The 72,089-nt window shown below is 39.3% G+C and overlaps 3 protein-coding genes and 1 long non-coding RNA gene across 4 annotated transcripts; 2 read left to right on the forward strand and 2 right to left on the reverse strand.

The window, feature by feature from the left end:
* Positions 1 to 4,864: 4,864 nt before the first annotated feature.
* Positions 4,865 to 5,763, reverse strand: LOC149682603 (uncharacterized). Its single transcript, XR_016365501.1, has 4 exons — positions 5,478 to 5,763; positions 5,286 to 5,410; positions 5,170 to 5,219; positions 4,865 to 5,085 (listed from the first exon to the last, which is right to left on the reverse strand). It is a non-coding gene; the product is annotated as an uncharacterized LOC149682603 (long non-coding RNA).
* Positions 5,764 to 23,230: 17,467 nt separating this feature from the next.
* On the forward strand, positions 23,231 to 24,795 carry LOC149682604 (uncharacterized). Its single transcript, XM_089834407.1, has 2 exons — positions 23,231 to 23,439; positions 24,102 to 24,795. Exons 1-2 carry the CDS (start codon positions 23,417 to 23,419, stop codon positions 24,778 to 24,780), a joined length of 702 nt encoding a protein of 233 aa, XP_089690533.1. The 5' UTR covers positions 23,231 to 23,416; the 3' UTR covers positions 24,781 to 24,795.
* A 3,138-nt stretch (positions 24,796 to 27,933) lies between these two features.
* On the forward strand, positions 27,934 to 29,913 carry LOC149682605 (uncharacterized). Its single transcript, XM_089834252.1, has 3 exons — positions 27,934 to 28,185; positions 28,283 to 28,798; positions 28,882 to 29,913. The coding sequence occupies exons 1-3, from the start codon at positions 28,014 to 28,016 to the stop codon at positions 29,619 to 29,621; spliced, it is 1,428 nt and encodes a 475-aa protein (XP_089690378.1). The 5' UTR covers positions 27,934 to 28,013; the 3' UTR covers positions 29,622 to 29,913.
* A 357-nt stretch (positions 29,914 to 30,270) lies between these two features.
* LOC149682606 (uncharacterized protein F54H12.2-like) lies at positions 30,271 to 31,359 on the reverse strand. The gene has a single exon (XM_089834202.1). It carries the CDS (start codon positions 31,357 to 31,359, stop codon positions 30,271 to 30,273), a length of 1,089 nt encoding a protein of 362 aa, XP_089690328.1.
* Positions 31,360 to 72,089: the final 40,730 nt, after the last annotated feature.

Consider the following 72,089-nt stretch of genomic DNA (forward strand, 5'->3'; position numbering starts at 1 on the left):
GGGGGGCCTTCCACTCCCCTTCTAAATTCTCTCTGCCACAAGAAAGTGGATATAAAATTCTAGTTTTATTTTAAAGTTAGAAAAAATAGAGTAACCTTTAAATATGCTAAGGAACTTTGAAATAAATCATAACCCTTGGATTAGTTAAGGACTTTGTCACGCTTTTTACTATAGATTCCGGGTTTCGCATCACTTTCACTATTGGGGTGAGCGATTGGTACGTTATAAAGAGAATATATCTAGGGGTATAATTGAAAAGTCAATATTGAGGTTGTCAAAGCAGTTTAGTTTAATCTTAAACTAATCATAATTTATACACTAATAATACTAAATATTAATTGTCACTTAATTCTTAAGTAAAAGTCTTATCTAAAAGAGCTACCGCTCTCATAGAATACCAAAAGCTTCCATAGAAGATAACCAAACCCTGGCCAGGTAAAAATATAGTTAGCTATGGGAATAAACCCAGCGATCACGTATTAAATCAAATATTGAAATAACAATATAAATTAATATTATGGGAATAAGCCCAGCGATCATGCATTAAATCAAATATTTAAATAACAATGTTGATTAATAGTATACACAGATTTAACTTAATATTGTGGTAATAACCATAAACCATAAAGTCATAAAGTCATAAAAATTAACCACCAAGGTGGGTACGATACTGATTTGTAAGATGGGCCATGGGGTTGTCCTGCGGTCCAATATTCGTCAGGATCGTTGATCTCTAGATGAGCGTCGCGTTTCTCTCAAACTAATCCATATTAATTAGCCGCACATTCAACGGACACCATCAGTTTAAGAAACGGGTCTTTGGGTGTTTAATTTTAAACATTATCCTGAAGCGCACAAATAACGAGGCAAGTTACTGGATTACCGCAATTAAAGAACAACGGGTTACTGCGCGGAGTCGTACTTGTTCGCGGCCCCGATTTGGGCTCAGGGCTAAGAAATTAGCCAGGTTTCGGCTCTTGGACCCGAGGTCACTCAAACGTCTTTTTCGTTGCTCTGCGTAGCCCAATATCCTTTTTTCTATTTTTAGTTCTGTTTAATCTGAAACTTTCGACGATGATAACTTCCCACGTGATGGGTAAAATCTATTCTTCCCATTCGTCCCCGGTGGTAACTGGGGATTTTCCACGTTTTCAAAACACTATTTCAAATATATTTAAAATAGACTCTAATACACTGATAGAACTAGTATGCTCCAAAATATCTTTTCAAAGTTTGACAACCTCAAGTTTGTAGGATTCTCTTTCTACAAAAAGGGATTCGGGTGAAGGGTCAATCGCTCCGCCCATGTGTGTTATCAGATGATGTTTTTGCTAGAAGGAAAAGGGAAACCGGTATACCCCAAGCCCTCTAGCATGTCACCACGGGGCCAACCCCTCAATAAAGTGAACGACCAGCGTTCCATTGAATAGGTGGACCCCACGTATGATAATTAGTGTAACAACTTCACAAAATCAAATAGAAATTCATCAACGAGAAACAAAAAATTCAAACGCGATATTTTTTCAGTCGGTTTCGTGCTTTTCAAAAACCAAAGATCTGTACCGTTTTCCCAAAAAAAGAACTATTCCGCATTAAAGGGAGAAAGAAGTGGTCTGACAAGCATTTTTAATCTCTTTATATTGATAAAACAACATCAAAATCGTTGACTAAACTTATCTAACGCTTTCTGTTAATTTTGAAAAAGTTTTCAGTGTCACAAAAGGGAGCTTCCTAAGGGAAAAATAATATCGAAAAAAAGCCTATATAGTGAAATTGACCCATTAGAAACCGACACCTCACTCGCTTTATAACGCGATTAAAATCTCTCAACCTTTGCTTCGAGTTTTTCTTCGCAAGGCCCTTTTCTCCCAAAAAACTCGCCAACAACACTCCGATAGCTGTCAAATACGAACCGAACCTAACCCTACCCAACCCAAATAAAATTAATCAAAAATGTCTTGATTAGAATCAAGTCCTAAAAAGTATCGATAAGACTAAGGCTATCACTTGACTGAAGGATCAGATATTAATTTTTCTTTTTAATTGAAACTTAAAGGCATGCTTAAGAAAAAACAACGTTCCATTACCGTTTTCCGTTGAAATAACTTATTTTACAGGTAATCAATTTCAAAAATGTACTTATCTCGGGTTTTCGGGCACAATTCCATTCCCCCAAAACATTTTATCATTACATTAATTCCTTTTGAGATAGTACGTGTATGACATTGAGTTTTAAAAGGTTCCCCCCATTTGTGCCCGGCATGCTTCGCAGTGGAACATTTTAAAACAATGGCGGAAAATTCAGTAGGTACAGTAAGGTTTTTACTCGTGGTTATGCTACTCCCCTATTTCTCTCTCTAGTTTCTAACAATGATTAGAGAATATTCAGTGCCGCAGGTCGCATATGATGATATTTCAACTACAGCTTACATCAATTCTTCCTGGTCGTACTATTAGCGGGTTAAGCACTAATTTGTATTTGTAATTTTTGCATTTCGAAGTCGAGGCAGGGTTGCGTGTTGATGAGTTGGTATATTCAGCTGGCGGTCCGTATCTCTGTCTAGTGTTGGTGTGTTTGCGGCGTCCTGGTGGTGGTTGACTACGTGTTTGAGTCTGTCAACTCGCACCAGCGTGGGAAATAAGGCTTAACACAGGGCAAATGACCAGTTTAAAAATTACCTGGTACAGTTCAAAAATTAGATCGGAGGGGGGCCAGTGGTCCACGAGTATACTAAAAAAATTCAAGGGTAACCAGAGTCCACACATTAAAATTCTAATATTTTAAGTATCCACTTCTTTAGCTTAGCAGACGACGTGCTCTGGTCAATGGTCACGAACCAGTTTATTTATTACAAGTCAGGAGGGTCGCTGGCCTAATGTCCAGTTTAAAAAAATTCTTATTTCCCACGCTGACTCGCGCTATAGCGCAAGCACCTTGCGACGTGTTGCGCGTGATCGAGTAGGCTATGCTCCGGGCAAATGAAATCTTCAGTTCAGCGTTGGAAATAAGGCGGTGACACAGGGAAAATGACCAGTTTAAAAATTAAATCGGAGGGGGAGCAGTGGTCCACGGGACCACTAAGAAAATTCTAGGGTAACCAGGGTCCAGACATTATCTCAACTATTTTAATTACCCACTTCTTTAGTTTAGCAGACGCCGGGCACTGGTCAATGGTCATGGACCAGTACATTTATTCCAGGGTTGGGGACGAAAGTGCCCTCTTCAAAATATGTAGCCGGGGAAAAGAGAGCATGATCGAGTGGGATATGCTAGTGGGTATTTTGGTAGTAAGTAGCGGGGGTTGGGACTCCAGGCATAGCCCACTCCATCACGCACTCGACAACGCAAAGCAACTCGCACCAGCGTGGGAAATAAGGCGGTTACACAGGGCAAATGACCAGTTTAAAAATTGCCTGGTACAGTTCAAAAATTAGATCGGAGGGGGGTCAGTGGTCCACGAGACTACTAAAAAAATTCAGGGGTAACCAGAGTCCACACATTAAAATTCTAATATTTTAAGTATCCACTTCTTTAGCTTAGCAGACGACGTGCTCTGGTCAATGGTCACGAACCAGTTTATTTATTACAAGTGAGGAGGGTCGCTGGCCCAATATCTAGTTTTAAAAAAACCCCTATTTCCCACCCTGCTTCAGTTGGGAGTCCTAATGGATCTCATAAAGTCCAGAGATGCATATGACAAGGATTCATTTCTCATAAGCGAGAATGGCCAAGGGACCGTCCATAAATTACGTCACGCGAAAAAAAGCATTTTCTGACCCCCCCCCCGTCCCCCGAGATCACGCTTCGTCACGCTTTTCTCAGACCCCTCCTCTAAAAACCACGTCACATTTCTTTAACCCCCCCCCCCCTCTGTCTTAATTTACAAATTTAATTAGATTAATTTCTTAAGTAATATGCCGCTCTCGCAGAAATATTTTGCTCGGCTGAAAATTTAAAGTTCTCTTCCGTTTCAAGCTTTTTCCCTCTGATTGACCTTTAGAATTTTTATGTCTGGATGTGCTTATTATAAGCTTCAAAAAAGTTCCATAAAGCTTAGTTTAAGGGGCACACTTTTTAGGTTTCGACAATTTCACCGAAAACAGACTAATCGAGCTTGAGATTTCGAAAATTTGCCAAAGAAACGAAACCATTTCAATCGGCAGGGGGATTTGATTCATCCTTAAATATAATAGGGCGAATAAACCAAACAGAGACATAAGAGAGTTTACGCTGTTTATTTTAAATGCGCTATTTAAATTGGATATAAAAAGGTGTAAATAGTAGAAAATTGCTTAAATTTTCTACTATTTAAGCGATGATGGAATAACAATTTTGGTAAATTATTGTAACGGTGGACTATGGAATGTTGTCTTTCCCTCTTCTATAACATAAGAGAGCCAATCGGCCTCTTACTGACTTCGTAACAAAATCAATGCTAAATGTGACGTCACGCATAGAAGAACCCCTCCCTCCCCCTTGTCACGGACCGTCACAAATTTAGAAACCCCCTCCCCCCATAAGAGTGTGACGTAGTTTATGGACGGTCCCCAACACTTTTGTGTTAGAGACACCCTGGCAGCCCGCTATTTGTTTACTTCTAAGTCAGCTGGGTTACGGGCCCGAGGAAAGCCTCTCGGCTAATCCCACTTGGCCCAGATACCACTAATAAAAAAAAGTCAGCTGGGTTTTCAACTTTGAAAGTTAATACAGCTCTTTAAATTTAAATAATTAGAAATGAGAAATGTTATTAAATGAATGAATCTATACGGTTGCAGTTGTGTCGCAATGAGAGCAATTAAATATCTGTCTCTGATATTTAGCTCTGATAATTTCAGAAACTTAATAAAAAATAGTGTTACGTATTTAACCAGAATTGATTTTAATTAATTTTACAATAAAGTGTTATAAAGTAAAACGCCCGAGAATGGTATCCTCTTAAAAGCAGAAACTTGGTCCATAAACGTAAGATTTTTGGTAACGTACACTTGCGTCTAAAAAACATCTATTCCCAATAATTTCTGAAACTTTGACTTCTTTGAGAAGGCTTAATAGCAGAACCGCTGAACAGTGTGTTACATATTTAACTAAAACCGAAAATAATATCATTTAATTAAACATTGTGTTATAAATGACTTAAAAAAAACACAGCCACAAATTGGAAGAGCTACCTCGGTATGTCGAAATTAAGAAAACGTGTTAGAGATCCAATGGTTTTTACCTTTAATATATAATTTGAATTTAAATAATGCAAATATAAAATGATATTAAATGAAATAATTTATACACTTCTGTTGGTCATAATTTCCCTTGAAAACTTATCGCCAACGTTTAGTCATCGGAGGTTTCATCATTAAGGTGTAAAATTTACCTCTAAAGTTTATTAATGTGTCCTAGCTGTCACAAATATCACTATAGTAATTGATAGATCTACCAGTTAGAGTAACAATTAATTTGTTTTTAATTTATTTGGACCTACCGACAGTATTCGTAATGTCTGGCTTTTATCGCAAATAACCGAAGATGATGTTCAACATAACGCTATTTTGACCGAGGTTTAGCGAAATTTCTTATGCTTAATAACTGGTGATTTTTACGTTTGAAAGTAATTCTAGTATTCTAGTAATGTTTAAAGACATTTACTTACGAAAATAATAAAAAAAATCAGACCTAATTAGCCTCCAGTTTAATTACTAATCCAAAATTATGGTTTTAACCGAGAGCTCTAAGCCTCTAACGCGGCACGCCATGATTTTCTTGCTTAGTCTCCCTCTGACGGCGTGAATCACGACAAAAACTCCGTAAGTCCAATATGAAACATTAGGGTTAAAATGCGTGTCTCTAACAGTGGTAAAACGCTGTAATTCCAATACCCAAAACAACGTAAGTGTGTATGTATGTGTTAATAATGATAAAAATCAATACTTAAACTTAATTGATCTTTATGAAACTTGAAAAGTCGGTACATTGAAGTGTTACCTTTCATTTAAGATGGTTTCCAAACGTAACGAATGAACAGTTTTCCTTATATGCCTTCTGAGAAAATGCTCTTTTTTATAAAATTCCCATGTTATGTCTTATTAAAAATATAGTATCTTTCGCCAAATGTCGGATTCATTTTATGGATTCTAAAACCACCCTTAGCAACTTTATCTTTATAGAATTAACTATTTGATGGATCTTTTTGAAATTTTAACCACAAAATTAGGACCTGAATTTTAGTTCACTGGCAAAATTTCAAAGCAGCAAACACAATACGAAAAAAGTTACGGCCAATCAAAAAACCACCCTTATACATTAGAGGCATTATGAAGTCTTATCTAAGAGAGCGACCGCTCTCCTAGAATTAAAATACGGACAAACTGAACGTAAATATAGGGTGTTTCCGCCAGAGTGAAAAGGGGGAAGAAATGGGGGCGAAAACCGGTTTCCAGGGGATGTCAACATGGCGTCCTAACGTGGCCAGAGCGGGCAGCCGGCAAGGGGAGAGGAAAGAGGGAAGGTAACTTGACGTCACGCGCAAAGACCCTATTGCATGTCATGACACCACCGGGACCATCTTGCTGCGAGGGTATGAAAAGCGCAAAACGGTACGCCACCCAATCAAAACATAAATATTTGCACTTACGATCTGATAGCCATTTCCTTTACTTCCTGCCTGCCACGGAAGGGCTTGATGCATAGGAAATAATATACTTTTCGGTAACTGTGGGCTCCAACGTAAATATTAAACTTGGGTTTCTGTTTGCACCCGTATTCTTTTTGCATCAAATCATGAAGTTCACTCTTGGTAGTTAAGCTGACCCAAGCCATGTTCTCGATGGCCGGGTCGTGTTCGCATTCTTCTACTTTATAAGCGTCCTTTGCCCACCAAGACGAGCAGATTTTCTTATCTGGATCGAAATATTTGTAGGCCGTCGTGGGCTGGAATGGAAAACCATATTAAGTCACAGATTTTGTTTAATTAATTTCATTATCTCACTGGTGATCCCAGGTCACAAAAAAAACTTATCTCGGAGAAGTATTCATCAAATCCGAGATATATCCTCCCAATTCTCATGTTTAGAACATCATTTAAGCTGTCAACTACCAAGTACTCTTTAAGTGTGAAATTTGTTTTCATGTATCCAGACATTTCAAAGGTCAAAAAAAGGCCTCCAATTAGCCAAGTACAGCACAAACATTTCCATAAAAAGTTCTTAGATACTCTGCCGAAAGCTGGAATTATGTTTTGCCGTATTAATCAATACTACAAAATTAAGAACTTTGAATTACTTTTTAAGAAAAGAATCGAAACTACTTCCAGAAGCAAGAGAATCATATCCGAAATAAGAAATGATCGTCTCGTTTTGAAGACAGTCTTGTCCTTGGTCTTCCACAGCAAGAGACTGAAGAATGCAATTGCGGATAAGAGAAAAACACCTGCCTGTTTAAAGTAGAATTTCAGGCTAGAATTTTTTTTAATCGAATGAACTTATAAAATACCGAATACATCAATTGACACAATCTTGAAGGTACAATAATGAAGTTTCAATAATGACACTTACGCATAAGGCTTCTAAGCGAAACAGTGGGATCTACCCCTATTGAACAACTATTACCATGTGAAGGGTTCATCCAGTTTTCCAATAAAGATGTGGTCCCTGCGTATAGCCTCTTAGTTTCAACAAAGTGGGGTCTTATAAATTTGAGTTTAACCAAAAGTAAAAATCGTAACGCCTTTGAATTTGGTGCCATTGTTGAAATTTAAAAAGGTTTGACTGTGAAACGTGCAGGACATAAAAAGAGTTGTGTTATGGCATTTACTAACCTTCAAAATCGAATTTCATACACGTATTCACTCAAACGTAATTAATGTAATTATAAAATGTTTTCGGAGAATGAAATGGTGGTGGAAAAGCCGAAATAAGTATAGTTTTAAAACAACTGAGAGGGAATAAGTTGATTACCAGTAAAATAACTGTATTCAATGGAATAGGGTAATGGACCATTGTTTTTCTTAAGAATGTAAGTTTTAATTTAAAAAAAATCAAAATCTAGTCCTTAGTCGATTTTGGTTTAATCCAAGACATTTTTGATTACTATATTTCTAGTGGTAAGAATATTTTACCATTGATTTGATGAACACTGAAACATGACACTATATATGTACCTACTTAGTTTCCCTATTTAGAAACTGAGCGTACTTTTGTAGACCATATATAACAAAGCTAATATTTTCTTACTTCCCAGTCTATCTGTAGGAACTGTAAACTTGTGGTTTCTTTTATGATTGGATTGGAAATAGTAATGGCTTCCCCATAATCATAGAAAACTGGCTCGCCATCTGTTAGAAGTTCCATAGATCTTCTTTCCAACAATTTACTAACAGAAAAAACTTGTCCCTGAATGTCCAAAATCTGAGTCAAATATTGTTCAAGAATATTAAAAAAATATATATGCATTTCATTCTTTAAATTTCATACTTACGCCGTCCGAGAGATTAGCATACTTCTTCTTACTTAAATTTCTGCATGCCTTAGTTGTATTAAGAGTTAAGTTGTTTGCCAATTCCTCCTTTTCCTATACAAAAATTCCTAAATATGTATACAGGGTGTTTTTGAAAAGTCTGGCCAAATTTAGGTAGCGTGTTCTTGGAGTCACTCCGAGTGAAAAATTCAAAAGAACCATCTACCTAAATTACGCCATTTCGGAGTTATGAGCTTTCAAAAGTAGCCCCAAAATCAACAAAATTGTGAAACTTGTAATATGGTTTGGTCATCTTGTTTTCGATAAAACGCTCAATTGTATAAGCCAACCGAAAGAAATGAGAGACTAAAAGTTTGGAAACAGAAGGGGGCGATTGTGTGTAGAAGTGTGCTGTCGCTTAGAAACATGTTTACATTTCATTAACACAGGTTGTTTTAATGGTCATTAACACAGGTTGTTTTAATGGTCATTACCACAGGTTGTTTTAATGGTCATTACCACAGGTTGTTTTAATGGTCATTACCACAGGTTGTTTTAATGGTCATTACCACAGGTTGTTTTAATGGTCATTACCACAGGTTGTTTTAATGGTCATTACCACAGGTACCATTAACGTTTATTACCACAGGTACCTTTAACGTTTATTACCACAGGTACCTTTAACGTTTATTACCACAGGTACCTTTAACGTTTATTACCACAGGTACCTTTAACGTTTATTACCACAGGTACCTGTAACGTTTATTACCACAGGTACCTGTAACGTTTATTACCACAAGTACCTGTAACGTTTATTACCACAGGTACCTGTAACGTTTATTACCACAGGTACCTGTAACGTTTATTACCACAGGTACCTGTAACGTTTATTACCACAGGTACCTGTAACGTTTATTACCACAGGTACCTGTAACGTTTATTACCACAGGTACCTGTAACGTTTATTACCACAGGTACCTGTAACGTTTATTACCACAGGTACCTGTAACGTTTATTACCACAGGTACCTGTAACGTTTATTACCACAGGTACCTGTAACGTTTATTACCACAGGTACCTGTAACGTTTGTTACCACAGGTACCTGTAACGTTTGTTACCACAGGTACCTGTAACGTTTGTTACCACAGGTACCTGTAACGTTTGTTACCACAGGTACCTGTAACGTTTGTTACCACAGGTACCTTTAACGTTTATTACCACAGGTACCTGTAACGTTTATTACCACAGGTACCTGTAACGTTTATTACCACAGGTACGTTTAATTCTTATTAACACAGGTACGTTTAATTCTTATTAACACAGGTACGTTTAATTCTTATTAACACAGGTACGTTTAATTCTTATTAACACAGGTACGTTTAATTCTTATTAACACAGGTACGTTTAATTCTTATTAACACAGGTACGTTTAATTCTTATTAACACAGGTTGTATAGAGAGCTTGAAATGCAGTTTACAAGAATTGTTCAAAGTGTTCACCATTAACGTTTATGCAAACTTGGGCACTTCTTGTAAAGGATTCTCGAACACGGTGAAAGTTGTCAGGCGTGTTTCGGATACTCTCACATCCGTCAATTATGCGATGTCTCGGGTCTTGGTCATCACGGACTTCGGTGCGGTAGATCAAGTCTTTGAGAAGTCCCAAAAGAAAACAATCGCACGGATTTAAATCCGGAGATCTAGCTGGCCACTCAACAGGTCTACCTCGACCTACCCATCTCCCGGGGAACGTGGCATCAAGATGGGCTCTAACTTGACGACTGAAATGTGGTGGCGTCCCGTCGTGCATGAACCACATTCGTTGATACAATCTTAATGGTAGGTCGTCCAGTAGGTCTGGTAAATCATTTTGTAGGAAGTTCAAATACGCCTAACCATTTAGTCTTGGTTCTAGAAAGACGGGTTCAATCAAATTATCGCCGACAATCCCGCACCATACGTTTAGACTAAAATGTACTTGGTGTGACCTCACGCTAGTAGCGTGGGGGTTTTGTTGCCTCCACTCATGATGATTATGCAAGTTCAGTATGCCGTCACGGGAAAAATTGGACTCGTCTGACACTTATAGAGTTCGTGGGAATTCTAAGTCGATCACCCGGGCCATAAACCACTGACAAAATCCTAGTCGTCTCGGATAGTCTGCTTCGTTTAACGACTGAATGTTTTGCAAATGATATTGATGGTACTGGTGTCCGCGAAGGATCTTCCAAACAAGAACATGGAGGGTTGACGCCCAATTGGCGACCAACCCTCCTGGTGCTGGTTGAAGGATCGTCCTCTATAATAGTAAGTACTTGTTCTTCAATGACGTCGGGAACGTCTCGTGCTTGGGGTCCGGCGGGTTGTAATTTGCCGGTTTCCCTTAAGCGTCTGTCAACAGCCGTGAATGTGTGGCGATTTGGTATCTCTCGTCGAGGGAACATCTCTTGGTACAAGCGCCTAGCTTCCCGCGAATTTCCATGAGCCCGTCCATACATCAGATGCATACCCGAGTACTCATCGTTTGAGTAATACACCATACTTAGATAACGTTATTCTAAAAGTGCGCATAAAAAGTACAAGCCGTTATTTAAATACCAATTCGACAATGTTTTAAACCAATTTTCTTAAAAATAAATAATAGTAATCATCATGAATGGAGGCAACAAAACCCCCACGCTACTAGGGTAAGGTCATACCAAGTACAGTTTAGTGAGTCTAAACGTATGGCGCGGGATTGTCGGCCGTAATTTGATATTGGACACGCCTGACATCTTTCACCGTGTTCGAGAATCCTTTACAAGACGTGCCCAAGTTTGCATAAACGTTAATGGTGAACACTGAACAATTCTTGTAAACTGCATTTCAAGCTCTCTGTACAACCTGTGTTAATAAGAATTAAATATACCTGTGGTAATAATTATTAATGGTACCTGTGTTAATAACAAATAAAAGTACCTGTGTTAATGACCATTAAAACAACCTGTGTTAATGAAATGAAAACATGTTTCTAAGCGACAGCACACTTCTACACACAATCGCCCCCTTCTGTTTCCAAACTTTTAGTCTCTCATTTCTTTCGGTTGGCTTATACAATTGAGCGTTTTATCGAAAACAAGATGACCAAACCATATTACAAGTTTCACAATTTTGTTGATTTTGGGGCTACTTTTGAAAGCTCATAACTCTGAAATGGCGGAATTTAGGTAGATGGTTCTTTGGAATTTTTCACTCGGAGTGACTCCAAGAACACGCTACCTAAATTTGGCCAGACTTTTCAAAAACACCCTATAAATTCGATACAAGCATTAACGTTCGAGATTAGTTTTGCACAACTTAAAACCCAATTTTGAAGAGAAATCTTTGGAAAAAACCAAACGTTTCGAAGAATATACGACATTGTTAAGAGTACTTACCACGAATCGATAAAATGTAGTTAAACCATTGGTCGAGCAAAATGGTCCACATATACAAAGAAAATTCCTATTTCACATATTTGGTTTGGTACATGTAATTAATTTATAAGCAATGTCTAAAACTTGAAACGTCCATGTTAATTTCAAAAAATACCGTGCTCTTAAATAGTTGATAATATATTTTCTCTCTTCAATGTAAAGCTTCATCTTCAGATGTTTATGGCCTTAAGCTGAGATGATTATTCAGAGTTTTAATATTATGTTACGTACGCCCTGAAAGTGTTTAGATTTGGTTAAAACCTAACCGCAATAGACCATAAAAATAACAAAATATTAGTTGTTTCTAATTTATGAACATTAATCAGTTACACGTTATTTTCTTTAGGATGGATCTTTACATGCTACGATTATGGTACTGCAGAGGAGAATAGCATTGTTTGTTGATTGTATATAAAAATAACGGCAGGTAGTTCAGGAGATTATTAAAATTAGCTTTTAATCATCGGAAAATGAGTTCATCCAAAAAATGTAACAATATTCAAATAAATATATATTTTCCAAGAATTTCGTGTCTAATAGAACAAGTTGGGTAACAAAAATAAACCTCTCCGAGTCGAGACGAATTTACTTTCCAAACACAGGTCCACCAGCCTATGAGAAAAAACGGAAATACATAGTTCAAATTGGCTAGATATTGCCAAGGTCATTTTAAATGTTAAAGCGTTTAATAATTCCCTGTGGATCCTCAACAATTCTAATGAGAACGTAATTACTATCACTTTAATGTGTATTTAACTTTCAGCTCACTCTGAGCCGTTAAGACCGCTTATAAGAGAACACGAAACAAGGACAATTCTGGTTACAATCTTATCTCATAGACCCAATCGTTTCAACACTTATGGAGAGATGAAGTATTAACATCCATATTATCTAGTGAAGCTAAAAGTTACCTTTACACTATAGGCCTATTAAAAATATAGTAATAATGAATTAAAAAGTAAACACCAAATTTGAAATGTTAATATCAAAAGATGTTCTTGGAATATTTAGATGAAACAGAGCTCTATAGTTACACAACTACTAAAAGAATCGTAATGCCGAAAAATATTTAAAGTATTTCCATTTAATATTCTGCCAAAATAAAATGTTATCGTTTTGTAAGAGATCTTTTCATAATACTCGCTTTATATTGACTTTGATATGCGTGTAGTGTTTCGATTCAGATGCAATCTTCATTACTCGTTCTATATAAACTCTCACTTGTGTCATTAAATAGAAAGACGTTCATCTTAAATAATTAAATAAATATAACTGATATTAATTATTTTAATCACCAGTATGTTACGTTAATTATAGTTAAGTCGGTTTAGGAAACTTAATTCCTAAAATAAATTTAAACATAGCTATCTTTAACGTTGTACTTCTATCGAACACCTATATCAGAACCCTTGTAAAGTTAGGGTACATAAAGCGATTGATTCACATTAAGGGATAAGAAAATACGCAATTGCGTGAACCTTTGGTGGAAGCCCTGCCATTGGGAGGCTAAACGTTTCTCGTAACCCTAGTCGCTCGCCCCGTACATCTTAAGCCTAACGACGATGATGGAGTAGAAGCCAATGTTACAGATTGGTGTCTATGTGGTATAGACGAAAGACCAGTAGATGGTGGTGCTAGAAGCCAACAAGTTGGGAAAACCAAAATATTACCTCTCCGAGTCAAGTGGTCTATTACTACAAAGTTATTTACCTAGATATGGAATTATTTCTCTTTTTTGAAGTAAAAATTTACGAAATATTGAAGCAGTATTCCAAGCATAGAGAATATACAGTAAAGCTGACGACATTTTAAATCCAATAAAAATAAATCTTGGACACATGGAAATCAGTCAATGGCAAAAAGAACAGGAAATGAAGTCTACGCTTCAGCTGTTTACCCTATATTCTGATAGCTACATTCACAACTGGTTAGCAGTGTAAACACTATCGTCTCGTCTCACCTCAACAATATTCTTAGTTTGCCAACATGAGTGTTAACGTTAAACAGCTAAATTGTAGCTGGACGCACTGATAGTCAATGCGCACCATAAAGAGAATAAAAACTCTGTAGCTTAGCCCTACTAATCTAATTGCCACCATGATCTTTTCTTCTATTATAAAATCTTAACCTGATTATTTAAGAGTGTATTTAACTTTCGGCTCACTCTGAACCGTTGACGTCTCTTCATTTCAGACACGAAAATCAAAACCCAAAGTTTACTTCACCTCAGGTCTCAATTATTTACACTTTATTACACTAAGCCTATTGAGGGTAAAAGTAGATATACTCGCCGGAGTTTAGATCTTAGCTTTCTTAATGAAATCACTAAACCAAGGATTATTCTATATACAGATGTAGTATAGCTTAAGTAATATATAAACAGCCATTTCAAATAATAATATTAAAAAAAATCTTTGGAATATCAAAATGAAACAGAGCTTTAAAGCTACAAAAGTTTTAAATGCATCATAATTACGAAAAATATTTCCACATTTTCACTTTATATTAAGGATAAAGGGAATATTATGGTTCTGTAAGATTTCTTTACACATCAAAACAAAACGAACTTCTAACGTAGCGCACTAGTGTAACAACGGACGGACACACACAGACAAAAACATAGACTGCTTTTTAACTCTTTCCGTATTAATATTGAATTGAGAAACAAGATTATCTTAAATATTAAAATAAATATAATTAATATTTAATATTTTCTTCGTTAGTTATTCGCCTTATTGAACGTTACATCGTTTTAAAAAAGAACAATTTAACATTCTTGAGAGACTTGACTAATATTGGCGTTTGAAATGAAGCATACGCCGGTTGCTTCGCCTTACTCAAATAGGTAGTATATAAGGGTTTCGAATCGCAGCTATGGATAAGAACAGCGCAATTGCGTGAACCTTTGGTGGAAGCCCCGCCATTGGGAGGCCAGACGTTTCTCGTAACCCTGGCCGATCGCCGCGTATGTCTTAACCTTAAGGATGATAATGGAGTAGAAGCCAGGTGTGCAGACTGGTGTCCATGTGGGATGGGCAAAGACCAGAACATGGTGGTGTGTAGAAGCCAGTGTTTACAGACTGGTGTCCACGTGGGATGGACAAAGACCAAAAGATGTTGGTGTGTAGAAACCAGTGTGTACAGACTGGTGTCCAAGTGGGATGGACAAAGACCAGAATATGGTGGTGTGTAGAAGTCAGTGTGTACAGACCGTGTCCATGTGGCATGGAAAAAGAGCCCCAATGATGGTGGACTATAGAAGCCAGTGGGTAAAGACTGGTGTCCATATGAGATGGACAAATGGCCAGAAGATGGTGGTGTTAGACAGGTAATGGATAATAGCTATGGTAAGTGGAATCCAAATTTCCGGGAACTGTAAATGCGGTCCGGAATTTGAGAAAACGTTTGCTCCGATTTGATAACTGCGAACGCGGTCCCCTGGGGTGTAAGTCAATAACAACAGACTGACACACACACAGACAGACATGCCTGTCGATTTTAGAACCTCTCCGTGACATACGTCACTCGGAGAGGTAATAAGAACAGATTGGTGTGTTTGTGGTTTACACGAAAGACTAGTGCATGGTGTTGTTGTTAGAAGCCAATAAATACTGAGGGTTTTGAGTGAAAGAATTGGCGGTTAGTCAACAGATGAAGGTGTAACGACTAGTTTAAGATTGGCGTTAAATAAGATAGAAGCAATATTTTCCGAATTTCTGTGTACTGCGAACGCGGTCAAGAAATTGCGAACACGTTTGCTCCGATTTGCCAACTGCGAACGCGGTGACAGACACACACATAGACACACGCACCCCGACACGTCAGGTGTAAAACCTCTCAGGTAAAAATTAAAGTACTACGTTCAAAATGTGTTCAACATAGCAAGTATTGGTATTAAATATTTCACAGATTAAATATTTTATCAAATATTATTAAATTTTGTCTTGAAAATATCAATGGCGTGACTATAGTTATTACAAGGACGTTACAGTCTGAAGATTTGGTGAAAAGACGTGGTACTGGTAAGTAAAGATTCAATAGCCTATAAATTTTAAATAATGTAATGAATTTATATGGTTAAGAAGCTTATATATGAAATGAAATGGATTTTTATTGTGTATATAAAATACTAATCAAACAGTTCCCGAAACACATGAGAGTTATAAATACAAGTTCGGGAGATATAAATAACATGTACAAACAAAACAACATTTTCTGACGAATTTGACCAAGTGTAATTGAAAAGATATGGAACTGGTGAGAGTAGTTATTTTTAATTTTTTGAAAACGATAAATAGGGTTTAGATCCATACAGGCACATCAAAATTTACATTTTTACGAAGCGTATGGGGTACCAAAAAGTTCAGTTTAGGTAGTAGCTCATGTAATGTAATTTGGTTATGACTTAATTTATGAAGAAATTTAATATCGATAAGTGCTAAGTGATAATCTATGGACGGGCGGCCCAAATGATTTAATGAATAGAGGTATAGTCATAATCTAGATTACGCAAGAAAAAAGTATGTACATATGAAGCAAATTTACGCTGAGCAGCCTCTATACAGGGTGTTTCTGATAAGCATGTCATATATTAAAGGGTGTGTTCTTTGGGTCAAACTAAGTGAAAAGTGTCAAAGAACATGGGGTCGACAACGCTTAGTTTCGGAAGTACGGGCCCCCAAAACAATGACCCCCAAAACGTGAAAAATGTCACAAATGTGGAGTAAGACATATCAGCTTCCTCATCTTGTTTGGACAATTCCAATACCCTCCCATCTTAGAATTCTAATGAGCCATTTTGTAGCAGAAGCGTATTATTAAAGGTAGAAGTGTGCAAGGACTGGTCAATAAAAGTTGGTTCAAAGTGACAAACAGAGAAGAGTTTCCAGTTAATTTATCATTTATTCGTACATGTACAAAGTTAGCAGCAGTTTTAGAGGTATTGTTCAAAATGCCCACCATTAGCATTAATGCAAACATGTGCCCGTCTAACGAACGATTCTTGGACATGTTGAAAGATGCCTGGTGTGTTTCGGATTGTTTCACACCCTTCAAGCAAGTCGTCCACATCACGGACTTTACTCTTGTACACCAAGTCCTTGAGATGACCCCAAAGGTAGAAATCACACGGATTCAAATCGGGAGATCTCGGCGGCCACGCAACTGGTCCTCCTCGTCCAATCCACCTCAATGGAAATGTAGCGTCGAGATGTTCTCGAACCATACGGCTGAAGTGTGGTGGTGCCCCGTCGTACATAAACCACATGTCACGTAGCAATGCTAACGGTATGTCCTCGAGTATTTGCGGTAAAGTCTCTCTTAATATGTCGAGATATGCCTCGCCATTTAGTCTGAGTGGTAGAAAATGAGGCCCTAATAAATGTGAGCCGACAATTCCGCACCACATATTTAAGCTAAATTGAACTTGGTGACTCCTAACAGTTGTTGCATGTGGATTTATCTGACGCCATACATAGTCGTTGTGATAGTTCAAAATACCATCACGGGAGAAAGATGCCTCATCGGTAACTAAAAGAGCGCGTGGGAATGGATGATCTTCAACTCTAGCCACAAACCACCGGCAAAAGTCTAGGCGTCTAGGATAATCTGCAGGGTTAAGAGCTTGCACCTTCTGAATGTAAGACAGGTGAAATTGATGCCCTTTTAGAATTCTCCACACTAAGACGTGATTGACGTCTAACTTTCGTCCAACTTGTCTGGTACTAGTTGATGGGCCATCCTCGAACATGGTAAGAACGTCTTGTCCGATGTCCTCGATGCCTTCTTGAAGATCTCGTTCCCGATCATTTCGTGGTTGTAGTTGTCCCGTGTCCCTAAAGCGCCGGTCAACAGCCTCTAATGTTCGTCTATCCGATACGCGACGTTGCGGAAACTGTTCCTGATATTGTCTCTGTGCCTCCATAGAATTACCCCGCGCAAGTCCATACATAAGATGCATATCCGCATATTCTGCATTAGTGTACGCCATTATGTCACTACCGGAGGTTTAAGCGACTCTGTGACTTTGTGAACAACAGCATCGTACTTTATACCAACCGACCACAATTTTTACGATCTGAGTAAAATCTTTTTGTTTCTGATTGTTTTACGTTCACGTAAAAATCTTATCTGGCCTATGCTACCTTGTCTTGGAGGTGGTTTGCACAAGGAGGAGTATTCAGAAAGTGCAAGCTCTTAACCATGCAGATTATCTCTGACGCCTATTTTTGGGGCTAGAATTGATGACCATCCATTCCTATCACAATGACCATGAATGGCGTCAGATAAACCCACACGCAACAACTGTTTAATGTGAGCCGACAATTCCGCACCACACATTTAAACTAAATTGAACTTGGTGACTTCTAACAGTTGTTACATGTGGGTTTATCTGACGTCATTCATGTTCATTGTGATATGTCTTACTCCACATTTTGACATTTTTCACGTTTTGGGGGTCAATGTTTGGGGGCCCGTACCTCCGAAACTAAACGTTGTAGACCCCATGTTCTTTGAAACCTTTCACTCAGTTTGACCCAAACAACACACCCTTTAATTTATGACATGCTTATCAGAAACACCCTGTATATCTCCGTAGGTAAGAATTGCAGCCACTCCAAGTTATTGAACCGTAAGCAAGTCGTGAGCAGACAAGACTGGGGTAAAGCAGTCGGAAGTGTTTAAGTGATTTGAAGGGCGTAGAGATTTTTAAAGCCACTCCCAATGCACAACGGCACCGATTGACGGTAGAGGTTACCTCCTCCCAAAAAAGGAAGGCACTATCGAAGATGACCCCGAGATCGGTTACCCTGAACATTCGGGGAATGAGAGAGTTCTTGACCTTCTAAGAAAACAGATTTTCCTACTTATGCACCAAGTGAAAGCGACATGTATGGACTTAGCAGGATTAATGGGAAAATTATTTTTGTCACACCATGATGTTATTACGTTTAAATCACCTTGAAGTTTTGCGTAGTCTTCGTGCGAATTAATTATCTTACAGACCTTATGGTCATCCGCGAAAGCTATTATTTTTGAGTATTTAATTAAATATTGCAAATCGTAAATGTATAAAGAGAATATCAATGGTCCAAGAGAAGAACCCTGTGAACCCAGCAGTTTACCTCATACGCAACGGAAGTAAGTACGCCGTTACACTTAAAACGATTTGTTCTCTGGTGTAAGTAGGAACTAAACCAACCAATAAGTTCACCAACAACACCCAATATGCGCATTTTATCCAGTAAGTATGAATGGGAAGTCAAGATAAATAACGTCGACCTGTCCACGACCATGGTTCGTGTCAACACTCATCCCCGGCATGAAACCATGCTGACAATCATTAGAAAGGGCATTAAAACACTTCTGTAATTTAGCATGTACTAGCATATCGAATAGTTTGGCCAGTGTTGACAGTAGAGATATGTCATGATAATTTTTACTTCACAGGCTGCACCAAGCAGATTTAAAGACAGGGGTAACCGCCTCTTCTTTCCAAATGGTGGGGAATGTCTGGTTTTTGACAGATAAATTATAGATATGTGCAAGTGGCTGTAGTAATAGGTCACCGCAACCTTTTAAAATAAAGGCAGGTATCCCATCAGTACCGGTGGACTTTTTGTTTGGGAGTTTCATAATTGCACTTTGAATGTCGTTGCGCGTGAAAAACGTTGAGGATAATGCGTAATGCCCGATAGATGATGAGTCATTATCATAGGTACTATTGGGTGGCTGGCTATCTACTGAAATTCGAGAGAAAGGTTCCCTGAAATGAGGTGCAAGCATCTCAGGATCGGTAACCATTTCCCTGTCAAATTTCAGGCAAATGCGATGGGAAACATCCTTGATATTACCATTCACAAAGATTCAAAATTTCTTAGGATGGGATAAAGCATCCTGACATACACGTTTACCCTCCAAGTTTTTATCGCGTTTCGTAAATTTTCGAACTAGTACCGTTGTTTTTTATAATTTATGAAATCCGGAAGGAAGGCAATACGCTTATATATTGTATAAAAGTACTTCTTTCTACGTACAGCATTACATAATTCAGAGGAATGCCATGTAGGAAATGAAGTTGAACGATTACCGACCTGGATAGGTATGGCAGCACCCATAGCGCGCTTAGTATAGAGTGTTAATAAGGTAGCGCAATAATAAACATCCTGGCAATTTAATAAGGGCAGCCAATCGGAATCGCGCAATGTAGTGTAGAGGTAAAATAGTTCCCATTCATGAACTTATATGACGGTTTCGGTGTGAAAAGTAGAGGACATGAGGGAATCGGATAATTAACCAGAAAGGGAGGATGATAAGCATCCGGGGTATCGTAAGGTTCACACAATGATAAAATATCTAAGGTGTTAACATTAGCTAAGCATATCCAAAATATTATCACTAGAGTTTCTAAAGTCATTGAATTGCCTGAGATTATAATAATAACAGATTTCAACTATATGTCGCGCCTTTTTACTAGTAAGGGTGGTGCAGCCCACAGTGCCATTAGCAACACAGTGCACAACAGGAAAATTAAAATCACCAAGAAGTAATAAATCGGGTTCCTGTTCAGACAAGTCCTGGAGAAGGCGTTGCCTAAACGTGCAGTAAAAAGCGTCATTGGCGGAAGGTGGAATATAGACAGTACCGATCAAGAGGGACTCGTCAGAATTCAAGTTAACTTGTGCAAAGACGCATTGCGCCACGCCCTCAAGATCATTCCGCCTTACACTAACTATGGACTTCTTAATGGAAATTAAGGCGCCACCATTCCAAACGTTTTTAAAATCAATATCCGGTCTATCTGCTCTATATACAATGTAAGTATCTGGAAAATGGTTTGCATTAAAGTGTTCATGGTTAAGCCATGTCTCCGTTAAGGTCCGTCCACACTATGACTTTTTCGTGTCGCAAGCTGCGTACGTAACGCACGGTACGCCGCTTCGCTCGGATCGTTTACACTACAAAATTAGCGCCAAAGCTAATCTCGCAAGGCCTTGCAAACCTCGCGACAATCTTTGGCGTGTCGAAGATTTTCGCAAAGATTGCAGCCTCGCAGCCAATCAGAGGTCTCCTGGTTGGGGCTGGCGTAGTGTATTCGAGACATTTGTACGAAAACAAATATGTCTCCGGCCTAGTGTTTTTCGTAAACGAGTGGAAATCAACAACTATTTCCCTTTTAATTTCTCAACATAGAAAGAATATGTTGGCGAAGTTTTAGGAGCGAGAAAGAACTGGTAATTACCATTCCAAAACTTAAGTTATATAAAGAGCTTTATGATGATTCCCTACATGTTGAATATTCTCAGTTTTATTATTTATTATTGTCTGAAGTTAACCCGGATATAATATTCAGCCATTAAAGCTCTCGGATATGCTGCGAAGTTTGTCAAAACGAGGGCTAACCTTAGCGAATTTCTACAATGCGATCCAAGCAAAGCGACGTACCGCGCGCGCGCGCGAGCGTTGCGTAGCTTGCGACGTGAAAAAAGCCATAGTGGAGACGGACCTTTAAAAGGCATATAATGTAAAAGTCCAGCGATATGGCATTATCCATAAATTTAATAGTAAATATAATTAATAAAAGCTGCCATTGTAGCAAAATCGATTTATGTACTAAGAACGTCGGATAGCTCAGCGGTGCGCGCCTAATAATTTTTAGCAATGTAATTTAAATCAATGAAACATACTCATTTAAAGTAAAATAATTATAAATAGCTAATATGATTATTATATTTAGAAAAATTATATTATTTAAGTAATAAATTTTACGATAGTGTTGAGAGATCCAATAGAGGGCAAAATGAGATGTCATGATTTAAATACCCGGCAAACTATTTTCGTCTGGCAATCAAGGTCTAACCTGTGATTGTGTTAGAGTTAGATAGTTTATTTAGGTGTTTAAATGTAACTTAATTCCGGATATAGCATTAATGAAAAACGCAATCAACATACTCATGGTTTAATTAATGTTAATATGAAAAATTTAAGGCTCCATTTGAATTGATCAACGATAATTACAAAATTAAATCAACAACTCAACGATAACAGGAGTATGAAATGCGAAACTCTGACTACTGTCAAACGAAATTTACGTATACAGCGATAGATTACGTTAATATCAACGTATCAAACAACAAGTTGGGAAACCAAAATAAACCTCTCCGAGTCGAGACGAAGGCCTACATTTTCAAACAAAAATTTACTTTCTAAACACAGGTCCATCAGCCAATGAGAAAAACCGGAAATACATAGTAGTTCAAATTTGGAGAGATATTGCCACTGCGAATACTCTAATTAAATCTCTACACCTCATCCCTAAGTTGATATTTTCAAATCTCGCGCCAAAGCGGAAATGTGAACGGAATTCCGGCTGTCTGTGCAAAATGTTTGTTTAAGAGACTCTAGTCGAACTTGGGATGAAGCCAATTAACTGATATAGATTTTAAATAAACCACGTTAAATTAAGCATTTATTTAAGGGGGTGTTGCTTGTCTCCGACAAGAAACATATGAATAATAAAAACTTGGTAAGAACTATTTGTAAATAATAAAATTATAAGCTAAATATTAAGCCTTGGATCTCTGTTTACAGTATATGGTAGCAGATATGCATTATTTCACTTATAAAATAAATTCAACTTACCATTTAAAACCATTCCGGAGGAGAATTAAAATGTTAAGACTGGTTTACATGTGGTGGTGGTTTGAAATATCTAGATACGTGAATAGACACGTTGCCGGCGATAAACAACAACCGATAAGAAATATGGAATCTTTATCGATAAGATATGTTTCCACGTGGTACAAAATTTCCAGATAGTAAACTAGAACCGAAACTAGAACTGTTTATCGATAAGATATCCTTCCACGTGGCGGGGGTAAACAAGAACCGAAACTAGAACTATTTATCGATATCTTTCCACGTGGCGGGGGTAAACAAGAACCGATATCGGAAACAAAAACTGTTTATCGATATATTTCCGCATGGCAGGGGTAAACCAGAACCGATAACGTGCTATTTCCAAACTTAACGATGTCTTCATCGAAACTAGAAATCTTATCGGGCTTATCAATGTCTTCATTGAGACTAGAAATCTTATCGGTCATATCAAAGGTCTCCGGTTTATCGAGTATAAAAACTCGTGCACGTGGCGATAAGATCATTTTACGGCTAACCAAGCTCTCTCCAGCAACTAAAGTACCACAGCAGCGGGATTCAGCAACAGGAAACTCTACGTTATAATGAAAGTACACTCTCTCGAGTTTTCTTTATTTCCATTACTCGGAATTAATTATATATAGACAGAAGAAAATAGTGGAAGTGGGTAGCTTGGGCAACTTCGCGAGGCGTCCCGTTTACGGATTTTTCGCGCCATTTCCCTCCCCGTGGGGGTGAAGAGAGATAGGATTTTTACGCGCATTAACACACGAGTGACGTGAATCTGTGGACAGTACGGTCCTACGCCTTCCAACTGACTAGAGGCGTCTGCTAGAGGCAGTGAGGCACTCGGGCAGAATGGCAGAGGCTGGAATCGAGTGGTAAGTACTAAATTCATAACTTATTTTAAAATGTGTCTTTATTTTTAAATACAATGGTATTTCTAAGTTCCAGGGAAAAAATTAACTTGTCCGAAGTTTTAAACTGTGATAGGGAAGAGTTAAAAGTAATAAAGTTGTATCCAAGTGGTTGTAGTTTGATTTTTAATATTGGGATTGGTTTGGGTAGATCTTACTTTTCCTTTCAACACAGCCTGAGTTTTCTTATGGGTAGTTTCCTTGTACGTTAAATCACACTGCGTACTCTTAACGACATTCATTTTATTAAATAACCGAATTTTCGTCCTTAATTAAACCAATATCCGCATTAACCCGTTGCCTGACGTAACCCTAACTCAAACTGAAGCACGGCAGAAATATAAGCAGACTACACAAGTTAGTTCCACAGTTCGCTACATGGTGGCGTTCGCAATGAAATCTGGTACTATTTTATGCTTCGCGCCGATTGGCCAGATTCAAATTTTAAGGGTGGTAGGGGAATCGACCATTGTAAGTGAGAATCACTGGACGACTTGTATGGCTCAAGGCTACGGCTACCCACTTCCCCTATTTTCTTCTGATATAGAGCATGATTATAGTTATTTAAATCAAGAGATAGGTTTAATTTTATTCTCAAAATGTGGAATTTCTTTTTCTATACTTAGGGACACCTCCAATATCTTCGAAATTTCATCTACAAAGTCAGTCTCGGTTACTCCTGACTGTAGGATTAAACTAGGGCTAACAGACGGTTCAACAGGCATCACGTTGACGGAGGCTGAATATTATCAACTCCATAGAATGCGAGAGCAAGTAACCCACTATTTCCAGAATGATGATGCTACGCCATTATCTCTGTCCTTTGATGGGTCGAACCTGAAACGTATCGACCTGAAGATGTACCAGGATTGGAAAGTACTCAACATTCGTGAAATGAAGGCTGGAAGTGGGGTAAACTATGGAAATCTCTACCCGACCAAGAACGGGTTCGTCATTGGAGCCGTTCTTTGGGGTAAATTTCTGGAGAAACATGATCAAGTGGTAACCTTTCTAAACGCGGCCAAGCGAGTGTCCTCGGAGGTGAACGAAATTGTTCATCAGCAACTGACAAAATATATTAAAGAGGCCTGCAACGGTTGTATCATTTCCCACGGATCCCAGCTACAACACGAGTGTGTGACTGTGGACTGGGCTGAACGTATGAATATTCACTACGAAAATGCTGTTAATAATTTGAATATTAATTTAATTACCCAGCTGTTTAATAATTCTACATTTTTAAGTTTGGATTTTTGTAAAAGAATAGCTACAATAGTAGTATGTAATTCAAAACTTACTTTGTGAATAAAAACTGGAAAATATATATTAAGACTGATCATTTATAATGAATAAATAAGATAGTTTAAATTAGGCCTAATTAATTATTCGTGAAGTTTCCACCATTTGTGTTTATAGTGGAATTTACCAATCTTAAAAACCCTGAATATTGCAACATTCCAAATTCTATTCCTAAGCAAATGTAGATAAACGTTGACCCCATAAACACTTTGGTAAAACAAACATATAAGTGAGTGAGATTGGAAAAAGTCAATAAAGATCAGAGGTTGATTATAAATGACGATATACTAGATAAATACTAAACATGTTGGTATCGGGTTTAGTGAACTCTACCCTCAGTGGGCTTGATTAGAAATAGTATAAATAGCTGGGAATTTTATACATCAATACCATTCCTCAGCTAATCCCTGACAGAATACCACCAGACTCTGAGAGATTCCTCCATATAGTAAGTTCTTAGTTTATTTTCTTTAAAGTTAAACTAATCATAATGGTTATGTGCGATATTTGCGGCGCTAAATATGCTAAGAATTGTAGTCTTCTTAGACATAAACGCGAAAAACATGAGAAAATTAGTTTTCCATGTTCCGTTTGCTCGCAAACGTTTATTAGACGTGATATTTTAAATAATCACATAGCTAGAAAACATTGTAGTAGTTTAGCTGAAAGTAGTAGTCCGTCACGAACGAAGCGTGGAGCTGAAGGTGATAGAGATGTCTCAGCTAAAAAATCTAAGCTCTCTACATCCGAACCCTCCACGTCCGCCGTGGAACCCCACGTAGAAGACCGAAACGATCCTGAAAGTTCCTTGCCTGCCCTGAGTACCCAAGAAAATGCCGCTATCCATAAACTAATGGATGGCGTTAATGAACCTGACTACGACCTCACCCTGGAACCCCTGAGCACTCAAGAAAACGCCGACATCCATTCCTTCATGGATGGTGTTAATGGCCGGAGCCGGAACCTTCGTTGGACCCCCTGAGCACTCAGGAAAACGCCGATATCCACGCTTTCATGGAGAATTTGAACAAGCGGAAGAGGCTCAACAGCCGGAGCCCATCATCGCTACCCCGCCGAACAAACCCGTCCCCGACACGCTGGAAGAATTGCAAGTCTTAGGACACGCGATTTTCTGCGCGAGGATATCACCATCGTTGGTTGAAACTGACGCTGAGGGATTCGTTAATCGACACCGAGTAACTATTGAAAACTATTTTCAAAATAAGTTAAGTCGGGATCACGGGATCAAATGGTACATCACGATTCGCGCGCGCTACACTCGGGAGTTAGCGAACGAGGCTCAGGAAGTCGAATTCCTAGCGTATCATAGGAGTAAGACTCAACAAACCCTTTCCGGGGACATTTTGCCCAAACAGTTAGATTCGTGCGTAGTTTATATAAAGAATCAAATCGACGAATTTCAAAGCACTGGCAGTGGTTGGGTGCTTGATAGGATTTTATTCCTCCAAGTGAACATTATCTCGTATTTACCGCTAGTTGGAGGCACATTTATAGAACTACCCAATAAACTCCTAGTTAAAAGGGCTGTGGTAAATGTTAGAAACGACGACAATCGCTGCTTTCTGTGGTCAATCCTGGCCCATTTACACCCCGGACCGTCTAACGAAAACCCCGCCCGAGTACAAAAGTACGTCGAGTTTCAAGACGAACTAAATTTAACAGGGGTAACGTTTCCCTTTGAACTCAGTGTCGATAAATTGGAAAAGTTTGAACGCAAAAATGACTTATCAATTAACGTGTTTTGCTATGAAAACGAGGTTTTCCCAAGATACATTAGTACAAATCGGGTAGAAAAACATCGACAAATTTTATAACGAACGGTGAAACGAAGCAGTATTGCCTTATTCGGAGCTTTAGTAGGCTTTTAAGTGACTATACGGGACACCATCGCGTGACTCATTATTGCCGGTATTGTTTACACCGTTTTTCCGGTCTCGATTCCGAAAAACGTCGGGATGAACACATCATCGACTGCAGCATTCACGGGCCACAGAAAATCCTTATGCCAACGAAGGATCCAGTTTTGGAGTTCAAGAATTACGGATGGCGTGAAAAGGTGAGATATTAATTTCATTATTTTAATTGGTTGGTTGATAAATTGTGTCAATCGAGGTAATTAAGTTAATAAAATCTGTTAATTTTTACAGTTGAAGTACGTAATCTTCGTGGACTTCGAGGCTATCCTACCAAAAATAGCCACCTGCATGCCCGATTCAACCCTCTCTTCAACAACTCGCCTAACAAGTCACATCGCCTGTGGGTTCAGTTACGTGGTCGTGGGTCCTGATGGGAAACCATCTAAGCCCGTCACATACCGCGGGGAAGACGCCGCCGATAAATTCCTGGAAAATCTTCTGGTTGAAGAGGAAGTTCTCACCCAAAAACTCTAAGGAAAATAAACCTATGGACTTATCACCCACGGACGTAGCCGACTTCATTTCTGCTAGAGCGTGCTACATTTGCGGTGGTGGGTTCACGGTAAACGACGGAAAAGTTCGCGACCATGACCACTCAAGTGGAGCGTATCGAGGAGCGGCCCATAACACATGCAACTTAAAACTGAAAACCCCTAAATTCATCCCCGTCTTTCTTCACAACCTATCGCGTAATGACGCCCATTTGATAATGGAGAAGATAGGACTCGTAAAGGATCAGAACATTAAATGCATCCCCTCAAACTCCGAAACCTACATCTCGTTCAGTTTGGGAAAACTCAGGTTTCTGGACACGGTACGGTTTATGCCTGCATCCCTAGAAGAACTCGCGAAAAACTTGGACAACGGTGGGATGGATAAATTCGCCTGCATGAAGGAACTATACACACCCGAGGAAGTCCAGCTTTTGTTACGGAAGCAAGTCTACCCGTACAATTATATGGACAACGTCGCGAAATTCGCCGAAAGGAACCTTCCCGCTAAAGACGAATTTTTCAACAGTCTCACGGACGAACACATCACCACCGAAGACTATGAACACGCCCAAAATGTACGGGACAAATTTAAAATCGAGAATCTTGGTAAGTTTCATTTTCTCATCTTTGTTAGGTTAGGTTAGATTAGGTTTTAACATTTAATTTCTTATATTAGGTGGTTATCACGATTTGTATGTCCAATCGGACGTTCTGTTGCTCGCGGAAATTTTCCAAAACTTCAGAACAATGTGCCTTGACTACTACAAATTAGACTGCGCTCACGCTTTTACGGGAGAGTGCTCTATCAATGACCAAGGTTAAGTTAGATCTGTTAGTGGACCCAAATATGCATCTCTTTATAGAGAAGGGTATAAGAGGGGGAGTATCCATGATAAGCCACCGATTAGCGCATGCTAATAACAAGGACCTCCCTGAATCGTACGACGACCAAAAACCAAGCAGCTACATTACGTACCTAGGTAAGACTATATTAATATTTATTTCTGTTTTGTTCATATTAATATTTATTTTGTTTTTGTTCATAAGCTAACATATCACCTTTCTCTCTCTCACCAGATTGCAACAATCTTTACGGTACGGTAATGTGCGATTACCTTCCAATGGGTGAATTCAAATGGATTCACCCATGCCCCGACTTCACGCAGGAGGTAATTCTCAACCATCCCGATGACGACGATTTCGGCTACATCCTAGAGGTCGACTTAGATTACCCGCAACATCTCCACGACGCCCATAACTGCTACCCTCTCGCACCCGAAAAACGGGTAATTACCACAGCCGAGCTCTCACCCTTTTCCAAGGACCAACTACGCCATCTCGGACTGAGAGAAAAGGATAGCTGTCCAAAGCTGGTGCCATCCCTATACGCCAAGGAGAAATACGTACTCCACTACCGGAACCTTAAATACTACTTGGCCAAAGGACTCATCATCCGGAAAATCCACAAGATTTTAACATTCAGACAAGGAGCGTGGCTGAAACCATTTATTGATTTTAATACGGACAAGAGAAAGGCGGCAAACAACGAGTTTGAAAAATCATTTTTTAAACTAATGAATAATAGCGTCTACGGTATGTGCCTACCTAACCGAACCTAACCTATCTTATAATAACCATACTAATTCATATGTATTTTTTTTTTCATTTCTCTATAGGGAAAACCATGGAGAACCTCCGCAGCAGAATTGATTTCACCCTGTTCAACACTCCCGAGCGTGCCATCAAGATGGCGAGTTCCCCGGCCTTTGAACGGTTCACGGTGTTCAAAAATGATCTGGTCGGGATTCACCGTGTCCAGAAGACCTTAACCCTCAACAGACCCATCTACACCGGCTTTACAGTTTTGGACTTATCAAAACTCCTAATGTACAAGTTCCATTACGACGTTATCAGGGAGCAGTATGGAGACCGGGCAAAGCTGTTATTCACGGACACGGACTCCCTAACATACCACATCGAGACGCCCGACCTCTACGAAGACTTTTCCGAGAAGCGTGAGATGTACGACTTCTCCGGATACCCCAAAAATCACCGCCTCTTCAGCGAGGAAAACAAGAAAAAGCTCGGGAAATTCAAAGATGAATTAGACGGCGTCCCGATCTCAGATTTCTGCGGCCTGCGCCCAAAAATGTATTCAATCCTGTCCGCCAAAGGAGAAAAGAAGACCGCCAAGGGGATTTGCCGGAGAGTGGTGAAAAACAAGTTGCGGTTCATTCATTACAAAGAGTGTTTGCTAAACCGCCAGCTGACGATGGCTGAGATGAAGAGAATCACCAGCAGTAAGCACGAACTCTACACCGTGAGGCAAATGAAACTTTGCCTTAACCCGTGCGATGATAAACGGTTTATCATCGACGGCACTTCAACATACGCCCACGGTCTCTATAAAATTTAGGAGGAGGGGAGGCTGCCCAGCGCGGCGCGGTCCCAGCACTTCCAAATCTAGAGCATATATCTCTTATTTTAATATCCCTACACCTATATAGAGCGAAATATACGCAAAACCTACCGCAAGTCCTACTTTTATTGCCTTGAAGTTGTCTCGAATTAAAAGTTACAGTCACACTATTTCTTTCAATGAAATTGTTAAATTTAAACATGTCAGGAGGGTTTCCGAAACTGTCAAAGAACTCTGTGTTCCGGTTTCAAGAAAAATAGATAACAGTCCAATGTTCTCCGTCGGTATTCGATAATCCAGTGTTTACAATATACAGAGAGGGGAAAGTCTTTATGGTTTTCGGTAAAGTATCTGCAGCGAAAACTCCGCGAAATAACCCCTTGGTGAATTTATCACTTCGCATAATTCTAGTTAATTGCCTAGTGTCCATATTTAGTTGTAATCGTAAATAGCACTCCTATTCTTATCAATTTCTATCAAATTCTGAAACTCAGAGTAATACAAAACCGTGACGGTCTGGGGCAAGTCTTTAGCGAATTTTAATTCCAGACGCAAGTTACCGTTTCTTATCAATTGAAATTGGGAGGATGAACTGCTGAGGTCGGGACTCAAATCAAAAGCAAATATACAATTTTCATTAGGGTATTCATCCCGCGAAATGGTTCCCCTCGTCCAATAACCATTGAGAGGTTTGGGTGAAGAGATTCGTATAAGACCTAATATATTGACCGCCAGCAAAGTTCGGAGTGAGGGGTTTATGAGGGACGCTAGCCCCGTCCAGATACAAGGCAATCTGATTTAAATCAAAATGTTTAAAATTAATGGGGGACTTTTTGTATTCACCCAAATAAGCATTTTGGTCTACCAGAGCGAAAAGTACCCTTTTAGGTAAATGTCCCATGAATAAATTATCTCTAACACATATTTTTGGACCGCTATTAATAGAAAAGGAGTTGCACTCTGTGAGAATAATGGGGTATTTCATAGTTGCCACTTCGAGGCATTTGGCGTGGGCTATAAGCACTTCCGAGGGTAATTTTACTTTACGTACATAGAGAGATGCCATCTCGTAAACTACTTTCCATTTAACCGCGCCTTCCGCGTGTATGCAAAATTCGTTTGGACTTTTAACAAACTTGAATTTAAGATCCGTCATATTTGGAATGTAACGTGATTGTTGACACAAATCCAAGTGTACAGTTCCGATCATATCGATCGTGCCACTTTTAGCGAAAGCCGCCCTCGCCTTAAAACTCTCTTTCTCGGCAAAGACGTCAAATTTACCGGCCGTGTCTTTGTAAAACAAAGAACTAGTAAGAAAACTAGTTTTGGCCGGTCCTCCAAATGTTACAGCCGTTTGAAACATGGCCTTGTAAGGGTAGTTTTGCGGTGACGGTGTCACGGATCTCTCCTGCATCGAAAGGTGTACTTCGCTGAATAGACTATGGTGAAACAGATTGACGGGTCCCACATTTTCCGTTGCCGCCGGTAATGTAGTTCCATCGGTGGGATTGACGATCCTAACTTGAAAATGCGTTAAGGTCTTAGACATGTCCAAGTAAGCGTCGGTACTGCCGGCCACGGAGAACGTGATGGTGGAATTTTCGTTAATGTTAGAGATTGGGCTGTATTCGACCCATTCCCCACTCAAAATACTGGTATTGGTTAGAGGTACGTTGAAAAGTTCACCTTCCGAACTGACGGATCCATGCGAATCGGGGTGAATGTGCGCCATTATATTTGAGAAAAAATATCAGGTCGTTTAAAAGATGATGCTTTCCTCTTCCGTCTCACGACTGAACTGACTAGGGGTTTGGTTTTGCGTTTCCTTTTACTACCACTTCCCGTCATTTTGCGAATTTCTTCCGCCGCGCTGAGGGCTACGTCTTTCGCAGCGACTTTACCGTGGGTCTTTACGGATGATCTTATAGGAATACCGCTAGCTACGTCGGTCGCGACCTTTGCACCCGTATTTAAAAACTTTCTCCCAAGGAATATAGCTCCCTTTTTAATTAGTGGCATGGCTCGACGAAAAGCAGAGGCTATAAAATTCCCTAAACCGTAACCGACGTGTTGCGACGGAACACCCCTGTACATAGCCAGCGAACCACCTAGCTGAGAGTGAAAGTGCTTATAGAAATCAACTCTCGATCCATGTCCAATCTGGTTCAGAAAATGATGATCGTAATCCGATTGGGACATTTTCCAACTCGTGACACGTTTCCTTTAACGCTCTAAATGTAAATGATGCGTGAATCATCGTCACTTTCCTATTTATAATGGCGCCCACATTCTACGAGGCCTAAAGTGTAAGGTCACGTGAAGTCTGCCTCGCTCGAAATGCACGGTAATACCGAGCTCGCTCATAATGTTAACCTCAATCGACTGGAAAGTGTTACTAGCAACGGGAAGGTAGTGCGGTCTGGGATAGTCTTTATCTACCGTCTCACCATCATTACCCTGTATGCTCACGATTCTGAGCAAAGGTACGTGCACATCTCCAACCGGTCTACTTTCGACTATGTCCGAATAAACAAAGAGAGAATGGAGACCCGCGTCCAAGTCCACGGGGTACGTAGCTGTTCTAGAGTAAACAAAGGTTGAGGTTTTCGGTGGGTCTTTTGAAAATCCTAGCATAACGGCGAGTTGTCCCGGTATAGTTAACATGTAATTATCTGCCACGGAAATTTCCACACGGCGTATACGTCGAATGTAACTGAAACTATACTTGGCATTCGAAGGGCTTTCGGACTCTATGATATCGTTATCATCGCCGACGTGGTTTTTAAGAATAGTCATATCCGAAACGTCATCCTCGTCGTAATTAAGTTGCTCTAGGAGATCCTCTATATTTCCATAATATCCTGCGGGTAATTCCACCATTCTATAATAGGACAGATCCTTCCCAATACCGGTGAGCGTGGACGTGCACGTAACGTTCATGTTATTCCAAGTGTGTGGATATGAAATTTCCGCTAGGCCGACCTCATACGGGCCTTGTAATTTTACTGGTTCGGGCAGATAAGTCCTAAATTTACTTTTCGTATTATCGGGGAAATATCGCATCGACGAATCGGAAGGTAGAGTAACGTAAAAACTCATGCTATATCTATTTCCTGAACCAAACTATCGAAGGACGGTGGATAACCTTTCCAACGAACTAATCTCTCTAGTGTCCCGTCTGGTCTGCGACGTTTCCGCAAGATCTTTTCTATTTTAAACACGCTGGTACTTAGGTCTTTCCCAATTTTCTGTAGTTGCTCCTTGTAAAAAATTCCAGTAATGGGGTCGGAATTCAAGTCATGGTTCTTATATACCGGCGGACTTCGGGGTAATCTCTCCGCTATTTTAAAGAGTTCTTCCGTCCATGTGGGTAAATATCCTTTCTCAAAGATATTCTTATGCTTGCTTATGCGAACCACATCGCCAACATCGAAAGGATACTTTAAAGGGGGTGAAAAGTTTACTCCCCCGTAGAGGTTTTCCCAGACGCGTTTCGAGGTTTCCGTAGTGACTTCAATCGGTTTGCATTTTATGGACCGATGATAATTGTTGTTGTAGGCCCACACCAAATCTTTTAACACGTCAATGTACTTTAAGGTGTTATTTTCCGTAAAGTAACGATACATACGACTCTTTAGAGTCCTGTTGAACGTCTCGACTACCGTAGCTTTTTGCTCGGAATCAGGGGCGAAGAATTCTATCCCTCTCCTTTTTAATTCACGTTGAATGTCCTTGCAAATAAACTCATTTCCATGATCGCTTTGCACCCTCTTAGGTGACCGACCAGACTCTAGAACCGCCTTAAATGCTGAAAGGATCGTTGGCCCTTTCTTGTCCTTGGTCGCTACCACAAAGGCGTACTTACTGAAAACGTCTATGCAACAGAGAAGGTATCGGAAACCATTATTATAACGAGTTACGCCTTTCAAATCTGCCACCGTTCGTCGATTCCATACACAATTGTTCTATTTGTTGGGAAATTTTTCCTAGCACTCTTGTGTAGAGTATACGTATCTTGAGTTTTCAGGAAATTTTCAACCTCTTTCAACGAAACATTTAACCCCTGTTCTTTAGCCGCTCTATATAAACCCTGCACGCTACCGTAGGAACCCGGGTCGGACACATTAGAATAAATCTCTTTTAAGTTATCCATTAAAGGTGCAATTCAGGGAATTTTGATAATGCCAGAAGAGAAAATCACTAACTTCTATAATTATTATAATAAAAATTATTAATATAACGCTTAAGACTTTAGGGTATTTAAAAAATGACTCGGGTAAACTAGTTAACAGGCTGAAAGCAGCCACCTGGCTATCACAACCTTCCATGGCTTAATACTTTAATCAAATGAGACAAAACTCATAAATGAAACATATTTTATTCTGTATGACAAAAAATACTACAAACAAATCCAATCTCTGAAACCCTCACCATCCATTGACTCGGAAGCTAACTTAAATTCATCAAATTCCTTCTTTTCACGCTTTTCCCGCTTTTCGGGAGGGTCTAAGTCACTTTTTCTAAGTTTAATTAAAGTTCTGGGAACATTTGAGTTATATAAAAGTTCGTAAAACTGGTCAGAACCACAGACGGGGGTCTTTTTCCTCGATTTCACAGCGGTATACGCTAATAAGTCTACTATATTAGAATTGAATATTCTACGCTTCTCATAAATTAATTCACCGGCGTCCGTCCATTTTATATCGGATGCGAGTTCCATCCACTTGTACAGGTTTAAACAACCAGTCGCAGTATAGGCTGGAACCGATGATGCAATTTCGGCAGACCAATTCCGTGTTTTACCCGGTTTAACCTTCTTGGTCTTCCTTTTCTTTTCTTTTTTATGTATTTGTCTTGATAAGACGTGATTATATCTACTGAGCTTTTCGGTATTGTTTAGTTTCGGATCATCGATAATGGTCTTTAGTTTATCGTCCTTCGCCAACTCTAGCGTGGTATCTATTTTGAAATCGTTTTGAGCCTTATTCAGTCTTGCGAAACGAATAGCATCTTTTTCGCCATTTTTCTACTTTATGGCTCGACTTATGGCAGCACCAGCTTATGATGGATAGAAGGGGGGTCAGAAGTAGGGGGAGAAATCCACCGTTTTGTATCAGTATCTTTTTTCTTTTAGAATGTGCAATATTATCGGCCACTCTCCGTATAGATCTACGATGTTTCTTCAAGCTCTTCTTCTCACTCACTGAGAGTGGTTCGTTATTCCGAAGAACATTTATACAACATTCTGCTATGACCTTTATCGCTTCCTTGTTGGCAAGCTTAATGGCGGCGTTCCTCTGGCACGCATTGCAACTATTAAGGTATTTCAAAAAGTCTAAATGCTTTCGCACTCTCTGTGACGGAGCCATGCCGCCAAACGGAACACCTTGACCAGGGTGCAATTATTGATGTTTCGGTGGAAGGTGCAAGCTCGGGGATGAGAGCACACTACGGTCGTCAGTCGGGGGCAGCCTTGATCTTCCGATAACACCGATGCTTTTTCAGCTCCCTTAGTCACGAACACGCTGGCCTTTTCACGGATTTCCTCGAAAATTTTGGGTAATTCGCTAAAGTCGTGGTCACCCTCCTCAAAACGTAAGTCACAAATGTTCCGAGTTAGCCAGTAACATTGCCTTTTATCGCTACGCGATAGATCAGCAAAGGGGCAAGGTGATTTGAAAATCCACACCTCGTAATCCTTCGTCTCCTCAAAGTATGCGGCCATTTCCTTAATTATCCATGCACCTTTAACTCGGAAGAAGTTAACCTCGATGAAGGCAGTCATTTTGGAACGTAAACTGCAGCTTGTTCTCCGGGTAATATTCCACTACGTGGTCGATGATCGTCCGAGGTACTAGCTTTGAGGTCTACGAAAAGATAACCGAAACTTTCAGAGGTGGCCTGTTTAAACGCGTCTACCACGTATTTGCTATTGGTTGGGTATATCTGTTTCGCAAGATGGATAATGGCCGACTGGTCACGTGGTGTTTTGAATATAACCAAGTAATGAGCGTTTAGGTTTAAAGTACGTATCTCCTTTCCGGGATAATATAGGTTCTGCATTAGAATTAAAACTGAGGTATTTCTATGATGGGAACCCCGTATAAAGAGGTTAGTCACATCCTTATTATTGGCAATTTCACATAAAAGGTCATCTAATGTAACAAAATTTTTCACACCGGCATCTAAATTGCTAACATCTAATAAACCCTCATGAAATTCTACCATCGGTGAATGTGAGGATATAGCATTAAAAAGATTCGCCTGATATTCCGTGTAACACCAAATTATCCTTTCGGGTGACGGTAAAATACATATTTCACGATGTTTAATTAATTTAGCTACAAAAACACTCTTCCCACAACCAGTGACCCCGGCTACGAGCCCAGTAAATGGGTGTTGCAAAGTTAAATCCATCTCTTTAAATGATTTTAATAACTATAATCATGCTCTATATATAATTAATTTCGAGTAATGGAAATAAAGAAAACTCGAGAGAGTGTACTTACATTATAACGTAGAGTTTCCTGTTGCTGAATTCCGCTGCTGTGGTACTTTAGTTGCTGGAGAGAGCTTGGTTAGCCGTAAAATGATCTTATCGCCACGTGCACGAGTTTTTATACTCGATAAACCGGAGACCTTTGATATGACCGATAAGATTTCTAGTCTCAATGAAGACATCGATAAGCCCGATAAGATTTCTAGTTTCGATGAAGACATCGATAAGTTTGGAAATAGCACGTTATCGATTCTGGTTTACCCCTGCCATGTGGAAATTTATTTTATAAGTGAAATAATGCATATCTGCTACCATATACTGTAAACAGAGATCCAAGGCTTAATATTTAGCTTATTACTTTATTATTTACAAATAGTTCTTACCAAGTTTTTATTATTCATATGTTTCTTGTCGGAGACAAGCAACACCCCCTTAAATAAATGCTTAATTTAACGTGGTTTATTTAAAATCTATATCAGTTAATTGGCTTCATCCCAAGTTCGACTAGAGTCTCTTAAACAAATATTTTGGACAGACAGCCGGAATTCCGATCACATTTCCGCTTTGGCGCGAGATTTGTAAATATCAACTTAGGGATCAGGTGTAGAGATTTAATTAGAGTATTCGCAGTGCGATAGGCTTAGAATAGGTTAGGTTTGGTTTGGTTTTATACCCGAGATTTAAATTACCCCCGCAAAGGCTTAACATTTTCAAATTCCGTGTCAAAGTTTTGAAGAAAGTGTTTAGAGTTTCCAGTTTTTCTTAAATATGTAAATAAATATAATTAATATTAATTATTTTCCTCGACAGCTATTTAAGTTAGCATGCGTTGCACCCTGGTAAGTCAATACAATTATTATAAATGGTATACATCAATTCGGATTAAGGTTTGAATTCGAGCGTATGCCGTCTGTCACCATTCCCAAAATATCTTAGTATATAAGACGTTCAGTTCCTTAATTATTATAACTGTGGTTTATCTACCTAATCTTTGATTGCTTGCCTTATCAGCAAATGATTGAAGCCCGGGATTTTGAATATCGCAATGAACTTTGATTGAAGTCAGATAAGACTTAACATTTTCAAATTTCCCGCCCAAATAAAAACAAAATGGCGCCGAGAAGAAACGATGACGTCAGAGATAAAATGGCGCCGAGAAGAAACGATGACGTCAGAGAAAAACAAGATGGCGCCCAGTAAAAAATGGCGTCGATACCATCGTGTACCATTGATACCATCGATACCATTGAATACCACTGAGTTAGAACGTACACTTTCTACCTACTAACACCCATTGAGAGTCTGTCACTAAATGTTGAAGACATGCTTTGGTCCCATTGAACCGAATTCCCATTCGACAGAACGGCTTTTTTGGGGTGTCCCATTCGACCGAACGTAGCCAAAAGGTGCGATTTTATTATAGTCCCATTGGACCGAAATTCTATTGTACTGGAAGAAGACATACTGTATGGTTTAGCATAAAATATATTTTTAATTTACAGGAAAATCTTTTGGTAAAGGTGGCAGCTAATTAATAGGAGAATGTTTTAGAAAAGGTGGTAGCTAATTAAAAGGAGAATATTTTGGAAAATGTGGCAGCTAATTAGTAGGAGAATGTTTTGGAAAAGGTGGCAGCTAATTAATAGGAGAATATTCTGGAAAAGGTGGCAGGACATTAGTAATAGAATGTTTTGGAAAAGGTGAAAGCTAATTAATTATAGAATATTTTGAAAAAGGTGGCAGCTAATTAATAGCAGAATATTTTGGAAAAGGTGGCAGCTAATTAATAGAAGAATATTTAGGAAAATGTTGCAACTAAATAGTAGGAGAATATTTTGGGAAAAGTGGCAACGAATTATCAGAACCATTGTATTGGAAAAGGTGGCAACGAATTATCAGAACCATTGTTTTGGAACAGGTGGCAACGAATTATCAGAACCATTGTTTTGGAAAAGGTGGCAACGAATTATTGGGACCATTGCTTTGGAAAAGTAGGCAACTAATTAGGTGACCAAATAATCACGATACCAAATAGTCCCGGGACCAAATAATCACGATACCAAATAGTCCCGATTCCAAACAGTCCCGAGACCAAATAGTCCCGAGACCAAACAGTCCCTAGACCAAATAGTCCCGAGACCAAATAATCACCATACCAAATAGTCCCGAGACCAAATAATCACGATACCAAATAGTCCTGCAACCAAATCGGCGAGACCAAAGTGGCGAGACCAAATTGTCCTGTTCCGAAATTTAAAGATTTATTCTATTCCAAATTAAACTTGCACTAATTAAGTTGCAAGCGTTGCCACCTAACACAAACATCGACAAACCCATACCGAGAGAAAACGTTTTTATACCAATGACAAAAATTAGAGTAATATAATTTTTGCCTAAAACAATATAGCTCTATAACATTGTGATTAATTATTCAAGCCTGAAGCTGTGGGCATGCTAACATTTCACCCTGCATCCTGCTGAAAAGAAGAGAAACGCACCTAGTGGTAAAAATGGAACACAAAATAATCAGGCGCAATTTCGAGGGTTTTTCCGAGACCAAGCTGAAAATCTTACCATGATCCTCATACCACCTGACAAATTCAACGAAAGACTTCAATATATCTCCCCTTAGTGTGCATATTTAAAAATTACTCAATTTTGGTAGACTTCCTCCGTATTATGATCACGAGGGTATAGTTATTAGTTCTGATTTCTCTTTTGTAAAGAAGAATTGTCCTTAGTATAGCTTGTAGAGGAATGAAACAAACAGCAATTGCTTTCTACGTGATTTTCGAAAATAATTTCCAACAGTCTTTTTTAATATTTCTATATTTTTCGCTTCGGACCGCATGAAATCACGCATGTTAAACTGAATTTCTTGCCCAACTACCAGAAAATGAACAAAATATTTCAAATGACATTTATAACTTACAAAAAAGGAGGGATTTAATTTTCAAGATGACTTCTTTGATGTTAGGTGAGGAATAATTTTGTGTCCACTAGCAAAATTTGTGTCTGTACTTAGCCTTACAAAAGGATGGATTTCTTTAGTCTAACTCACCGTGAGTAGACCGAAATACTTTCACACCTATGAAGCGTTTACCTTATAACTCGGCCAATATTTCCGTTTTGCTTCCGCGTTTTAGAAAGCACGTAGTCGTTTAAGAGCTCAATTTTTCCGGAGTGTTTGTGTTCTATAATGATGTTGGTAAAAATACAAAACACAAACACGCCGCAAAGATTGAGTGACGATGACGTCACGGAGAGGTATTACACTTAACGCGTCTGTGTGAGTGTGTGTGTCCGTCACCGCGCTCGCAGTTGGCAAATCGGAGCACACGTGTTCGCAGAAAGCAATTTTTGGCTTTTACTCCCATCGTTAGGTTTAAGAAGTACGCGGCGATCGGCTAGGGTTACGAGAAACGTCTAGCCTCCCAATGGTAGGGCTTCCACCAAAGGTTCACGCAATTGCGGGTTTTTCTTATCAGTTACAGTGATACAATCGCCTTATATACCGTGAATTTCCAAAAGTTGTTAAAGAGGCATACGCTTGAAATCAAACGTATGCTATACGTTAGCTATAATAAAAATTATTTTCGGAATAGCGTATCTAAAAGTGACTTAACTAGAGTAAAGGTGAATTACTGACGGTTAAAATAATTTATACATCAATTATATTTATTTAATTATTTAAGAAAAACCTCTTAATCTCGACTCGGAGAGGTTTATTTTGATTTTCCCCACCTTTTAAAAGCAGGACTTCGACAATTGCAACGCTTTTTAGTGAGACGATGTTATATTTGTTTCATATAATGCTTCATATAATGTTTCAAAATGGTGTCAAGTACCTAATCATCGAAAATATTTATGAAGGTGCGTACGAGCTGTTAACTAATCGAAAGATTCCAAGCGTAATCCCTCTCCATGAAAAAGACGAAAGAGGGTCATAAAATTCTATTGGAATGGTATGTATGCACATGCCTTGTGGAGTTTTATAACACTGTTTTTAGCCAGCCCTTGGGCCATCTTATCACCTTCGTGGACAGATTTAAATCCACGGATATTGTATAGTGCTCGTATATTTTCATGTCAATGTTAACATAAAGATATGTTTTATAACGCAAAGCTTTATTATAGGAACGACAGCATATTTGTATTTACTTTAGAATATATTGCATTCCGTGTTTACTCAAGTTTCGTTTAGTGGCTTTATAATGAGCAATTTTCAGAACTAGAGAAAACGGACTGTTATGTACCTAAGATATACTAGGTCCCATTTCTTCCACGTTTCTATTGCCATTTCTGTAAACATTCGCATTCTGATAAAGCAGCATTGCTATCACAATATAATTAATCAAAAATGTCTTGGTTAGAATCAAGACCTACAAAGTATCGATAAGACTGAGGTTATCACTTGACTGAAGGTTCAGATATTTAAATTTTCTTTTTAATTGAAACTTAAAGGCATGCTTAAGAAAAAACAACGTTTCAATACCGTTTTCCGTTGAAATAACTTATTTTACTGGTAATCAATTTCAAAAATTTATTTATCTCGGCTTTTCGACCACAATTCCATTTCCCGAAAACATTTTATCATTACATTAATTACTTTTGGGAGATAACGTGTCAAAAAAAGCTATAAAACAGTAAAAAACTGTAATTGCGGTCTGTTTAGCCATGACAACTACCTTTCAAAAGTTACAAGCACCATATAACCCTTTCGAGACTAACAGGACCTGAACATAGTAGAGCTACTAGTACGACCAGGGAGAATTGATGTAAGCTGGAGTTGAAATATCATCATGTGCAACCTGTGGCACTGAAACTCTCCCAATGTACCTTGTGATGCTGAGGATGCTGGTAGGACTTCATTCCCAATCGTGGCCCAATCGATCACGCACGCTTAACGATACAAGCTGCTATAGCGGGAGCAGCTTTCGTCCAAAAGAGGAGAACAATTTTTTCGCTGTTATCTGCTATTTCCACGGACCACTCGTTCACGCCAAATAAATCTTTCAAGGTAGTGCCGCCTACTCACTTGAATTTTTCACGATATATTAAGATTTGAACGAACAAAATTCCAGATTACTATTTTCACTAACGTCTCCCTCTGCTAACTTGAAGCAAACTTTCCTCTCATTGCCGGTGTCATTCCCTTGACTTTCAGTTAGTTACCACTACTATCTTGAATTTATTATTTTCAAACCAAAATATAAAAAAATTGGATTCTTTTCCTTTTGTGCTACTTAGAATTTACAAATGTATATAACGTTGTGACGTGCCATATCAAATAGTCTCTAACCACTGTTAGAAACTAGAGACAGAAATTGGAGAGTAACTCTGATCATGCCTGAACTAAGAGAAAGAACAATACGACGGTTGACTAACGTACACTTGATATTACATCATATTGCAAAACCAGGAGTAAAAATCTTACTGTCCCTATTGAATTTGACGCCATTGGTTTTAGAATAATTAAAATGTTCCACTGCGAAGTGTGCCGGGCACGAATGCATGGGGATGTAACGTCTTTAGGAACCTTTTAAAACACAACCCGTACACGTATTCTCTAAAAGTAATTAATGTAATGATAAAATGTTTTCGGGGAATGGAATTGTGGTTGAAAAGCCGAGATAAATCAATTTTTGAGATATATTACCAGAAAAATAAGTTATTTCAACGGAAAACGGTAATGGAACCTTGTTGTTTGGAGACATTTTTGATTAATTTATTCGTTGCCTACGGGGAAATGCGGTGGAAGCTCGGCGCGTGTACCAGGAGCACTTTCCTCAACGACAAGTTCCTAATCGACAAACATTTACGGCAGTCGACAGACGCTTGAGAGAAACCGGGAAACTTCAACCGTCGGGACCCGAACCTCGTGCGCCGATTGTTCCCGAGGATGTAGAGAACACCGTTTTGACAATTTTCGAAGATGATCCAACAACCAGTACCAGGAACGTCGGGCGGCAATTGGGCGTTAACCATGTACTCGCCTGGAAAATCCTTCGAGGTCATCAGTTTCACCCATACCATTTGCAAAAGGTACAAGCTTTAAACGAAGCTGATTATCCGAGACGGGTCGATTTCAGCCAGTGGCTTGTGTAGGGTTCTAAATCGGTAAATTACCATGGTAATTTACACGGTAATTTACCACGGTAACTGTAATTTACGATTTTCTCGGGTAAATTACGAAAACGGTAATTACCCTGGTAATTACCGTGGTAATTTACGCTGGTAAATTACCGCAATGGTAATTTACCACCGAATTCTCATTTCTTTCTTTTGGAAAATGGTCTAAAAGCTCCATATTTTGCTCTACCGGCGCAGGCGCACTTATTTCTTCTCATGGGACATGAGTAAGTCATACCAGAGGTCGTACAAAGTCGAACGGCAAGCGTGTAAAAAATTTGATCAAGAAAATGAAATTTTATTTTCTTGTCTATTCTTGTTGTCGAGTTCCTTTGCGTCAGCTCCCTTACAAAAATCTTCTTAAGAACTCTTAAGAAAATTCCTTGGGAAATTTCTTTGGAAATCCTTAAGGCGTTCTTTAGGAAATTGGGGAATATTGGCCTCTTTTTCTTTGGAAATTGCTTTGGAAATATCTTTGGAATTTTCTTGGGAAATATCTTTGGAATTTTCTTGGGAAATATCTTTGGAATTTTCTTGGGAAATATCTTTGGAATTTTCTTGGGAAATATCTTTGGAATTTTCTTGAGAAATATCTTTGGAATTTTCTTTGGAAATATCTTTGGAATTTTCTTGGAAATATCTTTGGAATTTTCTTGAGAAATGTCTTTGAAATTTACTTGGGAAATGTCTTTGGAAATTACTTGGGAAATATCTTTGGAATTTTCTTGGGAAATTTCTTTGGAATTTACTTGGGAAATGTCTTTGGAATTTACATGGGAAATGTCTTTGGAATTTTCTTGGGAAATATCTTGAGAAGTGGGTAAATTAATTTAGCCACTTGAAACGAGGATAGTTCTTACACGCAGAACCATATCCCAATACAGGGAGTGTAGTGAACTACACCCCATATAGCGAAGGAAGTTCTCGCATGCAGTGTGAAATTGCTTATAAAGTCAGACATTTAATCGACTTAAAAACATCCGTAAACGGCAGAAAGTTTTAACATTGTGCAAATGTATGGTGTACTATGTGGGTTTTGAAGGCTTTAACGGCCAAGCAGTAGATACAGACGTTGTTGTTAAATTTAGTAATGTATATTCACTGAGAGTTTTTCAAGTATCAGAAACACGTTTAACCTAATTTTCTCTACAATGTTTTCTAAAAAATATTTATTTTGGACTCTAATTACGCTCAAAATAAAGATAAAACATGCCATAAGAGAATTAAGCAAAAATTCCGACTGACAGCTTAGATTCCCTGTAAATCTAAACATAACGATTTTAATTATATACTCTTATTTTACTTTTAAAGAATTAGTGCCAGCCGGGAGTGTGGCGCACTCCTGTAAGCCAAGCTTCTGGGCGGCAAAGTTTGAGGGAATAAGACACATGTCGGCGATCCTACCCTATAGGTGCCGACTGCCCCGTGTCCGCCGGAGGAGACTTGACCCCCACACCCCTTCCGTCACCTCACAAGTAAACCTCATTTCCTTCCCTGCTTAAACACATACTGAACCCTGACTAATCGCATCCTTGTCGCAGACGTATGTGCCCTACTTACATTGAAACATCCACAATAGAAAAAAAGAGTTAGTGCCATAATTTTCGTCATCCACAAACTTAAAATGTGAAAAACTTTGGAAAATAAACCCTAAACCTTCTTTGGAAATTGATCTCAAGAATTCCTAAAGAATTTCGTTGGAAAATATTCCCTAGACGTTCTTTGGAAATTTATCTCTAGAAATCCTAAAGAATTTCTTTAGAAAATAATCCCAAGAAATTCTTTGGGAATTTACCTCTAGAATTCCTAAAGAATTTCCTTAGAAAATAATCCTAAGAAATTCTTTGGAAATTTATCTCTAGAATTCCAAAAGAATTTTTCAGAAAATAATCCCAAGAAATTCTTTGGAAATTTATCTCTAGAATTCCTAAAGAATTTCTTTAGAAAATAATCCCTAGACCTTCTTTGGAAATTTATCTCCAGAATTCCTAAAGAATTTCTTTAGAAAATAATCCCAAGACATTCTTTGGAAATTTATCTCTAGAATTTCTAAAGAATTTCTTTAGAAAATAATCCAAAGACATTCTTTGGAAATTTATCTCTAGAATTCCTAAAGAATTTCATTAGAAAATAATCCCAAGAAATTCTTTGGAAAGAGGGGGATACGGGTTCCATAGAACTTTGGGTAGACTAGCGGAAAAATTCAAACATAGTCTTATCGAAATCTTTGATTAATTTTACGAAAGACAAGTACTTAGCGCTACCAAATCCCAATTTTCACATCGGACCGATCAGCGTAATCGGTGATATTCGCCTTGGAAGATGCGCATTCAATGTTAAAAGATAGGGAAGATTCCTAGTTTTAGTGGTGCTCTTTAATGCCTTACCCCCCACTGACTTGTATAAATCTCGGCGCAAAGCTACCTCAACACATGCTTAAAATATCCTGAAAGTTTGGTTTTGTAGGAACTAATAGTATTGATGTAACAGAAGGATAAAGAAGGTTACGTTTCCTGGAATAAATAGACTATTTGTAGACAACAACGCCTGGTGGGGTGCTCCACTAAAAGTCTAGCTGTAGCGACGGAAAAATCGCTTCAAGGGGCTCTCTGGAAGCTTTTATACTACCAAAACCCCTGTATAGAATGAAAATATTTCCATTTGGTTGCTTTACTCCCAATGAAGATGATAAAAAAACAACACACTATCCTTAAGTAATAGGTTCATTTTTATTATGTACAGTGGTTAACAGACTCATATCATATTACATCTGGTAAGTCTTCATCCATTTGCAGGTTTTCTAGTTCTGTTGCGTCTTCGCAAATAAGACGCGCAGCAGATTGGGGCCACGAACCTTTTTGTTCGTGTCTGCGGTAGCCCAAGTACCAAATTACACTACTTACGTGGGCACATGTGCCCACCGTTAGCGCCCCACCCTTGCAATTACAATACCACCGCTGAATGGCGTTCATTCCAACACCATTAGGAGTATATTGTATAAATGCCTGATGTTCGGTAGATTTGGAAAACTGGCCAGGTACTTTAACCCTAAGAAGGTTGTTTTCGACCTTACAGAGCTCGACTGTAAAAGTTCCTAACCGGTCAATTATTAGGCCGACGTATGATTCCGCTCTCCTTGTTTTAAAATCACTCATGACCACATCCCGCACGTCGTCTTCTGTAAGAACCGGGAAATCGTCGAGCTGGATATCGTTCAGTTTCTCCCATTTGGTAGGTTTTCTCGAAAGTCCGTCTCGTTCCACTCTCTCCTTTAGTTCATTTATTTGTCCTTTTGACGCTTCCATTCTTTGGACGGTGGCTTCCCAATTTCCTTTGTGCAGCAAATCAGGATGGAAGGCGTTTAGTAGTGCCGCCGCTATTCTAAGAAAATCCTTGAGGTGCAACAACAGACCTGATGGTATGCGGTGTTGCAATAGAGCAAAGACAGTCTGAAGGTGACCATTGCGCACCTCAACCGGCCATCGTAGGTACGTTACCATTCTAGAACGGTTAACCTCAGAGGGTTCCACTTGTTTGCTACCCTTTGGTAGGAACGACGGCATTTGGAGTTCCAAACCTAAGTCTTGAAGTAGACCGTCAGAATCCCGAAAACCGCGGTCAGCCAGCACAACATCGTTTCTTTTCAACAATGTCTTCAGGTCCTGTTTCGTTTTTAGGGCATGGTTTAATATTCTGGCGTCGTTGTTTTTCCCGTTGGAATAGTATGGGCCAAGAACATCTATAATGTACCCTGTTGTGGTTACCATTAGCATAGGCTTGAGGATATGTTGGCCTTTGTGGATGCAAAATGACTTTTGCAATACCGTGTAGTCGCTTGACCTTTCAACGCGAATGTACGTCCCATCCACTATAACGATAAGACAATCGTCCCTTGAGTTTGCAAATAGTCTTTGAGCTGCCGGTGATTGGTGATTAGCAATTAAATGTTCTCGTTTAAGATTATCTGCTCCAAGATGTTGAGGGACGAACGAAGTAATCATGGCCGATGTAACAGACTTTACTACATCAGACACGTTTTTCTCTGTAATGTGGAACAGTGACGCCAAAAACGGGTTTGAGAGTCCCATTCTGAGTTTCATAAGCAAGATACACAACGCTGTTTGTGTTGACCGAATTTCGCTGTTCCGTAACTTAGAAACAATACAGTCATGTACAATGCCAAAATCGTGCATATTCAGTGATGTTAGAACTTTGCAGTCTTGATCGTTGGTGATTAACGTTTTGAACGTCGTCTTCCGTTGTTCTTTGACAATTTCCGTTAAGCCATGAAGTAGTTCTTCAATCTCAGTCGCGTTTAAGTTTGCTTGCGTACAATGTGGTGTAATCGCGTCTGTTATGTCGTCGGGAAGCAAATTATTATCTCCAAGGTGGTTCTGACACATACGGCTTTCTTTGGGAACAAATATACCGCGCTTCACCCAAATGTCCAATCGCACGTCCAACTTCACTCGAGTACGAGTAGAACTGGCGCACACAATGCAAGTTGTTGTTTGCAGTTTCAAAGTCTTAACCTTGAGTGTGACGCATGTTGAGTTCACGACGTTAGCCCCTTCTGATTCGCTGCTTGAAGTTGTACTCGTCGTTGGAACATTAGTACTCGAAGTATAAGACAACGTGCATGTCATGCAAGCACGTTTTCCCAAGGCATTCTCAATTAAGGGCGGATAACCATTTTCTTGTCGTCTTCGACGAAGGTACGACGCTAAACGACGCCTTGATATGATACGGCTGGTACTGTTATTTATTTTACGGTTACAAGCGTAACACTTTTGCGAAGGCATAGTGCCACAACACGATGTCGAAAACTAATAAATACTAACACCTTTGTTTTATTTCACCGTCACTCAACGTATTTGTAATATAAACTATCTTATATTGTATAAAGAAAGACAGATTAAAATGGGTGACCGACCTTTGTTTCCTGCAAACCAGTAAAAAGTACTTTGTTTCCCAACGGCGTCGAAAAATGAACAAGAATGACGAAAGGACACGTGTAATTAATTCCGATAAAAAGAGGTTTGTTTCAATCTTTCCATTTGTGTGGGTGGTTTGAGGGTTGTAGGCATAAGACGGTCGATGTTTTTTAAGATATCATTCTTTATACAATATAAGGCAACTCACACCACCCACATAAATGGAAAGATTGAAACAAACCTCTTTTTATCGGAATTAATTACACGTGTCCTTTCGTCATTCTTGTTCATTTTTCGACGCCGTTGGGAAACAAAGTACTTTTTACTGGTTTGCAGGAAACAAAGGTCGGTCACCCATTTTAATCTGTCTTTCTTTATACAATATAAGATAGTTTATATTACAAATACGTTGAGTGACGGTGAAATAAAACAAAGGTGTTAGTATTTATTAGTTTTCGACATCGTGTTGTGGCACTATGCCTTCGCAAAAGTGTTACGCTTGTAACCGTAAAATAAATAACAGTACCAGCCGTATCATATCAAGGCGTCGTTTAGCGTCGTACCTTCGTCGAAGACGACAAGAAAATGGTTATCCGCCCTTAATTGAGAATGCCTTGGGAAAACGTGCTTGCATGACATGCACGTTGTCTTATACTTCGAGTACTAATGTTCCAACGACGAGTACAACTTCAAGCAGCGAATCAGAAGGGGCTAACGTCGTGAACTCAACATGCGTCACACTCAAGGTTAAGACTTTGAAACTGCAAACAACAACTTGCATTGTGTGCGCCAGTTCTACTCGTACTCGAGTGAAGTTGGACGTGCGATTGGACATTTGGGTGAAGCGCGGTATATTTGTTCCCAAAGAAAGCCGTATGTGTCAGAACCACCTTGGAGATAATAATTTGCTTCCCGACGACATAACAGACGCGATTACACCACATTGTACGCAAGCAAACTTAAACGCGACTGAGATTGAAGAACTACTTCATGGCTTAACGGAAATTGTCAAAGAACAACGGAAGACGACGTTCAAAACGTTAATCACCAACGATCAAGACTGCAAAGTTCTAACATCACTGAATATGCACGATTTTGGCATTGTACATGACTGTATTGTTTCTAAGTTACGGAACAGCGAAATTCGGTCAACACAAACAGCGTTGTGTATCTTGCTTATGAAACTCAGAATGGGACTCTCAAACCCGTTTTTGGCGTCACTGTTCCACATTACAGAGAAAAACGTGTCTGATGTAGTAAAGTCTGTTACATCGGCCATGATTACTTCGTTCGTCCCTCAACATCTTGGAGCAGATAATCTTAAACGAGAACATTTAATTGCTAATCACCAATCACCGGCAGCTCAAAGACTATTTGCAAACTCAAGGGACGATTGTCTTATCGTTATAGTGGATGGGACGTACATTCGCGTTGAAAGGTCAAGCGACTACACGGTATTGCAAAAGTCATTTTGCATCCACAAAGGCCAACATATCCTCAAGCCTATGCTAATGGTAACCACAACAGGGTACATTATAGATGTTCTTGGCCCATACTATTCCAACGGGAAAAACAACGACGCCAGAATATTAAACCATGCCCTAAAAACGAAACAGGACCTGAAGACATTGTTGAAAAGAAACGATGTTGTGCTGGCTGACCGCGGTTTTCGGGATTCTGACGGTCTACTTCAAGACTTAGGTTTGGAACTCCAAATGCCGTCGTTCCTACCAAAGGGTAGCAAACAAGTGGAACCCTCTGAGGTTAACCGTTCTAGAATGGTAACGTACCTACGATGGCCGGTTGAGGTGCGCAATGGTCACCTTCAGACTGTCTTTGCTCTATTGCAACACCGCATACCATCAGGTCTGTTGTTGCACCTCAAGGATTTTCTTAGAATAGCGGCGGCACTACTAAACGCCTTCCATCCTGATTTGCTGCACAAAGGAAATTGGGAAGCCACCGTCCAAAGAATGGAAGCGTCAAAAGGACAAATAAATGAACTAAAGGAGAGAGTGGAACGAGACGGACTTTCGAGAAAACCTACCAAATGGGAGAAACTGAACGATATCCAGCTCGACGATTTCCCGGTTCTTACAGAAGACGACGTGCGGGATGTGGTCATGAGTGATTTTAAAACAAGGAGAGCGGAATCATACGTCGGCCTAATAATTGACCGGTTAGGAACTTTTACAGTCGAGCTCTGTAAGGTCGAAAACAACCTTCTTAGGGTTAAAGTACCTGGCCAGTTTTCCAAATCTACCGAACATCAGGCATTTATACAATATACTCCTAATGGTGTTGGAATGAACGCCATTCAGCGGTGGTATTGTAATTGCAAGGGTGGGGCGCTAACGGTGGGCACATGTGCCCACGTAAGTAGTGTAATTTGGTACTTGGGCTACCGCAGACACGAACAAAAAGGTTCGTGGCCCCAATCTGCTGCGCGTCTTATTTGCGAAGACGCAACAGAACTAGAAAACCTGCAAATGGATGAAGACTTACCAGATGTAATATGATATGAGTCTGTTAACCACTGTACATAATAAAAATGAACCTATTACTTAAGGATAGTGTGTTGTTTTTTTATCATCTTCATTGGGAGTAAAGCAACCAAATGGAAATATTTTCATTCTATACAGGGGTTTTGGTAGTATAAAAGCTTCCAGAGAGCCCCTTGAAGCGATTTTTCCGTCGCTACAGCTAGACTTTTAGTGGAGCACCCCACCAGGCGTTGTTGTCTACAAATAGTCTATTTATTCCAGGAAACGTAACCTTCTTTATCCTTCTGTTACATCAATACTATTAGTTCCTACAAAACCAAACTTTCAGGATATTTTAAGCATGTGTTGAGGTAGCTTTGCGCCGAGATTTATACAAGTCAGTGGGGGGTAAGGCATTAAAGAGCACCACTAAAACTAGGAATCTTCCCTATCTTTTAACATTGAATGCGCATCTTCCAAGGCGAATATCACCGATTACGCTGATCGGTCCGATGTGAAAATTGGGATTTGGTAGCGCTAAGTACTTGTCTTTCGTAAAATTAATCAAAGATTTCGATAAGACTATGTTTGAATTTTTCCGCTAGTCTACCCAAAGTTCTATGGAACCCGTATCCCCCTCTTTATCTCAAGAATTCTTTAGGAAATTCCAAGGAAGTCTTTGGAAATTGTTTCTTTAGAAAATGATCCCAAGGGCTCCGTAGGGTTCCAAAGAAATTCCTTTAGAACTCTTAAGAAGTTTTTTGTAAGGGCTAGAAACCATGTAGTTGTTTGAATTTACTAGAGATGGGCAGATACCGATACCAATATCGGTACTGATATTTGGCTATACCGATATATCGGTATCGGTTTAAACTGGTATCGGCCTGTCTCTAGAATTTGGTTCTAAAACCATAAATAGCAATAATTCGCAAAATAGGTAAGAAGAAAAAAATGTATGTTTCGGTTCAAAAGTATTTTGAGCTACAAACATCCAAACTCGGTGTTAAATAATGCACGATACTATATGCTATAAAAAGTATAGCTATGTTCAAGTGATATTTTTCATTATTTAGCTTATAAACGATCAATATAATTTATTTTTGAATTTTCGTAAATTACCATGAACGGTAATTTACGCGGTAAATTACGGCGTAATTTACCATTTTCCAAAATTACCGTAATTTTCGAACCCTAGGAATTCTAGAGATAAATTTCCAAAGAAGGTCTTGAGATTATTTTCCAAAGAAATTCTTTAGGAATTCTAGAGATAAATTTCCAAAGAAGGTATAAGGTTTATTTTCCAAAGAAACTCTTTAGGAATTCTAGAGATTAATTTCCAAAGAAGGTTTAACGAGTATTTTCCAAAGAAATTCTTTAGGAATTGTAGAGATATTTCCAAAGAAGGTATAAGGTTTATTTTCCAAAGAAACTCTTTAGGAATTCTAGAGATTAATTTCCAAAGAAGGTATAAGGTTTATTTTCCAAAGAAACTCTTTAGGAATTCTAGAGATTAATTTCCAAAGAAGGTTTAACGAATATTTTCCAAAGAAATTCTTTAGGAATTCTAGAGATAAATTTCCAAAGAAGGTGTGAGGTTTATTTTTCAAAGAAACTCTTTAGGAATTCTTGAGAATAATTTCCAAAGAAGGTTTAACGAATATTTTCCAAAGAAATTCTTTAGGTATTCTAGAGATAAATTTCCAAAGAAGGTGTGAGGTTTATTTTCCAAAGAAACTCTTAAGGAATTCTAGAGATTAATTTCCAATGAAGGTCTACGGTTTGTTTTCCAAAGAAATTCTTTAGAAACTCTTGAGATAAATTTCCAAAAAACACCTAGGGAATATTTGCCAACGAAATTCTTAAGGAATTCTTCAGATAAATTTCCAAAGAAAGTCTAGGGTTAATTTCCCTAAGAAATTCGATAGGAATTATTGAGATAATTTTTCAAAGAACGTCCATGGAATATTTTCTAACGAAATTCTTAAGGAAATCTTCAGATAAATTTCCAAAGAAGGTCTGGGGTTTATTTTCCAATGAAATTCGTTAAGACTTCTAGAGATGAGTTTCAAAGGGCCAGATATATTTGCAATTATGCTTTACATATAATTATCTCTAGATATTTTTACCCAAATTGTTTAGCTAAAGTTTTTATGCAAAGACATCGCCTTGATGGCTAAAAAATTAAAAACGTTTCACGAAGGCTTGTCCAGTAGCTAAGGCTCAGCTGAAATGGTTTATCATATTTACCTATTTTTGTTTTTTCCCTTTAATAATCCGTGAGGTGTTTATGCAAAAGATAAATTAAATTAAAAGTAAAACACGCATAATTAAAATCGTCATGTTTAGATTTAGAGGGAGCATAAGCTGGCAGTCGAAACTTTCGCTTTTGAAAAGTAAAACTAACCTAAAATTAATTCTTTTGTGATATGTTTTATCTTTATTTCGAGCGTAATTAGAGTTCCAAATAAATATTTTTTTTAAATAATGTAGATAAAATTAGTTTAAACGCGTTTCTGGTACTCAAAAAACTCTCAGTGAAAATACATTATGAAACTTAACAACAACATCTGTATCTACTGCTTGGCCATTGAAGCCTCCAAAACCCACTTAGTACCCCATAAATTTGCACAAGGTTAAAACTTAATGTCGTTTTCAGAGGTATTTAAGTCGATTAAATGTCTGACTTTATAAGCAGTATCGCACTGCATGCGAGAACTTCCCGCGATATAAGGGGTTTTGTTCAGCATATAAGAACTGTACTCCCTGCATTGGGGTATGGTTCTGCATGTGAGAACTATCCTCGTTTCTAGAAGGCTAAATTAATTTGCCCGATAATCTTCCCTATATTTCCCAAGAAAATTCCAACGATATTTCCCAAGAAAATTATTAACATATTTACGAAAAAAACTCCAAAGATATTTCCAAAATAACTCCAAAGATATTTCCCAAGAAAATTCCAAAGATATTTCCCAAGAAAATTCCAAAGATATTTCCCAAGAAAATTCCAAAGATATTTCCCAAGAAAATTCCAAAGATATTTCCCAAGAGAATTCCAAAGATATTTCCCAAGAAAATTCCAAAGATATTTCCCAAGAAAATTCCAAAGATATTTCCCAAGAAAATTCCAAAGATATTTCCCAAGAAAATTCCAAAGATATTTCCCAAGAAAATTCCAAAGATATTTCCCAAGAAAATTCCAAAGATATTTCCCAAGAAAATTCCAAAGATATTTCCCAAGAAAATTCCAAAGATATTTCCCAAGAAAATTCCAAAGATATTTCCCAAGAAAATTCCAAAGATATTTCCCAAGAAAATTCCAAAGATATTTCCCAAGAAAATTCCAAAGATATTTCCCAAGAAAATTCCAAAGATATTTCCCAAGAAAATTCCAAAGATATTTCCCAAGAAAATTCCAAAGATATTTCCCAAGAAAATTCCAAAGATATTTCCAAAGCATTTTCCAAAGAAAAAGAGGCCAATATTCCCCAATTTCCCAAAGAACCCCTTAAGGATTTCAAAAGAAATTTCCCAAGGAATTTTCTAAAGAGTTCTAAAGAAGATTTTTGTAAGGGTAAGCGGTTCATTCGATTTATTGTAAAATTTAAGGGGTTCATTTGAATTATTGTAAAAGTAATGTGTCTAGTTGAAATAAAGAATAAAAGACTGGTCAGTTACCAGTACATCTGAACAAACAAGCAACCGATATCTGAGCTACTTTCCTTACCTTTAATTACAATCATTAATTCTACAGGGCCGGTAGGCCCTTGTAGATATGACTTGATACCCGTTTGTAATGCAAAACGAAAAAATCACCTTTTTAGGGTTAGCGTCCCATAGAAAAAGCATTACATTTTACCCGGTTTTTTAGGGAAATTGTCATAGGCGATACGGAAAAACTACAGCGAAGTTAGTTTTCCGAATACTTTCAAATTAACAAGCATTTACTAAATGAGAAACTTACCTGTTTAGTTTTTAAATAAATGAAGTCTAATTTTTGTAATTTAACTAATTAATTATGCCTCGAATTCCCTATTTCATAGCAGACGACAGTAAGAAAGTTTATTTCATAGCAGACGACAGTAAGGCAACGCTAATTAATTTTTTGATATTTCATCCGAGCTTTAACACCTTTATTTGGATTTTATAATGAACTTTAACGCCCTTAAAAACCAAAATTGTTTTTATCAGGTCCAATTTTCGTCTAAAAAAGTAATTCAGGTAAATAATTACAGTTAATAGAGGTTGTAATATCGTTTGAAGTAATATTTCGACGTTCGTTTTGGCCAAGGCTTAAGTTGAATTTGGGTAAGTCTGTGTAATATTATACTCTTTATAGCGTCTTTCGTCCTTTAATATTATAAAAAAAAGCTGATTTCCAGCTCTGTTTTGGCATTTGATATAGTCTGCTTCGTTTCATGCTAGAAACATGTTCATAACCCTAGGTTTTACACTTTAAAATACTATTGGAAAGATGACAAAAAGTGTTTTCGCTTGGCAGTTAAGACAGCCTGTTAAGAGTTGACTACTTACTACCTTAAGACTGAAGTGACAGATATTATACAAAAACGTCTTTGTTTGGACCAAGACCGAAAAAACCAACGATATGAGTGAGGTTTATCAATTGACTGAAGTTCAGATATTGAATTTTTTCTTTAAGTATTTTTAGTAGTTTAATCCTTAATCACTATTTAATTCAATCAACTGATTTTACTCTTAATCGATCTATTCCCTCTAAATTTATTCAAAAATATGCATATCTCCGCTTTTTCAAGAACAATTCCATTTTCCGAAAACATTTTGATAAACGACATTATTTTATTAGTCCGAGCAAAATAAATTACTCTTAATCATATTTTATCGAATATTAGTCTTCTCAACAAATTGTAACCGTTGAAAAAACATTTTTTGGTGCAAACTTGAAAATTTCTCAAGCCACTAACATTTAAAACAATGTCCGTCAAGGTGCTTACAAGTTAAGGAACATCGATACGAAATCCCTTCAAAATAATTAATTTCATGATAAAATGTTTTCGGAAAATGGAATTGTTCTTGAAAAAGCGGAGATATGCATATTTTTGAATAAATTTAGAGGGAATAGATCGATTAAGAGTAAAATCAGTTGATTGAATTAAATAGTGATTAAGGATTAAACTACTAAAAATACTTAAAGAAAAAATTCAATATCTGAACTTCAGTCAATTGATAAACCTCACTCATATCGTTGGTTTTTTTCGGTCTTGGTCCAAACAAAGACGTTTTTGTATAATAAAAACAAAGGGATTAACGATTTTGGCCGTTTAACACGTTCACGGTCTTCCACTAGCTTTGAACTTATTTCGATCATTGCCTTATGCTCAATAATTGAAAACAATTGAGTCAAAACCACAATACTAGTGCTATAATTCTGCAAAATCTCCTTGTTTTTCGGCCTACTTTTGAGAGCCCATAACGTCGCAACGGAGCGCTTTACCCCAAAACGTCATAGGACCTTTCGGACTCCTTTTGACCCAAGGAACATGCCTGTTAATTTGTGCCAGACTTTCCAGAAACACCCTGTATACTTCTTATTCGTAGACTTTAACCCCTATCAAGCGGGCTGATCATAAGCTGATAACACATCCTCTCCCATAAGTTCAATTCCTACATTACAGTTCAAAATTTACAACTACTTTACAGTAATGATTTTAGCTAATTAATTACAAATTAAGTCTAACAGTTTGTTTCACTTGGCGGCCACTTTTGGTGTGTATTATTGCTGTGTGTTCGTTACTCCTGGTATCCGGAACTCTTGCAGGGTCAAGTGCTTCATTCTGACTAGTTGATGGTTCGTTCGGTACATTATTCGTCAATGGATCTGGAATCTGATCGCCGACTATCGTAGGTTCTGTATTAGTAGCTTCCGTTGCGATGGTTGGTGCAACAGGATACTGAACAGCGTGGTTTAAGCACATCTCTTTAAGTCCAGTGGTATGTAGTAGGTAACGGGTACCATCCTTTAGTTCCTTTGGCATTGGTACCAAGTGAAATCGATTTCTTCTTAGCAAACCATTGGGCGTTTGGATTAGGTATGATCGGGGCTCAGAAGTTTGGTCTTGTACGGTCCCTTGTACTCTTAGATCTGTGACCCACACTCTCTCTCCTCTCGAAAGGGATTGCAATGGTTTCACACGGTGACGGCGATCATAGTCTTCCTTCTGTCTCTGCCTACGTTTCTCTTCACGTTTGAGGACAATATGAAACGGCGGTATTTGTGGTAACAGCTTCTTGTTCGATATGGGTAGGGTTGTTCGGAGTTTTCTGCCCATAAATAATTCCGCTGGACTATATCCGTTGGCTAACGGTGTCGACCGATATGCTAGAAGTGCCAAATTCGGGTCCTTGCTCTTTTTCAAGGTCTGCTTTATGATTTTCACGGCTGCTTCTACAAATCCGTTAATTTACGGGAAATTCGGGCTTGACGTCACGTGCTGTAATCCAAATTCCCTTGCGAAAGCGTTAAAAGTTGATAGTAGTTTATTTTGAAATTGTGGTCCGTTGTCGCTCCTGACTTGCTCGGGGATTCCATGCGTGGCAAATATTGATTTCACGTGATTGATGATAGCAGCTGATGTTAAGTCATTGAGCTTTCGAACTTCAAAATAGCGAGAGTAGAAGTCTGTTACCAAGAGATACCACTGTTTCTCCAGGTAGAAAAGATCCATTGCCACTATTTGCCAGGGACGGTCTGGGAATTCGCTCGGAGAGAGTGGTTCATGTCAGTTTATGATTTCTTTCGTGCATGCTGTACATTTCTTTACAGTTTCTTCTATTTGATTCGACAGTCCTGGCCACCAAACTGTAGATCTTGCTCTAGCTCGACATTTTGTTATGCCCTGATTGCCCTCGGGTATTTTATCCAAAACGTCGTGTTGCATTTCGCTTCGTATTATTATTCTGGATCCTTTCATCAGAATATCATGCTGGACGGAGATCTCATCACGGTATGGATAATATTTAGCCAGCTCTTGTTTTAGTTCCCTTGGTTTTGGCCAACTCGATTCTGAATATTTTGTCAACGTTTTGCAGGTATCGTCTTGTTTTTTTGCTCTCCAGACTTCAGCCAATCGTTCGTCAGATACAGGAATGGAAGCCGTGACCAACTGAATATGTGCTGCGATTTCTTCTTCTAGCTCAGCATTACCGGTTTCTGGTAACGGGCCTCTTGATAAGACATCTGCTATGATTAAGTCTTTTCCTGGCGTATAAAAAACAGTATAGTCATATCGCATTAGACGGATACGTAGTCGTTGTAGTCTAGGTGACAGGTCGTCAAGTGCCTTGGTTGCCAACGTTATATTACGATGTTTCACTGATGTGGTGTTTTGTTGTTGTTGTGGTCTATCATATATTTGTAATGCACGATGTCCTTGTCTCTGTGTTGGTTCCTTTTGTTTATGTTGTAAGCCGTCCGGATCCTCTTGCATTTGCTCCTGATTTTGGTAGCGGTTAGTAATTTCCCTCTGTTCCGGTTCCTTTTGTGTTCTATTTATATTTAATTTTGTTGTTGCCATTGGTGACTTTGTTTCGTTCGTGGGTGTTACTATGCGAGTATGCACAGAAAAAAAAGTGTTTAGAAACTAAACACTTGTCTAAACACGAAAATGCAACAGATATTTTATCATGTTTAAAAACACTCAGGTTTAAGTAAGAATGGTGTGTAGGTTTGCAACACCTTATGTTCAGGTTCAAAATGTGTTGATCGCTTGTCATATCTAGTATTTAAACATGTTTAAGGTGGTATATGTCATGTTATTATATTATAATGCTTAGTAACAAGACGTGTTTACACGATTATATGCATAGTTGTATAACATGTTTTCACGATTATATGTTTAGGTTTTAAACATGACTAAAGGTTTATAACCTTAGTTTTAAAGATATTTGCAGGTTTATCTTGAAATATTTGAATGGTGTCGGTTTAAATACATAGGTTGAATTAATTCCTGCGAAATAAGAGACATTGTTTTCAGAAAAACACGTGCCGCTTCTCGTTGGAAAACAAAATTTCCGTTGAACGTCAACTTAGCTTTATTTAAACGCTTCAGTAGCATTGCGCCGAATCCCATTCAACCGAACCAACCCCATTCGACCGAAAACCCGCACTTTGGCGGATTTACGATGCTGTCCAATGGGATGATCCCATTGCACCAAAAAACCCGCACTTCGGGTTTTTCCCGATGGATTTTAAATTAAATTAAATTAACTTAAAACAATTTACGGCCTACGTAAAATGAACACTAGATCCAAACATTTTCTAAATTACTATTTTAGAACTAAGGATTATAAGAACAAAATAGTAATAAATCAGCAATATATGACATAATAAAATCAATTGCTAATATTTATTTATTTTTTATGTTATATTAATTATGAAAATACTTTAAGCCAGCCGTTTTACTGTACTTTAAGTGTATAACCGCCACGAGACGTCCTCCTAACCAAACAAAGCCTAACCGAGCAGCAACTTTTTGGAAAAGGCATATTATTTGAGAAGTCAATGAAGATAAACATCAATATTTTGGAAAAGGCGTAACAATGTTATATGATTTATAAAATATTACTAGCCTAACCTGATTTTGAACAAAAAGGCTTTATTGGACGAAAGTGCTTTTGTTAAATGCTTAACCCAAGTCCAATTTTCACTTTTTGTGTATCACACGGTGTTGAAAAATTACCGAGGTCCTTTTTTATTATCATCTTGTTGCACAGTCGTCAAATTGTGGCGCTTCCAAGGGAGTACGAATGTATTGAAACCGCTAGCACTTTTGGGGTCGCTTAATTCGACAAATAGCGTCATTTGAATTGTAAATACCAAACTCGCGGTTCGGCCTAATTCATTAGAAACTTTGGCGGGATTCGGTCTAATGGAATTCTGCGCAATGGGAATATACCTATTTAAACAAATCTAGCCGACCTGTTGGAAATGTTGTTCTATTATGAAATCCAAGAAAGCTTATTTATTCTTCATGTCAAACCATCACTTTAAACATATATTTTGCTCAAAATTTGAGTAAAGGAAGTCATTTCCCAAAATAAAATGAAAGTCATTGTGGCTTACATTATGAATATAGCCACAAGGTGTTAGATTATTCACCTTGTGGTAAAATATACCTCCACGTTTTCATTGTTTTTCTAAAATATTATAATTCTTAATAAAATAAAGATTTAAAAAATTTAAGCCATATACCAAATTATTAAAAACATGTTACATTAAAAAACGCCTGGCAAGCGTTGATGTTTAGCTTAGTGTTAAGATTATTCTGTGTTTACCTCTTAAACGTGATAAAATATGAAGTGTTTAGACTATTTGGAACACATTTTAAGAATCCTTAGAGAAACAGAGATGTAATTAGACATCAACATTGAAGAAATAAACAATACCTCACACCAATGTTTAACTTTATAACATGTTCAGATGTTGCAAACCTAAACACTTTTTTTTCTGTGTGTGTCCATTTGTGAGTATTTTCAAGTCTTCCAGCGCTCCTTGAAACTATATTGGTTCTGGGGCGTAAATGAATTCTTGTTCTACGATAAGTCTGTCCTCGTGGAGTTATTATCGTATAGGAGTGAGGTTCGGGACCAATTTTCTTGATTACTGCTGGTAGCCAATTTCTGTGGCTCGCAAAGTATAGCACTTCTTGTCCTTGTTGTAAAACTGGTAGATTTTTTGTTGAACGTGAGTTGTATTGGTTAATCATTTCTTTTTGATGTAGTTTTAATGTATTCCTGGCTTGTTGCAGATTATATTTTGGTTGTAGAGTTTCGGTTGTTGTTGTTAATGGTGTTCGAATTCTACGTCCCATACATAATTCCGCTGGGGAAGGCAGGTCCAGTTTCGGGGTAGTGCGATAGTTTAACAGAACTTGTTGCAAATCTCTTCCATCCTGTTTTGCTTTTACCAACGAATTTTTTATGGTTTGAAAGGATCTCTCAACCATACCGTTAGATTGCGGATGATATGGTGAGGATGTGATGTGTTCTACCGACCATTGTTCCATGGCTTGAGCAAATTCCCGAGAACCAAATGGAGGTCCATTATCAGATATGAGGCGTTGCGGGGCGCCATGGCGTGAAAACTGACAAGTTAGGAATTTAATTACTGAGTTTGCATTTGTGAATCCCATTTCTTGAACTTCAATATATTTAGAAAAATAATCCACTAGGAGAATATAATTTTGTGATCCTAATTTAAATAGGTCAACACCTGCTGCTTCCCATGGGAGATTCGGTAACTGATGTGGAGTCAGTGGAATTTTCTGATTTGCTCTAGCTCGATTATTGCAAATTGGGCATGCGCGAATGAATTCAGTTAAATCTTGAGTAATCGTTGGCCAGAATACATTGATTTTGGCTTTTGCGAGGCATGAATTTATACCTTGATGCGTCCCATGAATTTATACCTTTATGCGTCCCATGAATTTATACCTTGATGCGTCCCATGAATTTATACCTTGATGCGTCCCATGAATTTATACCTTTATGCGTCCCATGAATTTATACCTTGATGCGTCCCATGAATTTATACCTTGATGCGTCCCATGTATGTCCTTCATAGTTTGTGTCCTCATTGCTGTTGGTATGACCAATGTGGTTCCCCGATAAAGCAGATCTCGAACAGTATGTAATTCATCTTGATGAGGCCAGTACGGTTTGAGTTCCGAACTTAGTGCTTTATGGGTTGTAGGCCATCCCGTTTTTGACATCTCTTGAATCTTGGTTAATATAGGATCTTCAGCGGTAGCCTTTTTGTATTTTTCGTGATTGCTTGTGGATAGTGCTGTAATAGCATGAATCGCTGTGTGTGGTCCTTCCAAGTTATCCGTGTTAATGAGTACATGTTTTTGAGGAGTTCGAGATAGCATGTCAGCGATATGAAGCTGCTTGTCAGATACATATACCAGTGTAACTTGGTATCGGAATAATCTCATTAGGAGTCTCTGCAGTCTTGGTGATATCAAATGCAATGGTTTCTTTGAAATTCCAATGAGTGGGTTGTGGTCTGTATGTACGGTGATGGCGGTACCAGCGATGAAATAGTGAAAATGCTCACAAGCGAAGACAATAGCCAGGAGCTCTTTTTCAATTTGAGCATAGCGTGATTGTGTTGAATTAAAACTTGTTGATGCATATTCAACTGGATGGCCTTCTTGCATTAAAACCGCTCCTGCCTCGATTTGACTGGCATCCACTGATAAGACTATTTTGGCTTTCGGATTGAAAAAAAGCCAAAACTGGGCCTGTAGAGGCGAATTTCTTCAGTTGATCGTAATGGTGCTGTTGATCAGGTTCCCATTGAAATAGTGCGTCTTTCTTCAGAAGGTTGCGTAGAGGAGCTGTATGGCGGTTGGCATCTGGTATAAATTTGGCTATATAATTTATCATCCCCAGAAAGCTTTGGAGGGCTGGTTTGTCTGTTGGTGAAGGAAGCAAACTTATAGCTTAGAGAGCTGCAGAGAACAAAATATCTGTGTCCGATCCGTTTCAATTCCGTAGCCATAAGATATTTTTTTCCTTTTTCCGTTCCGTTTCCGAAACTCCTTCATTAGCTATTCCGTTTCCACAAAATCGTTCATTAGCTTTTCCGTTTCCGTTCCGTTTCCATAAAATCTTTCATTAGCTTTTCCGTTTCCGTTCCGTTTCCATAAAATCGTTCATTAGCTTTTCCGTTTCCGTTCCGTTTCCATAAAATCGTTCATTAGCTTTTCCGTTTCCGTTCCGTTTCCACAACTTCTTCATTAGCTCTTCCGTTTCCGTTCTGTTTCCGTTTTAATCCGGCGGAACGGAACGGACTCCGCGGAAAACGGAAAAAATTCCTTTCGGTGCAGCTCACTAGAGAGCTACAGAGAACAAAAGATCTGTGTCCGATCCTATTCAATTCCTTAACCGTGTATAAAAAATGTGCGTGAGGAAATTTCTTTTCACGCTATAGGATAGGCAACTCCCTATCTCGAAGGACAGCTTATTCTGTGCATATGCTGTTACAAGATCGGTTATCAGCACGCGCATTGCTAGGTCTCTATGTAACCTAGCTTTTTGCGTGCAGACAAGAGACGAAAAACCTCAGGCCTTAGATTCAAATACGTGCAGTAGGCTGTAGGCAATTTCACACTCATCGGAAACTAAGGCCTTGAGGTCCTTACACTCGCGCTAAAAAAACTCGCGGATACATTAAATCCAGAAGTTTTTCGTCTCGTGACATCACATACAAAGTTAGGTTACATAGAGACCTAGCTTTGCGCTTGCTGAAAACCGATCAGGGAGATCTGATACTGGGTATAAAGAACGCATGGCATGTTGACAGATTTCTGTTCCAGTCACAATACCATAAGGGAGCCTGGTGAAACGAAATCGTCCATAAGGTACATAATCGTCCAAAAGTACATAATTTGGAGCTAGTTTCTGTGAGTTTTATTTTCCAAAAAGCACTCATTGCATCCAGAACCGTGAAAATGCGTGATCCTCTTAATTTTGAAAATATTTCTTGGTTGGCTGTCGTTTAATCGAGTTGTTTAGTTTTCGAGGATCAAGGCAGATGCGTACACGAATTTCAGCAGGATCTTGAGTGGGTTTTGGCACCACAACCATAGGGTGAACCCATTCAGTTGGCTCGACAACAGGTACAATAATATCCTGTTCTTGCATTCGCTGTAGTTCTTTTTGGACAGCTGCTTGGTATGCTATCGGTATCTGGTGAGCAGCAGAGATTGATGGTGTGGTGTTCGGCTTGAGTTGAATAGAGTATTCGCCTGGAAACAAGCCAATTTGATCAAAACATTCATGGTATTGTTTTAAAACCTCTTCTATTGCAGGGCTAGCAATCTCTTGTACTTGAGTTGGATGTGGCAGTATCGATGTCGATTGTATCCCCAGTATCTGTTGTTCATTTAAGGCTTGCCATCTAGGCAAAACCGGGCTAAGTGGTTGATATTGGTGAATGATTAGTCCCAGTTGAGTTGCTGCTTGCGCACCTAAGATAGGGGTGCGATTTTCCTTCGTGATGTAGAATGGGAATATAGAAATCGCGGTGGGTGAAGCGCAAGGTATATTCGTGACGCCCATGATAGGGACTGAGTAGGGTTCGAAAATTACGGTAATTTTGGAAAATGGTAAATTACGCCGTAATTTACCGCGTAAATTACCGTTCATGGTAATTTACGAAAATTCAAAAATAAATTATATTGATCGTTTATAAGCTAAATAATGAAAAATATCACTTGAACATAGCTATACTTTTTATAGCATATAGTATCGTGCATTATTTAACACCGAGTTTGGATGTTTGTAGCTCAAAATACTTTTGAACCGAAACATACATTTTTTTCTTCTTACCTATTTTGCGAATTATTGCTATTTATGGTTTTAGAACCAAATTCTAGAGACAGGCCGATACCAGTTTAAACCGATACCGATATATCGGTATAGCCAAATATCAGTACCGATATTGGTATCGGTATCTGCCCATCTCTAGTAAATTCAAACAACTACATGGTTTCTAGCTGACGCAAAGGAACTCGACAACAAGAATAGACAAGAAAATAAAATTTCATTTTCTTGATCAAATTTTTTACACGCTTGCCGTTCGACTTTGTACGACCTCTGGTATGACTTACTCATGTCCCATGAGAAGAAATAAGTGCGCCTGCGCCGGTAGAGCAAAATATGGAGCTTTTAGACCATTTTCCAAAAGAAAGAAATGAGAATTCGGTGGTAAATTACCATTGCGGTAATTTACCAGCGTAAATTACCACGGTAATTACCAGGGTAATTACCGTTTTCGTAATTTACCCGAGAAAATCGTAAATTACAGTTACCGTGGTAAATTACCGTGTAAATTACCATGGTAATTTACCGATTTAGAACCCTAGGACTGAGTGACCCGAATAAGCTTTGATTGTGTATAATGGCGGTTGTATAGGTGGTTGTTGTGGAAGGGCCTTGTACATCTGTTCGGTAATTATGTTACTTGGGAGCCAGTATCCACTTTAAAAATTGTTGGAGCATCGAATAAGTATATTTCATCATAGATTTGATCGGGTTGTTGTGATAATGCTTCTATGGTGAGCGGTGATTGCTTTGGTAGCTCTTCAGAATTGTTAGGATGAGTTGTCAGGCAGTAGATGCTGTACTGTAGAATTTCATCGTGTGGTGTGGGATCATAACACGTGAATGAGTCCCCATAGTCACCATTGGAAGGTTGAGCCTCATAATTCGAGTAGGGGTCATGGAGTTGAGAATCGTCATTTGGTTCATATTCTTGGTATGGTATGTATGGTTCTTCTGTGTTCAGTGCATGCGACGAGCGACATCGGGTGGCCCAGTGACCTCGGACGCCACATTTCAGACACGACGAGGTTTGTGCAGGGCAAGGACGTGACGGGTGTTGCGTGCCGCAACGAGAACATCGATTGGGGTATGAAGAGTTCTGTGGTAACGGTGAATAGTGATGTGGTCGTGAAGAATGTCCTGCACGCTGATTGTGTTGTAAGTTGCGAGGGGGTAAACGGTTAGAATGAGCTGACGATGGCGGCTGTCTGTATTGAGAGCGAGTAAAAGGACGGAACCGTTGTGAGCTGCCGCGGCGTTGTAGAGCGTCGAGTGTATTTGGGGGTTGAGATTGAGAGGGAGCCATAGCACCAGCAGAGACCCCCGAAATTTCATCAGCTTGACAGATCTGTATGGCTTCTTGGAGTGTTAGACGAGGAATGGACAGAAGGCTTTTTCTTGTCAGTTCTTGTTTGATTCCCATGACTATCATGAGTGTGATGAGATCATCAAGAAGGGCCCCAAGGCACAGTTCTGGGCCTTGGTTTTGAGATCGATGAGAAATTCATCAAAAGTTTGGTTGTCGGCTTGTTTTGTGCATATAAACACGTAGCGGAGATACGTGACGTTTATATAAGGTTCATAATACTTATCGGCCTATACGGAGGTCGGTAGAGAAAGACAGTTGAGAAACAAACGCGTGAAAGTCCGTAGAACCTCTATCACCATGTTATAAAGTACATTCTTTATTTAGATTAAAATACCTACTTGGTTCTTTATTGTTATCTAACTTATCAAGTCTAGTTACATTGTAAAAGTGATCTCCCGTCTTAACAAGATCGTCAGCTTCCACTTAATGTGGTCACGTGTTCTAACCTAGTTCGGTTCAGTTGTCAGGCAGTAGATGCTGTACTGTAGAATTTCATCGTGTGGTGTGGGATCATAACACGTGAATGAGTCCCCATAGTCACCATTGGAAGGTTGAGCCTCATAATTCGAGTAGGGGTCATGGAGTTGAGAATCGTCATTAGGTTCATATTCTTGGTATGGTATGTATGGTTCTTCTGTGTTCAGTGCATGCGACGAGCGACATCGGGTGGCCCAGTGACCTCGGACGCCACATTTCAGACACGACGAGGTTTGTGCAGGGCAAGGACGTGACGGGTGTTGCGTGCCGCATCGAGAACATCGATTGGGGTATGAAGAGTTCTGTGGTAACGGTGAATAGTGATGTGGTCGTGAAGAATGTCCTGCACGCTGATTGTGTTGTAAGTTGCGAGGGGGCAAACGGTTAGAATGAGTTCGGTTCAGTTCTAAACTGTAACAGCGTCGAGTTTCGAGAAGATTGTTGCACCGGCCAATTGTCCAAGCAAATGGTTTACGGCAGGCAGTTGAAATCTCTCATGTCGAATGAACTGGTCTAATTTGGTAAAGTCGATGCATATTCGTAGATCGCGTTTCCTCCTCAACGTTGTGTCGTTGTTTTCATTACCCTTGTATTCGATCTTCTTTTTGACAACTACCATCGGGGCACACCAGTCGGTAGGCTCCTCTACTTTTGAAATTACGCCTTTCTCGATCATGTGCTCCAGTTCCGCCTTAGTGTCGTCCAGTAGCGCAATTGGCACTCGTCTTGGGGTGGTTAATGCGAATGGAACAGCATTTGGCACCAACTGAATCTTGTAAGATGTTTTCATCTTTCCCTGGCCGTTGAAAAGTGCTGGGAATTCCTTGACGGGATTCACCGTTGATCTTGTCTCTGTTCCGATATCTTCAATCATTTGGATCAGTCTGAGATCCTCGCTTGCCGTTAACCCCAACAATGGAAGTTGTAGTTTCTCGATAACGTAGAGATATTCATCGATTCTTACACCGTGGTATTCCAGCTGAACTTGGATTCTGCCTTCCGTTTTCAACCGTGTTCTTCCCGGTCCATACAGCCTTTTGTCTCATGGTAAGAGCGTCATCTCAGTTCGTCTTGGTTCATACCAGTCCCAAGGTATGGCAGAAACTTCTGCTCCGGTATCCACTTTAAATTTGATCAACTCGCTGTTTACTTTGACTGGTACCATCCATTTCTTATCCCGTTCCTCTGATACTGAATGGACGTATGTGTCTTCTTGCTGCATAATCTTGCTAGCCGAGTTGTCTTCCTTACGAAATAGATTTTTCAGGTTGATAACCAACTCGTTGATTTCCATGTCGTCTACGGAAATGGCTCCTAGGAAGACATCTTCCATTTCGACTTGGTTAATGGTGGTTTTTCGGCAGTACTTCGCAAAATGTCCAACGGCGTGACATTCATGACATTTGCTACTCTTCGCTGGACACTTGTCTCGGGAATGACCTGCTTGGCTGCCGCAACGAGAACATCCTTTACTGTCCTTCGTTGTGTTGAACGGTGGTTGCTTCTTCGTTATGTTGTCGTATGTGCGCTTCTTACGGTTTTTCCAATCCGACTTGTAGCTGCATGTGTTTGCGCGTTTGTTGTTTGGTTGGGTTCCAATTCGGTCTACTTGGCTAGCTCGTTTGAATCCATTGAAATCTAGCTGTTCCCGTTTCCGATCCTCAGCGCTTCTGACCGTCTGTATAGCTTGGTCTAGTGTTAATTTCGGATCGTCTTGTAGCCGCTCTGATAAGTGTTTGTTGCGTATTCCAACGACGATTCGGTCTCTTATCAGTTCGTCCCGTAGGGTTCCCTTCTCGTTGTGTCCTTGTATTGAATCCTGCCCTCTCGTAAATGGTGTTTCTGCGTATTACGAAGTGTTTATCAAACTTGTCCAATACTACAGAGTAGGGTTGTAAATTTTCCGGAAAAATAAAACGCGGAAAATTTTCCGGAAACTTTTCCGGAAAATTTTCCTCTTAGCGGAAAATTTTCCGCTAATCGGAAAAATATAAAACTAGCAATTATGTGAGCTTTGAGTCAGTTTATCTAACTTTTAAAGATTTAAAACATTCTCCAGTTATTTTGCCATCTTTAGTAGATCTATTAAAGTACCACCAAATATTAGTGGTTGATTTTCCCATAATTTGTGACTTAAAACAGGGTTAACAAACTTAATAACATTAACAACATAACACCTCGTTTCCCTTACAATGACGCAGACGATCACTATCCTTTATGCCTGATAATTTTAGTTTCACTTGGGTCTCTTAACGGTTAGGTCTCGACTCTCTAACGCCTTATACCGTCATAAGAGCAAACAGTAACCCTATGCATGCAAGCGATAGCAAATGAGTGAGCTTTTCCTATAGAGAATAGGGGTCACTAGACTCTGTGCCCTTGGACAATTTTTTACCCCTCCGAATTCACCTAAAACCAAATAATGAATGTTTTGAAAAGAAAGGCAATTGAAAAGTTTTAAAGTTTTAACTTTTTAATTGAAAAACAGGTAACGGAAAAATACGGAAAATTTTCCGGAAAAATATAGCTCGGTCATTTTCCGGAAAATTTTCCGAGCGGAAAATTTTCCGACTTACAACCCTACTACAGAGTATGTCTTCTTTTCCGCAGCCGTCAGTGTGAACGAAAGAAATATGTCATCTGCTTGATCTCCCATGAGATAAATTAACGCGTTGACCTGTTCTTCCTCCCCTTTTGAACTGAGACCAGAGGCATTACGGAAACGTTCGAAACGGCGGCTCCATTTTGGCCACTCGCTCGGGCAAGCAAAGGTGAAAGGGTCCGGGGTTGAGACTTGAAACACGGGCGCAGAGGCTGGCACAGCGGTCATGTTGAGTTGTTTTTCTTTTTAAGTAGCAATAGGTAAGCGTTACAGTCTAGCGTCCGCAAACACGATGATAGAAGCTGGACCACGACGGCACGAAACGCGTTACCGATACTCTGAGAAAACGAAAATTTTAAAAAAAACTACGCGGTTATAGAGCGCTCGCGAAAGTTTCTTCCGACACCATGTTGTGTTATGAACTTTAACACCTTTAAATTTGTATAAAAACGTAAACTTTATTGCATTATTTATGCGCGTCTGTATTTGCCTCTACGGGACTAAAAGTAACAACTAATCTAATAATGGGAGGGTACGATTCTTATATACTTTCTGTAGACTTTAAACCCTACCAAGCGGGCTGATCATAAGCTGATAACACAAGCACAAAAAGATTTCATAGATCTGAGCACCAACAGATATCTTAGACTTGTGCACCAACAGATGTCTTAGACTTGTGCACCAACAGATGTCTTAGACTTGTGCACCAACAGATGTCTTAGACTTGTGCACCAACACATGTCATAGAATTGTGCACCAACACATGTCATAGAATTGTGCACCAACACATGTCATAGAATTGTGCACCAACACATGTCATAGAATTGTGCACCAATTGTGCCAAATGCTTATCGGAAATCTATAGCTTAATTACCTTTCATCGGTAATCTAGCTTAATTACCTGCCTTCGGTAATCTAGCTTAATTACCTGCCATCGGTAATCTAGCTTAATTACCTGCCATCGATAATCTATGTTAATTACCTGCGATCGGTAATCTAGGTTAATTACCTGCCATCGGTAATCTAGGTTAATTATCTGCCATCGGTAATCTAGCTTAATTACCTGCCGTCGGTTTCCAAGCAGCTCTCCAATGTACACCAAGTACAATTGGGTTTAAATAACACCTTCAGCAAATCCACCGGTAGCACACCGTTCGGGCTACTTTTCAATTATTCCTCCCGTAACTCTACTGGAGACCCAGCAACCGACGTAGTAATTGAAACGTTTGATGACAGCATTATGAATCGTCGAAAGGAAGCTATAAAGAAAATCCGTCAAGATCAAGAGAATAAGCGCCGCAGATATAACTCAAAAAGAATGGAAGCAGAAGACTATCAACCTTGAGACCTGGTCGTCGTACGATCGGAGGCACCATCAACGGGAGAGCCTAGAAAAACGAGAAGAAAATAACGGGGACCATACAAAGTGACTAAGAAGCTAAATTTTGATCGGTATCAAATCGAGGATTTACCAGATGCACCACGGAATCAAAAGTTCTACAGGAATGTGACGTCCGTAGACAAGCTGAAGAGATTGCAAATCCTGGACAATTCAGAGGATTATATGAACTCAAGTTACGAAGATCTACATACCCTAGTGGATCCTAAACAGCCTCAACATCCAAGCCCAAGGAGTACCAGTCCCAATAACAAAGTTACCACCGTCAAGACACTCTTCCAATATCATCAAGAAGTAGAAGGCCCAGTCCGCAAGGCAATCCTCCCCCAAGAAAACAACTGAAGACCCTGACAACAGTGATGCCCAAGTACAGCAAATGCCCGACGAACAATCAAGCCTACCAAGAACCTTCAGGATTATGTACTATCTAGTTGAAAACATGAATGCCTCATTTTTGTAATGTAGTAGTAGTAGTAATTTAACTGAACTAAGATATAATAAACCGGATGGTAGATTTTAAAGGATGGCCGAATGTTATCAATCAATAATTTTAGCAAATTTAATTAAATAGATAGATGGCGCCGCTCATGAATAGAACCCGCTAGAACTGAGATTATGTTTCCTTAATGATAAACGATTAGTATAAGAGCCACAGCCATGTTATATTGTAACTAGATAGAAAATAGGCTAAATTATTTTTTGTAGATAAAATGTTATCTATTGAAGAGGGCGTATTCTTATTGATACGAGCTGTAAAGTAAACACAACGAAGAATGTAAGATTCATTCCGATGTAGACTTCAGACAATAAAGCTCTTTTTAACTAAGCTATTGTTCAAAATCTTAACATGGTGAAAAAGTCGTGATCTCAACTCACCCCTGCCTCTCCCGCGCAGTACGCGATGACCTCGTTTAAAAGTCCTGCCCCGCTGGTCCCCGGTCATGATCCCGCGGCTTCCTGGCGCCAATATAAAGAAGATTACTCGTATTACGTAGCCGCCGCGAAACTTAGTACGGAAACTATCTCAACACAGCGTGCCACGTTCCTGCATATCCTTGACGCCGCTGGTAGAAGAATCTACAAAACCCTAACCGTTACACAAACTGCCGCAGATGGCACGGTCAGTGTTATTGCGGAACCCAATAGGACAACAAATAATCGACGCATTTGACCAGTATTATGCTCCCCACAAACACCTGGCTTACTTGCGCTACGTGCTCTTCACTACCAAACAGGAACCACACCAAACATTCGATGACTTTCTCACCGACTTAAAAACTAAAGCCAGCGACTGTGAGCTCGGCACCTTGACAGACTACATTATCGACACACTCATCATCACTGGGATCCGAAACGACGAACTACGCAAGACGCTAATAAAGGAACTCCACAACGACCTTGATCTTCTCAGAGCCACGAAGATTTGCCAAGCTGAGAGTATGTCCACCACATATGCCAACATGATCAACACCCGCTCTACCGATCGTATACCGACGATGACGCCGAATATCGATGCATTGAATCAGCAACGACGGCACACAGCAAATGCCAATCCGGGACAGACTAGAGGGCCATCAACGTACCGCAGGCCACCTAATAGACCGGCGCCGTCTCTGACACAACACCCACAGAGGTCGTTAGCGCACCCAACCCACTATCAGCCACGACACACCTCTCAACGGACAACCGGTGGACCGTCCTGCCGATACTGTGGACTGAGACACGGACCACATGTCCTGCACGCGATACCATCTGTCTCCGATGCCGTACCCCAGGACACTGGGCCGCAGTATGTAGAACAATCAACATCATGTTTCAAACGGATAAAACACCATGCCTAGATGGTCATTACGCGTCGCTCGCCAACAATGAGCACGCTTTCTACGCTGATGGTCAACACGAGTCGCTCACCTACAATGAGCACGCTTTCTACGCTTATGCTCAACACGAGTCGCTCACCTACAATGAGCACGCTTTCTATGATGATGTACCTACGGAAGACTATAGCCAAGCGGAAGAATATCGGCATATCCAACCCGATACTTTTTTTACGTTCGCCCTCACGCTAAAGAGCGCCAAGATAAACACGATGAAATCGTTGACGACAAACCGACCTCTTTCAAAATCGATACCGGTTAGCAAGTCAACATCATTACAATGGAACAGTACATGGCGTTGCCGCATCGACCTCCTTTGCGCACACCCCACTACACTGTCACTGCATATTCCGGTCACCCTGTGCCTATCGCGGGTGTCGTGGAAATACCATGTACATCGTACACTGCCGTAGCCAGCTATCCTTTTTATGTCACGACGGAAAACAGAACACCTATTCTTGGAGCACAAGCCTCAATCTGTCTGGGTCTTATAGAACATCACCAACACTCGCTGGGTCCACCACCGAGTACAAATTTGACCGTTTGCCACCTTCCGTCTCAGGCTCAGCCAAAAGGACCATCATCATCCTTGGCAAGCACCAACGATAGCGAAGCATTGGGGTTCACATTCGAACAGCTGGCAAGACAATATCCCATGGCTTTCGACTCAATTGGCAAATTACCAGGGGAGTACTCCATACAACTCCGACCGAACATCACACCAACAATATCTGCAGCGCACCAGATTCCCTTTGCTTATCGAACAGCGGTGCAGCGAGAATTACAACGAATGACTACATTGGGAATAATCCGCCCGGTTACAGAACCGACAGACTGGGTTCACCCTATGGTGGTGGTTCCTAAAGCAGCAACACATGGTGAAAGACAAGATCAAGTGGAAGTACGCATCTGCATAGACCCACACAAGCTCAATGACGCAATAAAACGTCAACCATACCCAGTACCAACCAGCCAGGAGATATTCGCCACGTTAAACGGGTCAACCATATTCACGGTTTTTGACGTCCAAAGTCCTTTTTGGCAGATACCTCTAACCGACGACAGCTCAAAACTTTGCTCGTTTGCAACACCATTCGGACGCTTCCGTTTCACGCGACTACCGTATGGCGTCGTTACAGGAACTGAAATCTGTCAGCGGACGATGCGATCACTATACCCCATTAAGGACTTTCCGGAGGTTCATATCTCGACGGATGACTTTTTAATACATGCACAGGATCCAACTGCCCACAAGAATCTCATTTTCAAAGTCTTGGACAGAGCGGTTGAAGCTGGCCTTTGTTTCGGGTCGAAGAAAGCCCAAT

This window comes from Phalangium opilio, unplaced genomic scaffold (genome assembly GCF_054372755.1).
Source record: "Phalangium opilio isolate 3A_F unplaced genomic scaffold, DU_Popi_V2 ptg000038l_1, whole genome shotgun sequence".
Lineage (NCBI taxonomy): Eukaryota > Metazoa > Arthropoda > Arachnida > Opiliones > Phalangiidae > Phalangium > Phalangium opilio.

What these genes read in the sequence shown, in the direction of transcription:
- LOC149682604 (XM_089834407.1), top strand. Translation starts at nt 23,417, where the DNA reads ATGGCAGAGGCTGGAATCGAGTG. An exon ending in GCAGAGGCTGGAATCGAGTG is followed by an intron (nt 23,440 to 24,101) that starts GTAAGTACTAAA and finishes TTCTATACTTAG; the next exon opens with GGACACCTCCAATATCTTCG.
- LOC149682606 (XM_089834202.1), bottom strand. Translation starts at nt 31,359, where the DNA reads ATGGCGCACATTCACCCCGATTCGCATGGATCCGTCAGTTCGGAAGGT.
- LOC149682605 (XM_089834252.1), top strand. Translation starts at nt 28,014, where the DNA reads ATGACCAAGGTTAAGTTAGATCTGTTAGTGGACCCAAATATGCATCTC. An exon ending in CAGCTACATTACGTACCTAG is followed by an intron (nt 28,186 to 28,282) that starts GTAAGACTATAT and finishes CTCTCTCACCAG; the next exon opens with ATTGCAACAATCTTTACGGT. An exon ending in AATGAATAATAGCGTCTACG is followed by an intron (nt 28,799 to 28,881) that starts GTATGTGCCTAC and finishes ATTTCTCTATAG; the next exon opens with GGAAAACCATGGAGAACCTC.